The sequence below is a fragment of the Oryctolagus cuniculus genome, chromosome 9 (genome assembly GCF_964237555.1).
Source record: "Oryctolagus cuniculus chromosome 9, mOryCun1.1, whole genome shotgun sequence".
NCBI lineage: Eukaryota > Metazoa > Chordata > Mammalia > Lagomorpha > Leporidae > Oryctolagus > Oryctolagus cuniculus.
Window position 1 is genome coordinate 5929287 of NC_091440.1, and position 71434 is coordinate 6000720.

Here is a 71434-nt window from a genome sequence, read left to right on the forward strand (position 1 = left end):
CGGCCCGACGGGAGCCCGCGGGAGACGCGCAGCCTGCGCCTCGCCCTCCCGGCCGCGTGGAAGGTGCGCCGCGGAGTGCGTGCGGGCACAGGTGCCGGCGTGGCCGCCCGCCCCGCGCTCGGCGGGCCCCGCGGCGCCGGCCCTCGCCGGGCGTCTGCTCCGCGCCGCTCGCCCCACACCGCCCGCCCGGGGCCGGGGGCGGGGCTCACCTGTCAGCCGGCGCCCCGCCTCGCGGCGCCCAATGTCGGGCGGGGGCGGCGGACGGACGGGGCCCGCGCCCAACCAGCGCGCGGCTGCCGCGCGGCGGGCCAATGGGCGGCGCCACTCGGGGCGGGGCCCCGCGTTTATAGCGCTCTGACAGCGCGCCGGCCGCGCTGACTCTCCTCGGCGGGGACGGCGGCGCCCGCCGGAACGAGGAGCCGCTCGCGCAGCCGGTCCCGGCGCCCTCCCCGCACACAAAGGCCCGCGCGGGTCCGGCGCCCGCGGCGGGGGCCGAGCGCCCGCCTACCTGCTCCGCGGGCCGGGAGCCGCGAGGACCGAGGAGGCGCCCTTCTCCGCTCCGCGCCACGGGACATGGAGAGGCGCCGACGCGCGCTCGGGCCGCTGCCCGCGCCCCTGGATCTATAGTCTGAGGCGGCCGCGCTCCGGGCTCGGCGCCCGCCGCCCGCTGCCCCGCGTCGAGTCGTCCGTCCGCTTCGGGCCTTCGCGCCCCGGCCCCGCGTCCTCCCTGGTCACCCGCCGCGGCTGGCCCGGCACGCTGGAGCCGCACGAGAGCCGGCCGTCCGAGCTGCGTCCGGCGCGGCGCCCCGGAGCCCCGAGCCCGCCGCGCCGCCGCGCCCCGCGCGTGCGCTCCCGCCCCGCGCCCTGAGGGCCCCGCAGGGCGAGCGCACCTGGCCTCGGCCGCCGCGGGCGCTGCGCGGCGCGCCCCGGAGCCGCCTGGGGAGCGGGTCCCCGGCCTGCGTCCTGCCCCCGCCTCGGCCGCCCGGAGCGCGCAGACTGGGAGCGGCTTGGCCATGGCCGTCCGGAGGGACTCCGTGTGGAAGTACTGCTGGGGAGTTTTGATGGTTTTGTGCAGAACTGCGATCTCCAGATCGATAGTTTTAGAGCCTATCTATTGGAATTCCTCGAACTCCAAGTAAGTGGCCTCCGCGCTCCGCGCCGTCCGCCGCGCCGTCCGTGCGGGAGGAGGAGGGGTCGGGCCGCCGGCTCCCGAGCCTCGGTCCCCGGGCGCCCGCCCGCTGCGCGTGGCCCTCGCTCGGCTCGAAGGGGCGCCCTCTCCGCCCGTGGTTTCCCCCTCGCCCCGCAGCGCGCCGGGCCGCAGGCAGCCCCGGGGGCTCGGGTGTCGCGTCCGGGGAGGTGTCCGGTGGCGATCCCTGACCCTCGCCGCTGTGCGGGGACCCGGGGCTGCAGACGCGCGGGCACCGGCGGGGCTCCGGAGGCGCGGGCGGCGGGCAGGGCCCCGCGGCCGGGGCGGTGCGGCGGCGCACCTCGCGAGGGAGCCCGGCGTCGCCGCCAGCCGCCCCCGGAGCCCCGCGGGAGGACCTGGCGGCGAGGGTGCCTGCGCCCGGCGTTTCGGCCTTCCCTCCCTCGGTTTCTGAGCCGTGCCCGGGACTCGGCGGGCTCGACTGCATGCTGAGGACGGCTGCTGCAAACGCGCGGGGCCCTGCCCGCCGGGCGCCGCTCCTTCGCCTTGGGGGCGGCTGGGGGCGGGGGACCTGGGTGGGAGAAGGACGGGGGTTCTCGGGATCCGATTTGCTGCGTTCGGGAGCAGGCCGGGCGTTGTGGGGAGTCGCCGTCGATGCGGGCTGCGGAGTGCATTCAGAATTTAGGAAACGGAGCGCGTGCCTAAATGTGGCCCTGGTCTGCGCCTTCGGTACTGCGCACGGCCTCGCGCTCCCCGCCAGCCCGGAGACGCTTGGCGAGAGTGTGCAGACGGCGGCCGCCTCCCGGAGCGAGGCCTGGCCCCCGCGAGGCTGAGTCCGTGGCCTGATTGAAGTTGAGCGCGTTGCGAGTGGACTTGGGAGGGAAGAGATGGCGGGTTGGTTTAGAGATCACCTCGGAATCAAAACACCGCATCCACTCCTAAAAATGGGCCGCCTCCTATCCACCTGCGAACTCCGACTTCCTCCAGTAAAAGAACAAAAGCATCCCGGCCACGGAGGGCTCTAAGCGGGGACGCTCGCGGGGTGCGGGGCGCGGGGCGCGGGGTGGCACCGGCCCACAGACCCTGCGCGCCACCAGAAGCCTCGAGGGGCAGCCGCCTGTGTGGTGGCGGCGTGGGCTGGTTAATGCCAGGTGGGGTGTTTGCCGACCCAGCCCTGGCGCCCGGGTCCGGAGGCACCAGGTCGGGCGGCGAAGCGCGGGCGCCTGCAGAGGTCACTCTTCCACGCGGAACGCGCGCCGGCCGCGCCCCGCCTCCGGGCCGCCCGCGCCGCCGCCTCGCACTTTCACTCGTCCGCGCTCCCTGCGGCCGATCCCCCGCCCCTGCGCCGTCGGGACTCGGTATTCGAGCTGAAGTTTGCTTGGAAGACGGTCCCATTAACCCCTTCGGCGCCCAGGTCCACACCTGAGTCTTTGCGTTCTGCTTGATCCGTGTGTATCCAGGAGGCGCGTTGAGGGCGAGAGAGTGGACGATGTTGGTTTCAACCCAGGCTTTGAAGGGAAGACCTTCTGGTCCGGTGCTGGGAGGAGCGGGGGTGACGGACGCTTCCCCAGTACGGAGGACTAAGGCTCCTCCCAGGCCAGGCCGCGAGTTAGAGACCTAAGCTAGGGGCCTGCATTTCGGAGAAGGCTGCCTCCCCTCACCGCTCACCGTGTGATGGCTCCCGGGTCGCCACGGTGAAACTTCCCTTAGCATTGTGACACAATGGCTGGCCTGCAGGCCCGGACGCCATGGCCCTGGACGAGGGTCTGCCTCGCAGAGTAGTGAACGCTAGCCTGAGAGACCAGAAAGATTTCTTCCTGGAGAATGAGACCAAAGAGCCTTTGCCAGGTTTGAGAATGAAACAAAACAACAAAGCAGAGCCACACACTGCAAAGCCCTGGTGCCAGGGGGTTGCCTTACCTGGGGAAGTTGCATGTGCATTTCCAGGGGAAAGTTTCACTCAGTGCACACGACGTGGCAGGAAGGTAGTCAAAGGCAGTGAAGTTTCTCCAGCAGTTCCTATGACCTGTGCAACAATTCGTGTATAATGAAGCCCCCGTCAGTAATTAGATTTGTTTCATTCGGAGGTCAGCTTTTTTAGCAGGTGGTCCACACGGGGAGCTTGCAGCAGCTGTTTGAATACAAGGTCCAGAAATCCTCTGTAAACTCAGCGTCTCCTTAACTACTTGAATCACATCGGCTGCTGCCCCCGTCCCCAAGAGTTTATGAGATAATCCAGAGGAGTTCTGTGCACTGAGCACTGAAACGCGGGCGGCCGATCTGTTAGATCATTCATAGGTTTTGCTACAGTTGGGTCAGTTGTAGCCATTTGGATCAGTTAAGTTACGATTTTTTTTTTTTAATTCAGGAGAGAACAGCAAAGCCTAGCTTCCATTTCTAATTAACATTTTAGTAGAACAAATTTTTTCCAAGCATCATGTTTTGCCAAAATAAAATAGTTCACTCTTTTAAAAAAAAAATTAACTTCACTTTAGAGTGAGCAAATCTGTAGTGGTGTGATTCTGGAAAGAGTTAACACTGACTTCGATGAAAATGGCAGTCGCGCATGCATTTCTGTATCTAGGGTTGCTGCTGCTTCCCTGGGCATCACATGCTAGTTAGTTATCAAAGCATTTTGCTTGCCCCATGTAATTTTTTCCCTACATAATACTTCGTTCCTGATATTGATTGGCTTGATGCAAAAGAATGGCTGGATGATATCCAGATAACCTCCAATGCAGGGGCTTCCCCACAGTCAAGCTCTGAATAAATACAGACCTGTCAGAGATGGATAAAATAAACTACAATGGGTAGTGCTGTTTAAACAGTGCATTCAATAACATATAAGCCAGCCTGCCTCCCATTGTGTCCGAAATTCTTATTTTTGTAAGTAAACAAATGCACATTCAGCACTGATTGAATAGCCCCTTGAACTATGCTCCACAGTTTGCGTTTGGGTTAATCTTGTCGGTTTTAATATAGAGAGAAAAAAGCACAAAGCACCAGGGGTGGAATTGTTAGTGCTTTCACATCCACATTCCTCACATTTTGTCAGGATGATAAACTGTAGGTAATAGACTGTCCTTGTTCCACAGGACAGCCGCGCCAGGCGGAGCACAAAGCCGAGGCCAGAGCAACACCTCCCAACGTGCTTGGTAGCCTTCTTTTCAGATGAGAATTTATTTGGGAATCATGTGTCTCAGGACAGCACTTCTTAACCTTCACAATTACGGCTTCAGGCCTCGGGAACTGGAGCTGGAGGTTAAGATGATTGGTTAAGCACTTGGTTCTAAATCTTTCACAAAGCGTAGCTGTTGACACTTGTCCTCCCGATGCAAAGAAATGCAAATGACTCCAACATTCCTAAGCTTTTCTGACTCTAAGCTGCAGTCTGAGGACAGGTGAATTAGCCATCGCCAGGAGACCACGTAAAAACTGCATGTGGGAATAGCTTCTCCATACGGAGTCAGCTGAAGAGTGATTGGTGTATTTATATTAATTATCCTAAAACCTCTTGTCTGTACACTTACTGGGTAAATCCTTGGGTTGGTGGGCCGCGTGATAATTGCCTCCAGACAGGCGTTGCAGTCGGAGCAACTGAACCCTCGCTGCTTTGTCTTCCCCTGTGCTACTTCGGGCGGCACCCAGGAACTTCAGTTTGGCACCCAACTTTGAACAATGCTTCAGAGCGCGTGCACCTGAGGGGAGATGGTTTGAGATCCCAGCATGACTTCAGCCATGCGTCAGAGGAATGGGAGTGGCAGAGAACAGGAAAATGCAGACTGTAGACTCTAATTTTTTTTTTTAAGAAAAATGTCTTAGGAAAGATTTTAACTCTTATGAAAACTATGAAAATATTTAATTGGAAAATAGAAGTGCTGTTCAAAGAAAGATGATGATGAAGATGGTGGTGGCCCTCATCTCTGCCTGCCTTTGCTGCCAACATAAAGAACCTGTTTTTCAGGTCACCTATTTATACATCTACATAATTTGCTTATGAGCTCAGCCTTTGTGTAGCGGAGCAGAACCTTAGAGAGGAATGTTGGACTCTTTAAAATATTTTGATTAAAATATGCAGGACCCACGGAGCTATAGGGTTCCGGAATTAGCTCTTTCAGGAAAGAGCGCCCCCCTCCTCTCTAGAAGGGGGGAATTAGAATGGGGCTGGGGAAGGAGTATAAGAGCAAAGAAGGCCGGGTAGCGAATGGGACGGGTTCCGAACAGCTTGGAAAAACTCCTGTGGCTTCATTGTCTCTCCAAAGCCAAAGAATACAAAGACATAAGCAATTCAGCCCTTCTCCCGTGATGGAAAACGTAAACCGTTGACATGGCTCCCCTGTTTAACTTGTTTAATTCTCATTTTAAATTCAGCACTATACCAGCCGTGTGAACTCTGAAGATTTCTTTAGTAATCCATTTTGTAGTTCCGAATCAAAAACAAAGTGAAAGGGTCTGACACAATTTGCTTTTATTTTTAGGCAAATCAACCCTGGTCATAGTTAATAAGGGGATTACAACCCAGACGAGGTCTTTACAGATGCAATGTAAATCAACGGCAGAGCATAAAGAAACTGATCCCTTTTGATTGAAGTATGGTAAAAAGGCATAGAGAAACTAGCAGCAGTAATCTGATTGTATGGCAATAAAACCACCATTTTCTGTCTTTCAGATAAAAATAATGTGGTAAATCCATGCAGTTCATAAGATGTAAAGGCAGATAAAGGGGGAAGCCATGGCAACATATAGATTAGCTTGATGTTAGAAATGACACGTCTCTGAAAAGGGTGTCGAGGCGAAGGCGCTCGCTCCAGGCTGTTGGGTATTATGTGAGAACCACGCAGACTTGGACACTGGGATTAGAAAGTCTGAAAGCTCCACTTGTGGCCTGGGAGGGTGAAAGCGGCGAAGAAAAGCTGCTCGGTTCTTGCTCATTGGTGGTGGATAATATGGCAAAGGTGGATTTCATTGGCTGCCTTTTTACAGATTGAGATTGGGGCTGATTAAAACTTCAGATCGCCGCAGTTGTTAGGGCCTGGAAGATTTTTCCTTTTTAACTCCTGGCCTAACAGCGGCTGCCATTTCTGCAGGATTAACCGCCCTTCGCGATGCCTGCCTTAATCTATTTGGGCTTCAGGCAGGGACATGCTGGGAAGGAACAGAGACCAGAGGGGATAGGTAGCGCTGGGGTTATCTGAAAAGAAAACAGAGACCCTTTGATTTCAGCATCTTTCAGACCTGCTCCATCACAAGAAGCAAAAGCAAACATTGCTCAGGGTCCCGCTCCCCCCGCCACAGAGATCTGCTGTTTTGTCCTTCCCACCCTGGAAAAAATAGACAGTAAAGTTTAAAAAAAAAAATAAAAGAGAGGGGGGTGGAAACTTAGCTTTGATTCAAATTAGTAGCTATCTCGTATGCCGAAACCAGTAAGCTCTATCTGGAAGATATTTTACCCCTAAATGTGAGTCTTAGCCTTTGAGGTGGATGGGAAGGTTATAAAGATGTTAGTGCCAGCGAGCTCTAAAGTTGAAAACGTCTCCAGGCTGTTAAGTCCCACTGCTCTCTGTCCTCAACAGCCCTGTAAATAAGCCGGAATTTAGTTTTTTGCTTTCCACACTTCCCATTCTAGTCATTAAACAAAGTCAGCCATTGAACCCGTGATTGGCTTACACGCAGGGCGACATCCGCAATTGGGTCGAGCCTGAGAGGAAAGATGTGCGCTATTGCCTCCTTTTTGGCAAATTACAGAAAGGCCTTAGCGTTTCTTTAAGAGCCTGAACTCTTCAGACATGGAAAATAGCGAAGCCTGCAAACACCCCAAGTGTCTCTCTTGATGGAGTGGATCTTGGGTGTGTTTTTCAAAGGAGACTTCAATGCTGTTTTTGTCTTAACAACATGAGGGCTTTAGACTTCTGCTTCCATAAGTGAATGATGAGGATTCCCATTAAATCCTAAATATACTGTTTTAAACCCATTTCATTGATTGTGTTCCTAATTCTCAGCTGACTTGACCATCTGTTTGGGCTTTAGATACATTACATTTGTTGCCTGGTTTTCTCATTGCTATGAGAATTACTGGAGTCATTACTGTGTAGCTTTTATCGGCTAAAACATTTTGAAATTATTGCACAGGGACCTGCGGTACCCCGTGCCTGCTTGTTTCCCCTTCTTTTCTAATATAATTCAGTAACTTATATCAAAAGATCTATTTCATTTGTCCAGATTCATCAAAGAGAAGGGACATCTCCTAATTTACAAGCTGGTCACATCCTAGCACCTTGCATTCTCATTTGACAATGATTGCTAATAGCCCATTCAACTAAAGTATTTGCTTGTTAACAGGGAACAGAACATGATAAATGTCCAGCAAGCTTGCGGGCCCCCTTCAGCTTTTCAGATGGAGACTGGTGCATATTTATGGCAGGCAAGTGACAAAAGAAGAAGCTGAATTGCCTTGGCCTCCAGCTTTCTATTGGGAACAGGGTTAAAGTGATTAAAGAAATGATGCAAGAAAGGCCTGCTATTTGTTTACTAACCCTCCTCCAACATTTAGTTTTGCCTGCTACCTGCACGAGCATATTTGAGAGGTATGATAGATAAGAAAACTAGTCAGAGTGGGGAATCGATTGTGAAATGTGTTTCCATGCACACAAAATGCCAGGGCAGCCTGTTTCTGTGGTTCCAGGAGAATCAGCAGTGCCTCTAAACTATTGAAATATTATCCTTTTCATGTATAAATTCAAATATATAATTCTAGTCCAAGGCACTTTGTGGCTAGTGAATGAGTGCATCCTTGCTGATTGCAAAACACAAAACAAAACTCCGTTAAAACAAAACAGATAGTTTCTGCCCTTGGTAATTCTCTATACAAAATATGAGGGAGAAATTGGCAGTCAAGAAGTATTAATAGTTGGCTCTGGGCATTCTCTGAGAGCATGGGTAGATTCTGACTCCTCAGCGAGGAGCACACGTTCAGAGCTCCGGTTCTGTCACACATGAAACAGATCACTTCCTCCCATGCTACAGATAGACTGTGTTTTCTGTAGGAAGTGATTACAGAATGCAGTTTCTTTAAATTATGATTTACATTCAATTGCATCCAGTTTTAATTACAGCATATGGCTCATATCTGTGTCATTCTTTCAATACTTGCTAGTGAAGTCCCCATGGCCACTGAGGACTTAATTGGTGCCTTTCACGTACACCACTCCCAAGTCACTCAGGGTATGAGCAGTTGTGAGCGTTACTGGATTTTTGAAACCAGTAGGGTCAACGTGTTTGTGCTGTGGGGAAGTAGGTGATTACAGCAGCTGTGTGGGACACAGCTCCCTGATGTCTGCCTACTCTGACTTTCCATCCACACCCTCTGCAGGCACCTAACCCACATGCATATCACAGGGTTGCTGGCCTTCAAAGCAGAGAGTGTCTTTCAGATTATCTCTTCCGGCCTCTCCTGTTAGTGCTGATGAAACTGAGGCACAATGTGGTTTTGTGACCTGAAAAACCTTCCAAATTTCAGTCGTTGCCCTTTCCACTGGCCTCCTGAATCGGAACCGCCAGTGAGTGAGGGTTGCAGGACGAGTCATGGTCAAGTCAAGTTCAAAATCTGGCTGACTGAGGATGGAGTTAGAAAATGTCGTTTTTCACTTAACTGCCAGAACTATATTTGGATGCATTTTAGATTAAGAACAAATAACTCCCATAGGCCTTGAATCCTTCCCCCTTTCTATGGGAAAATGAATCATCCATATAATGGACTCCCAAGTAGAAGTTCCCTATTTCTCCTGGTTGTGTGTCTTTTTTTTTTTTTTTTTTTTTTTTATTTGAAAGGCAGAGCTACAGAGAGGCAGGGGCAGAGAGAGGGAGAGAGGTCTTCCATCCACTGGTTCATTCCCCAAATGGCCTCAGTGGCCAGAGCTGTGGTGATCCAAAGCCAGGAGCCAGGAGCTTCTTCCAGGTCTCCCACGCGGGTGCAGGGGCCCAAGGACTTGGGCCATCATCTACTGCTTTCCCAGGCCATAGCAGAGAGCTGGATCAGAAGTAGAACCATCTGGACTCAAACCAGCGCCCATATGGGATGCCGTCACTGTGGGCGGCAGCTTTTCCCGTGCCTGCTTGGCCACCTCGCTGGCCCTGTCTTTATGACATGGATCAAATGTGATCGCACATCTTACTCCTGTGTTGGGAAGGCACATTGCAGTTAAGCAGCCTTCGAAAGGGCTGGTGGGACACCTGATGCCTGTGCAAGTCTCCCCCAGCTGCCCTATCTGAAAAGCCTGGGCAAACGTTGTTTCATTTCAGTAGTCCGAGGGACACAACCCAAGTCCATGTGGGTGGCTGCCTATCCTCTACCATTAGAGAATTTATCCTTCTGTTGAACTTTAGGGCACAGAATTGCCTGCTGGGCTTGTGCAGTTAGGCACTTCTGGGATTTCTGAAGTCTGTGGCAGGGATGGGGAATTTACATTTCTACAGCTCCTAGGTGGTGCAGGTGCTGGAACACCACACTTTAAGATCATCCCACTTTTAAAAGCTGTTTTGGGACCTCTTGTCTTGCTGCTCCCTGTCCTTTTGGTTTAGGAGCCAGGAATAAAGTATCTAGGCCACTAATGGTGGATCATTCACTTATTAATTCTATAATACTTATCGATTGTTAGGCCTGATAGTAGGCTTTGATAATACATGGGATCTTCAAAGAATTCATTGGAGATTGTATATTTTGAAAAAGCTGTGCATGGAGTGCAAATATTTTTTGCACCAAAACACTTAAATTTGAATTTGGTTTTCCTGCACACTTTTTAAAGCACCCTTGTGCAAAGCCCAACAATCACTACCTCCAGATAGTTAAACTCTAAGGCTAGTGGAGAGCAGAAACCCAAGCAGGTGCCTGGCCAGGGGGCTGCGGCCTGGTGTGCGGGCGAGCAGGGCAAGAGAGACTGGCACTCGTCTTGAAGAGGCTCATACAAGCATCCAGGGGAGGAGGAAGCTGAGTCTTGGAAGCCAGGACATCTCTGAGCAAAGCACAGGGAATAGCTGGCATAATGAGTAGTAAGCCAGCCAAGGTGATGCTGCTTCAGCTCAGGGCAGCATGTGTCCCTGAAGTTTCCACCTGTGAACAGACTCCTTTACTTCAGAACAAGTAGACCTGTGAGATCACTGACCTACTGAGTTCAGCCACTGTTGTAATGTGGGGATTATCAGTACCTATGACTTTTAAAGATGAGCGTGATAATGGATAGATTGAGTAATTCAATTTAGCAAAGACAGTGGGGCAAGAGCTACTCTAGTTTAATCGGGAGCACATGCTTCGGAATTTGCTTGTGGGAATCCAGTCCCAGGTTGGCCTTTTGTTGGCTGTGCACCTTTGTGGTGGTATTACCTCTGTCTCCATTGTTCCATCTCTAAAACAGGGATGGTAATAAACAGTACTGAATAAAATAGCCATAGAATTGTGCTGTTGATTAAATGTATTTAAAGAATTTAGCTCTGTGTTTGACACAATGAACTAATAAATGTCAGATATTATTAATAAAAATTAACTGAGTATCTACTGCGTACCTGGCTTTGGTTCAATTTGCCTTCCATGTCCAAAGGAAAAAAAAAATGAAAAAACCCTGTTAATAAAGACATTAACATGACACTTTCACTTTTTCAACTCTGATGTTATGTTTTATGTCGTTTACCTGCCGAATTAATATTCACTGTTTCAAGGCCTTTTTTTTTTATGTGCCAAATATTCACTATTTAAGTGCCTTTTTATTTCCTGTGTACTACAAAGTCAGACAGTCTCTCCTGTATGTACCCATTCAGTTATTTAACTATACACTAAGAGTCTTAGAATCCATTTTGAGTATTCTCATAAAGGGTACAGTAGAAGGAATATATGAATTCCACTTGTAGGGAATTTTTGCATTAATATTACATGATATTTCTTGTTTAGAAACCTGCTTACCTAGTGGACATCATTCATTCTAACAGCCATTGCATATGACATTCACTAGGTTCCAGCTGCCATTCTAACTGCTTGACAAATGCTCCTTGAAGTTTCATGGTAACCATAAGGTCCTTTTATCTATCCCGTGATACCACGGAAGAGATTGAGGACAAACTGATTAATGAACTTAACCCTATGTAGCTAATGAGTGGATTTGAACCCAGACATTTTGGTGCCGGATCCCTCTTCTTAATTCCATACTTCTCCTTTCTATGCAGTTGAGTAATGAAGTTATGATATAACTAAATTAAGCATGTGCTTGCTCAAATCACTACTGTGTACAAGGTGGGTGAAGAGAAAGGTTTGGGTATAATTCTTCTCTTTGCCATGTTGATTTATAGTCACTTTTTTACAATGGGCATGAAATTCTAAGTGGATCTTTGAATCTTGGAAATAACAAGGTTATATCCAATGGAAGCAGAATAATGATCTGCCCATTTAGAAGACAGACAGTTATTACAGCATGTAATATTTACAGATTTGTTGTATTATTCCTTTGACTGTTAATATTTTCCTTTTAAGAATTTAAATATTTGATTGTTTCTTGCTGGGAGAAAAATAGGTCAGATTTTTGAGGAGACTTGCATTTGGTTAGATGCTGAGTATGTCGAGCTAAGGAGAGAGTATGACATCTTTTTCAGAGTCTAGTCACAATTAAATGCCATTTTATTTTGGATTTTGGGGTCTGTGCCAGCTTCCAGCTTGTCAGAACTGAGAAGACTCAAATCAAGTCCAGGCCTATTTCTACAGCAAACTGGGATTCTGGCTCCTTGCCTGTAGATTCATTCAGTGCAGCCCATCTGGCTTTTGATGTCCTGCAAGTTTGGAGCAGTTTGTTTAAGGAAGCCGGGCCCTGAGTACTGGTGGGCCTGGGGTTCTCTGGACTGAGTGGCACCTCTTCGCATTTTCACCACACTCATCAGCTGCTCACCTGTAGAACATTCGGGCCAGAGTCTGCAGCTGCCACCTCGTCATTCCTCTGAGAACACAGGGGCCCAGTGCGTCCTCCTACTTCTTCTCTAGTTCAGCTGTACCACTGCTGGAATAACTCGGAGCATTTAACTACTGGTTATTTCAGGGCTCTGGTCAAAGTAATTCCAGGCTCTGTGTGGTGACGGAGCAGGAAATAGACATATTGCCCACAAGGTTACAATGGAATGTGGTTCACATTTTTATAAGATGCCTAGTGTTGGAGTGTTGGGTACCACAAGAAAACCATAAGAAAGCTGTTTTGTAGCCTGCTTTGTCTCTGTCTCTCTCCGGTTTCTTCGCCTAGTTCCCGGTCTGTGGCAAAGCCATGAGATACGCAGGAGTATGTCTTCTGTCATTCGCCTATGTTAGACCTGGCGCTGACCCTTCTCTGAGCCCAGCAAGGAGGAAGTGTCCAGGGGGCAGCCATTGGGGAAGCAACTGCACCCAGCCTCCTAACCTGTGTTGCCTTACGATGCTTACCTGGCAGGGAGAGAGGCCTTCTTACATCAAGAACTGAGATTTTATCTCTTCTCATACTTTACTTGCCAATTTATTCATTCTTTCATTACACAAACAGCTAGTGAGCACCCAGTCCTCAGAGGGAGTCGGGGGCCCAGGGAGCAGAGGTCAGCAGCGGGAGAGCAGGCGTGGAGTCTACTGCCTGCAAGCTCTCAGCGTTCTTCTCCCCATCAGAGGGGAGCGGCTCCTTTTCATGAAACGTGAGTGAACTGTTGTTCTGAATGGGTAAAATTCTTTAAGATTGGAAAACACAAGAGTGTTGGTGGGAATGAAGGGCCCAGGGAGAGTTGATCTGCAAGCTGCACGCCCTCTGACTCTGGGTTGTGATGCTGCTGTCCACTAAAGGAGCGCTTCTTTGCATTTTTTCAGATGTTTAAAATGCCGCAGCATTCCCCAGGTGATTTACATCTGCCTTTCATCTCTGATTTTCCCCACTCGCCTAAATGCACACATGCTTGTGTCTAAAACAACAGAAAAGCAGCTAGCAGTGGCCTGTGAGCTCCCTTCTCTAGGAAAGCCATTTTTCTCTCTGGTGCCTCACCTATAAATAACATGGGTGCCACCTTCCTTTATAGACTCTTGCAGAAAGCATGGTTTGGAACAAGACTATACAGGTGCAGACAGATTACTGTTGGGAAAGAAGCCGTCAGTGTCTCTCGTCTCCGGGGTTATGAAACCCTCATTTCCAGACTGGAGCCGGCCTGATCACCAAACCAGCAGGACAGAGTTTAGCTTCGTGAGGTCACTCCCTGTCTTCACTTTCCCACTGCATGCCCCAGCCTTGCTCTTCAAGCCCCCAAATTCCCCCTTGCTCAGCTTCAACATTGCTGAAGAGGGCTTTTGTTGGGGGTGGGGGCGATGAGGAACTGTGATCAGTGCTATACAAATGAAGGTCTTTTATTTTGTGATAGGTTGTTGATAATTGTTCTTAGCTTCACAACAGAGATTTAACTAGTCTCTGTTCACCTGCAAAAAGAACAGGAAACAGTGATACCTGCGTCACTGAAATCTGACTTGTAGATAATTAACGTGTGAGTAGAAGGTATGTTTTCATCCTCAGCTTGTTACGGGCATGCCCTTGTGTGAATGGAAGGTTTTTATGACAGCAAAAATCATATCATGGATAAAAATGAAGTAAATACTTGTGTTATTTTCCTGGAAAAAAAATGTGTAAACTACGAGATACTATCTTAGTGTTTTAAAATAAAATTTACTTTAGCCACTACCAGTGTTTTGAGCATTATATCACAAATAAAAAACAAGATTAACATCAAAAGGAGTCAGTTTTCATTCAGTTGTGCAGCACTGTAGGCTGTGAAATTTAATATTATTTTGACTGGTACAGTAATTGTAGAGTGACAGAGGAAAACGGATTAAGTTCAAATGAAAGTGTACACAGCCTCACACACAGACTCTGTCAATGCAAGTTGAGGTCATTGGGCCAAGAATTGGGTCCTGGAGCTCTGTCATTGCAGATTAGAATTTGATAAATAAAACTTACTTTAAACTTTAGGTTAATTGCATTTTCCCCCACATGTGTGCATGCATAGATGAAGAGAGACAATGGCCTCACCTTAAAGAGTTGCTAAACTGGTTTGTGCACCCATGGGCTCACCAGGCCTTTGAATTTCTGTGCTTCTCATCTTTCTTCTTCTTGAAAAGATTTTGCTTGTCATTGGTGTGAAGTTTGAAACCCACACCCCCACTCCCTGGCTTTTGGACTTAGAACACTATAATGGGCCCCAATTGTGTGGCTGGCTTTTAGGCTCCTCTGCTTGTCCTTGAATAAATGGGGTTCATGTTGCTGATGATATTTGTTTTAGAAAAAGTGTGGAAAAGGGGGCACCTGTGAAAACAGGCAATTGTTCCAACACACCTATATATTCAAATTAAAGCAGGGAATGTCCATGTCAGCCTCCAATTACTGCCTTATTTCCTGGGGCAGCTAAAGCCACAGAGAAGATGGTAGTGCACTTGCTGCAAGTTTTATGGTAATTACTTGTTACTCTAAGCAGTGGTGTCTGGTAACCTAATTCTCTATGAACCTGACACCCTCTTGCTACACCCCAGGATTTCTCTGGTTTCAGAGTAAGTCCTGTGTAGAAACTTGTTCTGATGTTAAAGTGCAAAAGGGGGCAGTAAAGTGCTATCCACAAAAAAAGGAAAATAAATTTACCCATTATTTCTTATGGTAGCTATTGCTCCTGTCTTTCATGGGTCCTACTCTTATTTATTTATTCTTATTAAAACAAAACTCTTCTGTTTGGGGCATTTCAAGAATACCTTACTAAGCTGTAGCAGCAGCCCGTCCTTAAAAGGTAGTAATGTAGCACTGACTATCCTGCCTGTTTATGACATGTGCCATCAAATTCACATGATGCAAAGTCAATCTTTGGGAGTATTTGTATTCCCAAGTGCACAGAACACTGCAGGAAGGAACCTTGGTTTCTGTGTTAATGCTGTTCTGGCTCCATGTAGATGGGCAAGGTCAGAAGGGCACAGTGGAGCTAGGGGTCAGGGGTTGGGCTTATCCAGGCCAGCGCTCTGGTGGTGGTCAGAAAGACCACAACAAGACTGCTTTTTTCAGAGTGCTTGTCCTCGTGCAGAATCTCGGAGTATCCAGCTCTCACTGACTTCTCTTCCTCCCTCTGCCTGGGGGTGTTTAATTAAAATAAGAATAAGCATTTTCTAGAAAAAGTACATGTTTCCCAATACGTTATAAACTCAAATTGCTCTTAACACAGAATACTGGCTTGGGAATTCTCACATGACTTGGTTTGCTAACTGCTAGGGAGAGTGCTGCAAAGCTTAAATGAGGTTCCTTGAAATATTAGCTCCCAGATATGTGTAGTTAAGTGATGAAACATAAACACATTTATCCCATATTCTTTATTATTTGAGTAAATAACTTGCGTGTCACTAAAGCTTTTGGGGTACGCAGAAGTCGGACTGTGCTGATTTCATTTGTTTCCTAAGGAATTGCATCAAAAAGTTAAAAAGTCTACAGTCCTGAACTACTTTAAATGCTTTTTTTGTAAAGAAAAAAAAAAGTTTATTTTTATTTATTTGAAAGACAGAGTTACAGAGAGAGGTAGAGACAGAGGTTTTCCATCTGCTGGTTCACTACCCAAATGATCACAACAACCAGAGCTGAGCTGATCAAAGCCAGGAGCTTCTTCCAGGTCTCCCATGCAGGTGCAGGGGCCCAAGCACTTGGGCCATCTTCTACTGCTTTCCCAGGCCACAGCAGAGAGCTGGATCAGAAGAGGAGCAGCCAGGACTCGAACCAGCACCCATATGGGATGGTGGCACTGCAGGCAGAGGATTAACCCACTGTGCCACAGCACCAGCCCCTAAATGCTTCTTTTTAAAGTCTGATTTATGAGAGCTACTTCAAGAAAATGGTACAGTTTTTTCTAAAGCTATACATTTAAAAAAAAAAATTCCAGTCTGCTCACAAGCTTTGAATGCTTATTGCAGAGAATTTTGAAAGAAAGGAAAAAAAAAATTCTCCTAGACCTCCGTCTGGTAGCCCAGAGCAGTTGCAGTTGGAGAGCAAGCTACACAGGCCTGTTGCTGCTGTCAGTAACACGAGCAGGGTGACATACCACCGTGTGTTTTTTTACATGTGTCTGTTTTCAATTGAGATTAGCCATCTACTTAGTTATTGTGTACAGTCATGCATCACTCAGCAACAGGGACACATTCTGGGAGATGCGTCAGTGATTTCATGGTTGTGCGACCATCAGAGTGGATGCACACAGACGGAGCTGCCTACAATGTCACTGAGTGATGTGATCAGACCTTATGAGACCACTGTCCAATGTGCAGTCCATCATGAACTGAAACGTCATTATGCGTCGCATGACTGTGCTCTGAGGATTAATTCTGAAATGAAAGGCAAAAGCAAATTAATTCTCTGTGGAAAAGTAATGTGTATTCACTCAGTGCTTCCTTTGCTTGGCAGTTTGCTGCAGAGAGAGAGAGAGAGAGAGAGAGAGACTTCCTGCACAGGTCTCCCACTCAGCTCCCTACCCCACCCCCGTTTCATGTCCCATGCACCAGCGCAAATGGCAGAACTCACCTTGTGCTGGTCCATGAGTAACCTGGCCCTGTGTCTCAGGCACAGGATACCTGCACAACTGATGCAGCAGTAGTAAATATTTCACTCCTGCAGGTTTTGTATGCGCAGTATTGGGTAGCAGTGGCTCTGCATGACCTGACACTTTGTCAACAGAAGCGCTTACACAGCATTTCCGAGACGCGCCTTCCTCGGGTCTGTCTGGAGGGGCTTTGCCTGACCCTGGTCTTTGTTTGGACACAGACACTGGTTGTTGATACAGACAGTGGTCTGTATCTTTTCGTTCTGATCTGTCTGTATCAGCTTGACGTTTGCATTCGATTACTGACACTTTCACTTGCCCGTGTTTGTGTGGAGACTTGGGCGCATTCTTGGTTGTGTCCCCGTCCACCCCCGTTGCTTCCCTTGGGAAAAGCAGCAGGTCACTTCCTTTCACCATGGATTTTGCAGACTGCAGCAGGGAGTGGTGGTCTGGGGTTTGGGTGTTCTACATTAACCTACCTGTTCTGGCCAAGCTGAAGGAACCTGCTTTAAGTCGTGGAGGGTGTGTCCCGGGGCACGTGTGGTTGGTCAGGAGCATACAGGAGTGGGCAAAGCAGGAAAGAGGAGCCAGGAAAGGGCAGCATCTGTTGGCAAGAGAGGAGGGTGCACTTTGGGGGGGTCACTAAACAATTACCACAAAACATATCCAGTATTGGCTGCCCACCAGTCTTACTATTATGCTGGGCAAAGTTTAGAAACAGATACGGCAGCCACGGTCCCCGTCTGATTCCCAGGCACGGGCGAGCAGTGGTAGCACCCTACTGGCTGGCAGAATAATGCAGATTTGACGTGTGGCCCCCCGAACTCCCAGTGGGGATGAGAACTTCTTGCTAAATTCTTCACTAACTCTGCTGTGTTCTAGTCTATTAACATTAAGAATGTTTTCTTGCATAATAACTGTAAAGGTTTTTACAGTTAGGATTGTGAAGTCGAAATGTCGAATTTATTAGAGATTTAATTTAGATTACTAAATCCTAATGTCTCATTTAGATTATTTGAATTATACACAGTGTTCCACATGAAAGTATTGGAGTCATGGACAAAATTTGATAGGTAGTCCAAGAGTAAAAAATAGATCATAATATCAAATCATTTCACTGCAGGCGTGTTAGCTTTGGCCACCCTGCTGCAGAGTGCCTGGTTTTTTCCACATTCTATTGTCTGCATATCTGATTCAAAGTCATGACATCTATTGTCTTGCTTGAGAATGATTAATTGGGAAAAACCACAGGAGTTGCCGGTTTCTATTCAGTGTGGCCCTCTCCCCCCATAACATCTTCCCAGGCTCCCAGGGATAGGCACCGTTGCCGGGGAGGCAGTCATGGGTGCTGAACAGCTTCCCCCTCCCAGAAGACTGCGGAGTGTGTTGGTTCTGACCTGGAAGAGCCCATCCGGAGAGCAACATGGCTGGCTGGCTATGTTCTCCCTCCTCTCTAGGACCTGAAGCCTTGTTGTCTTTGCTTTTCGTTTTGGGTTACAGACCAGCAGATTTCACCAAAGAACACTTCTGTGTTTTGTTGGCGTGAGGTTTACCAAGAACACCTCCCAGGTGTGATGTGGGTTGTAAGCACAGAGGCTGGTCCTGTGCTCTCTTGGGTTGCAAGATGAACATCACTTCAACACCCAGAAATCTATGTTTGACATCCATCAGGAGCCGGTTATCATCATTATTGTGCTTTTAAAACACTTTCAAAGTCAACATAGGGTAACTGTATTGAGTATTACAAAATATTCAGGACATGTATATGCTATGCTGTCTGACTTACAGTCTCTAAGCAATCTCAAAGTAGTAATATAAGTATCTACTCTGTTTCAAAAACAGAACTCTGTTTACTGACTTGTTTATAACATATAGGACTCATTGTGTTTCGTTTAAAAAATGGTATTACTGACTTTTCATATACCACCTTCTATTTGCATAAACTGTGTGGAGTCCATCTGTAGCTCTCCTTGTAAAACACAGCTTAAAGTGTAGTTGGCCTGTTTCCTCCCCATCTTTTGGGTTCTTGGCCTCCTGGGGCAAGGCGTGGATACCAGGTGGCCCTGCCATGGGCTGTGGTCTCAGACGACCATGTCAGAAGCAGCTGGCTTCCCTGTGGCTCTCACCAGCCTGCCTGTGTATTGGCTTTCTCTTGATTTTCCTTCACTTCATGCCGTATCTTTGTTAAGCTTGATTTAGAGAAACACGTGTTGCACAAAGCGAGGTTTATACTTTAATGTGATGCAGTGAGAACTGAAAGTGTGCAGGGAAGGGGCTTTTCCTGTCGTTGACATCGGGCCCCAGTGTAGCTTTGTTTTGCTTGTGAGGTGTGTGTGTTATGCTTAAATGAAGATAACGTGATGGAAGGTGCTTTGATCAGGGCTTAGCCAGTGACTGCTCAAGAGCAGCCGTGTTGTGATTAGTGGTTCTGCAAGTGGTTAATTGCCTTGCATTTTAAGCAGGGTGAGATTGTAGAAGGCTGTTGATACCAAGAAGTTCTTTAAAAAGGAAAGAGTCAGGGGCCAGCGTTGTGGTATGGAGGGTAAAGGCATGGTCTGTAACACCAGCATTCCAAATGCACATTGGTTCAAGTCCTGGCTGCTCCACTTTTGACCCATCTCCCTGCTAATGACCTGGGAAAAGCAGCAGGTGTTGGCCCAAGTTCTTGGGCCCCTACCATGCACGTGGGAGACCCTGATGAAACTCCTGGCTTTAGCCTGGCCCTTCCTTGGCCATTGCAACCATCTGGGGAGTGCACCTGCAGATGGAAGATCAATCTTTCCTGTCCCTCCCTCCCTCTTTCTCTCTGTAACTGTGCTTTTCAATTAAATAAGTAAATCTTTAAAAAACAAAGGAGGCAGACACTCCCTCCGCTTAGCTCCTTGGTCTGCAGAAGCTGGGTGGTGTCCTCTGGAAACCTCATCTCTGCTCCCAGCACACCCTGGCCTCCAACCCTAAGTACTCAAAATTCCTGTCACGCCTGTGATCTGCACCGAGCTGGTGACCCTTAATGTGACTTATATTTGTGAAAATGGTAGCTTCATTCGTAGGTCCCCCCTCCCCAACAAACACATTATTTATTGAGCATCTAACATGTGTCAGCCCCTTGGGCATTTAGGTTTGACTCAGACACACAGGAAACCCCTCTGCCCTCAGGGAGATACGTTGCAAATTGCTGGCGGTCAGTGTAGTGAAGGCTGCATGCACTGTTGGCCTGGACGAGAGACTGTGGCTCTGGGCTCAGCCACATTCTGTCCACAGGGAAACAGTGATCTCGTCAGTTAAAGTGACTTGTGTGCTAACTATACACACACACACATATATATAAAGTAAACCTGTAAATCACCCATTTGTATTGATTGGATTGGATCCATTTGTATTGATTTTTATAAAGAAGCAGACTTTGGATAGAAGCAGCTGTGGATACTGCAGGCATTTAGAAAGTGAACCAGTGACGGGAGAGCTATCTCTGTCTCTCTTTTTCCCTCCCTATCTTTCTGTCTGTCTCTCAAACAAATTAAAAGCTTTTAAATGTCTTTATGAAGGAAATAGGATCTTGGAAGCATTTTACATGAAGAGCAAGCTCTGTTAGCTGCTTTGTAGGCATAGTGGGTGCTGTGGAGGGTGTAAGCCCCGAAGAGAAAGCACACAGCTTGGGAAAGGCTAGGATGCATCTTCTCCGGAGAGCCCAATGGATGAGCAAGGAAATGGGTACATCTGGCTTGGTCAGGATCCTGAACTCTGAAGCCTGGGAAGCCTCCAAGGAGGTCGATGGACAGTAAAAGCTGCCTTGCCAAAAGAGCCAACAGATGAGGGAGGTGCAGACATCCGGGCCCCAGCCTTGTGGTGTAATTTAGGAGCGCTTTTTGCAATATGGGTGCTACCACGTTGCTCTGTGCCAGCTTGGAAAGCAGACACAGGATGGAAAATGTTTGGGCAGGAATTGGCCCCTGGATCGTCTATGCACCGATTTCCTAAAAAGGCCAAGGAATAAGACACGAGAAAACGGAAGTGTCAGGAAGTTGAGTGGCTTGATGCTCCAGGCAGTTAGTTCGTGCCATGCATCTCACATCTCACCGCTGGTGTTCAACCCCAGGGACTTATCAGGGTCACTGTGGGTGGGGAAGGCGCAGTCACAGAAGTCCAAGAGCCTTGTCCAGACGTTGTGGTACCGCATGTTCTACACATTGAGTTGACAGTTGCCCACAGAGAAGAAGGTTTGACGTTTAGGAGGTTGAGCAGATGCCTTGGTGAAGACGTTCAGATCCCCTGGAGGTGAACTTTGGGAGTCTCTCTCCAGAAAACTGCGGCCAGAAAGGTCACAGAGAAGCTGCCATTGAATAAGCCATGACTGGCACTTGTCGGAAGTTCTAGAGAATTCAACAGGACACACATAAATGTTTCAAGTTTGTCATTATTTTAAAATACACACTTTGAGTTCTGCTTCAAAGAAAGATTTTATGCTAGATGATTCCCCCTGTTCACCACTTCTTTGTGAATGGATGTTGTATCTTGCTTGAAAAAGGGTGGGGGGAGAGACACCCTTTCTGTGGAGTTGTTGGATAACATTCCCCAGAGAGTGGCAGAACCACAGGGAATATTGGCTTTCAACATGAATCTATGATATAATTTCTGTTATGCTTTGTGCTGCTTCATAACCACTCTCGTGCACTTTTCAGAAAATTAATCCCATTCATTAGCATAAGCCATAAGCTCTTACCTCAGTATGGATTCGAAAATGGGGGTGCCCGTCCCCCTGTCTTTCTCTCACTGAGTGAATTAGGAGCCTGCAGTCCTCACGGCTGGTGGGCTTCCCTGGTGAAATAAAGCCTTGGGTTGGAAGTATTCAGAGAGGGTGCTTTGTTCTAGGGCTTTAATATTTTAATGAGGCTGCAGGCTTGGCTGCTTACGGAGGAGCTGGGGTTTCTGAGTGTGTCGTTAGTGTTAGCACTCCTAGAAGGATGTTCATTAGCAAGCTCTTGTTTCAGTTTCTCAGAGAAACTCCCCATTAAGATAGATCTTCCAGCAGCATGGCCAGCAAGGAAGAAAAGGAGAAGGGGAGCTTTGGGTTGTAAGCTTTACGGGGATATTGTATCAGTAGTCTTCAGTTCCACAGATTTGCTTCTAAGAATTAATTGGAGCAAATACATCTCAAGGGAGGGGGAAGAGGTAGACTTGTAGAGCAAGGACAGTAGCTGTTGTCCCTGCAAGTAGAGGACTCTTCGTTTGCAGCTGAATCAATATTACGACTAATTATTTCTGGTTATCCTTTATGGGTTTGTAAGACATTTCTTTTGTTCATCGTAATAAAAAACCCATTGTTTGATCAGTGACTGACTAATTATGATAAGTAATTCGAAACATTCTTGATGAAACTTGTCTGTTAATTAACATCCACAGCAAATGGAAACTAACAGGACAACAACATATTATTAGTGCATCCCCTGTTCCCTGGAATTGACAAGATCTCTCTGTGGCATGCCCAATAAACTAAAGCTGCCAATGGTTAAAAAATAACAAACAGGTGGGAAGGTCTGACTCACCATGGAGGAAAAGTCATTGTAAAGTTACACAAAGGAGTACTGAAATATTACAAGCGAGGGGGCGGAAAAGAAATGTCAGCAGGTTGCCTGATCCTATTGCCTGGAGGGAGGAGAGCAGCTTCTTTCTTTCTTAAAAGCCTAATTCCTGAATACATTCCTGAACCAAGAGACTTTTGGTAAATAAAAGCGTGGACTTGAACAGTTGTGGTTGGGAATGTTGGTGCTGTTTGACTGATTTGTGACTATCATTGGCACCGTGAATTTTTATCAACTCAATGGCACTTTCTTTTTATGCTTTTAGATTTCTACCTGGACAAGGACTGGTACTATATCCACAGATAGGAGACAAATTGGATATTATATGCCCCAAAGTGGACTCTAAAGCTGTTGGCCAGTATGAATATTATAAAGTTTATATGGTTGATAAAGACCAAGCAGACAGATGCACTATTAAGAAGGAAAACACCCCTCTCCTCAACTGTGCCAAACCAGATCAAGATGTAAAGTTCACCATCAAGTTCCAGGAGTTCAGCCCTAACCTCTGGGGTCTGGAATTTCAGAAGAACAAGGATTACTACATTATATGTAAGTATCAATCTGTTTATTTTATAGACATTAAAGCTAAATAGGTTTGTATGTTTTTTGTTTATTTTAAATTATTGTGGAAAGAATCTGTGCTGAAAAATTGCCCATTTTTTTTGTTGTTCAAAGAAATCTTGATTGATTTAGGGACCCTGTACTAACAGTTAATTAAATATAAATACCCAAAGGGGGAAAAAAACTCTTAAGAATTCTTATAGTATTGAAATTAATGGATTGTATGAATATGCTTAGCATCTCTGCCAACAAAACCATTTTTAAGGACCATTGGTGAGATTTTGACAGGTGAATCTTGAGCAATGCCTTTTCTCTCCATCCGTCCGTCCATCCGTCCATCCATCCATCCATCCATCCTTCCACCCACCGAGTGTGGATTCTATGTCAGAGCTGTGCTTCAGTGGCAGGGTTCAACAGTGAGTAAGATGGTAATGGTGCGTTGGCCTCGTAAAGTTACCTACCAATCCAGAGAAGATGGAGCCCATGGGTTGGAGGGATGGGGGTTCCAGGCAAAGCACCACTGTATGCGATCAGTTAAAACCAGAGTCAGAAGAAGATAAAACTTGGGTTTGTTCCATGAATTCCCCTCCACCAAGCCATGTAATAATTTGGTACATTGTTTCAGGACCGGATGATCTATAGCCATTGGGTAGTATTTAAAGCTAACTCTTAGGGCAGTGAAGGCCAGTGATACTCAGGCCCAGCATAGATGCCTGCTAGTGGTAATCACATGTTGGTGCCACGCTAGGATCATCCCCAGGGCCCTGGGCCTTGTCAGTGAAGGCTGGGAGACTGAGAGAGCTGTTGGCATCATCCAAGCAGTGAAAGCGGCTTCTTAATTTCTTTGGTTTCCAGTTTTACTCATACCTGAGTTCTCCATTTATTTCCATAGACTTCAGCTCATTAGGGAACTGCTGTCTGCTGGCCTGGCTCCTCTACCTCTAAGTGATCAGATTGCAAATCTGGCTTTTTCAGTCCGCTTTTTTTAAGCAGAGTCAATAATTCACTGAATACTTACCTAGTTCTCTGTAATAATACTTTAAAATACATTAACGATAAAAACAAAGGTGGTTGTAGACACCTAGCTATATTGTCTGTTGATGTAAAACAGCAGAGAGTCTGAAAACCTATTTTTATTAAGTATTTCATCTATTTTGAAAGGCAAGGTGACAGAAAAAGGGAGAAATGGAGAGAGAAATCTTCCATCCACTGGTTCACTCCCCAAGTGACCACAATAATCAGGGCTGGTCCAGGCCAAAGCCAGGGACCCAGAACTCCATGCAGGTGTCCCACATGGACAGCAGGGACCTGAGTACTTGGGCCATTCTCTGCTGCTTTCCCAGGTGCATTAGCAGGGAGCTACATCAGAGGCAGAGAAGCCCAGACTTGAACTGGCGCTCTGATAGGGGACGCCAGCATCACAAGTAGTAGTGTGACCCACTGTGCCACAGTGCTGGCCCCTGAAACTGACTTTTAAAGCCAACTTAATATTTATGGAGTAGCTTACTAAAAGAAAGAAAGAAATGGTAGCTTATGTATTTAAGGGAATAATTATCATAAAACAAAAATGAAAACATTCTAAGATGAAACGCAGCAGATGGGGTGGTAAAGTGTACAAAATAATACGGCAATCTTTGAAAATATAAAAGTTATGAAGTAAGACAAATGAAGACTTTAAGCTTTTGGAAGCCTAACAGTGTTTTCTTTTTAAAGACTTTTTAACTAAGAGTTTTTTTGATGCACACTTAGGATTAGTTTGACATTTATAGGACCCAAACCTGACCTCTGCTGAATTAAGACAGCTATTGCCGCTGGGTGGGATAGGAGGAAAAAGCTGGGGTGCCTGTAGAGTGGGTGCACTGAAATTGGAATGTCTGGTGCTGGTGAATGGCTGTTCCCCAAACTGTGGCTGCAGCCCCATTCCACAGGTTGGCCTTCGCACGCAGGGAAGCCAAGAGACCCAAACAGCTTGTCTGCTCTCTCTCTCACTGGTGACCTCATCCAGATGACTGTAAATTCTGGAGTCCATGGAATCCAAGTAGGATTTCAGCAAACATGAAGGGTTAGCCTTAATTCTGAAATAATTTGAAAGAAATTCAGGTTAATGAATGATTTACCAACATCTATTTGCCTAGTGTAGTCAGCATTTAATTACTACTCTTTGTCATTGCACAAGAGACCTGTGTTTAGCAGTACAGTTTAACTTATAATTATTATATTAATCTATACCATAATGGCGTTTCTTCTTATTTTTTGGGGAAGTTTATTGTACAGCATTAACTGGGCTCACTGAAGGTAACTGAGCTGCTCTGTCCTCCAAAACTCATCTTAGAGTTACAATTTACATGTCGCTTCTCAGCCTTTTGGCTAAGATCAAGTGTAGAGTTACGATTTACATGCAGAAGCTCACGGTAACCTGGATGAAGGAATCTTCAAATGCAGTTGAGGATTTCATGCTTGAAACAACAAGGGGCTGTTTGAGTGCTGCTGGGTGGGAGGCCGTCCCAGGGCTGGGTCAAGTGCTCAGGGCTCAGCTGTTTGCCAGGAAGTCCGGGGAGTTGAAGGGAATCCACCGCACCATGGGCATAGGAAGGTGTTTAAGATATTGGAAGCCTCTAGAAGCCAGATTCTTAACCATGCCTGTGGCAAAGCTCATAGCCATACAAATTTCCCTTGAAAACAAATGGGAAATGAGATGAGCAAATTTTTAAAGAGTTTTAAAGATTAATGTTGACTTTGCATTACTTCTTCATGAATCCCAAGGCACCAAAACAATTAAGGGATTTGTAAAAGTCACTGATTTCCATATCAAACACACACCCATACACAGTGTCACAGTCTATCCTGTCTTGTTGTGAGAAGGAGAGGACAATGTTGGAAGGCAGTACATTCACAAAATAGTGTGAGGTAGCATTGTGGGAAGCACTCAGATTCACGGTGTATTTCTAACACGTCAAAGCACTGGTTTACTGCATACAGTGAATTGTATTGACATGTGAGTTGCTGTGAGGTACACTACAAATACTTAGCTCCGAATCTTTGTGTCTAGTTGATAAGCACCTTTACCACTGAACTGATTATTAAGTTAATTGCTACTCTGTGCTGGTTCATTTCCAAGAGAAGGAAGAAGAGGAATGATGGTTTGGAGTGGTTCTCTATCTACTCCAGTGGGGAGTCATCCAAGCAGACTGCACATGGTGTTGGGTAATTCCCTAGATGAGCAGCGTTTCAGACATATCAGGCCAGGAGCCCGTCCTAGTTTCTGATTCTACTGCTATTGGAAAAGTCAGCATTCCTCAGAGCTTTGATTTCCATCTCCAGAATATTTCACTGTTGGTGGTGTTCCGGCTCATGACGCAGTCTGCTGGCTCCAGCCCGTTGTGGCTGTACGTGCGCATCCAATGAAGGACCACGTGTTGTGTGGTTCTTCTCCAGCCGAAATGGACAGAATGTGCTGTGAATTCTGGTTTGTCGTGCTACCTGACTTGAAAGGTGGTCTTCATACTTTTGAGTTTTAGAAGTAAATATTAATTTTTAATTGCAAGTGTATTTTTAAACCTACCAAGAAGCTTGTAAAATCCCTTAGGAAATAACATGACACAACGATAGGCAACCTCATTAATCCTTCCCATAGATGATTATTTGCTTTGACATGTGGCAAAATGATACAAATGGGTTTTCTTCGTGTTTAGAATTGACTTTTTCAAGTGACCTATTTCAGTAATTAGCCTTGGGCCTAATTTGCATAATAAAATCTCCCAATCTTGACAGGAACGAAGGTAAGGATGTTAATGATCATTTGGTCGGAAAGCCTCCTGTTCTGCATTTTATTCAGATCATTGATCCTCTCAAATCCATGGACAATGTTTTGCATACCTGATAGTCATTGTTTTTATGTCTTCAAAAATGTTTAAATGTTTATGAAGCACCTGTTTGTTCTGAGATTGCCCATTTCCAAGGCAAGCTGTCTTTTTTTTTTTTTTTTTTTTTTTTTTTTTAAGATTTATATTCATTTGAAAGGCAGAGTCACAGAGAGGCAGAGTGAGAGAGAGAGGAGTCTGCCATCCTCTGGTTCACTCCCCAAATGGCCACAACAGCTGGAGCTTAACCAATCTGAAGCCAAGAGCCTGGAGTTTCTTCTGTGTCTCCCACATGGGTGCAGGGGCCCAAGGACTTGGGCCATCTTCCACTGATTTTCCAAGCCGTAGCAGAGAGCTGGATTGGAAGTGGAACAGCCAGGACTTGACCCAGGCAAGCCTGTCTTAGACGTGGTAGATATTCCAGTTAACGCTGGGAAAGCATCCCTGTGTCTCCAGCATCCATCCGCAGTGTTGTCTTTGAGGCTCTTTCTGTGCTTGATTTAGTTTCATTTTGGTGGTGACAACCTAGAGCTGGGTAGGTCAACAGGTGGTGCACTGGCACTTAGCTTCTATGCTGAAGGCTCCATTGGGTTGATTACCAAACATTAGCTTCAGTGACACCACCAAGATTATGAGTCAGGAATAGATGGAAAATGAATGCCGTTGTATCAATACTTTGTGAGTGTAGTGGCCACAGCAGAGTATCAAACGAAGAAAGCTACATTCACAGAGCATCTTCCAGTTTCAGCCTATGGGTTTTGCATTATTTTGTTCCAGGTTTGTAGCTAGGACATGATCTTGTGGCATAGTATTTCCAAATACTGTTTAATTAAAGTTGTTCTATACAGTGCACAGCCTGGGGTCATAGTGATCATTTTTGGAGGCATCCCTCACTTTCCATGCCTTAGCAAACTCTTGAGAAGCCATGAATCTAGAGGAGTTACCATTTCTTAGGCTCCCCTGTTGATTTAGTTGTCTAAATGTTTTTTGTTTTTTTGTTTTTTTGTTTTTTTTTTAATAAGAACCTGTAAAACTGGAAGACTTCACAGACAACTTTGCTATTTTTGGGGGCGTATAATTCTACTGAGCAAAACCACAAAGTAAAATACTCGCATATATATAGTAAAACAATATTCTTTAAGAAGCAAAACAAAACAGTAGATTCTACATTTTGTTGAGCATATGTGTTTTTCTTCTGTTTTTCTTTTCTGTTTTTTGATTTACTTATTTCTGGAGAGTAGGTATGGCAAATGATACTAAAATATATGGAATGTACTATAATCTTTCCCTAGCAAAATTGTTATGGGTTCTTTTAAGTGTCTGTTTCTGTGTAGTTAAGTTTTAGAATATCTAAGGATGTATGACCTCTACAAGTGGATGATATGCTTTATTAGGTGAACTGTTCATATATGCTAAATATAGCAAAAGCCAAATTTCCATCACTAAAACTGATCAAGTTTAGCAATATAACAACATGGACAGGTTACTTCTGTCTTTTTCACTTAGAGGTGGGAGCTTATGTTTGATACCTTGCACATAATTGCTAAGTTCAAGCATTTAAACACAATTTTTTAATTTTATCCACCATGGTCATTTTTGTGATAGAATCTACAAGAGTCAAAAGCAGAGCCAGACTAAAACCCAGGGACTCTAATATGGGATGGCGCCCTCCCTAACCCTGTCTTAACTACTGTGCCAAACACGCACTCCAGTTCTGAGCTCCCGAGTCTCCATCAGCAGCAACTTAACCTCTGTGGGGTGATGCTTGCACCTGCCCCATGGAGTTGATTGGTGTTGAAATGGAGTGAGGCATATCACATGCTTGCACTTCATGCTTTGCACCAGACTGGACCACTAAAGTTAACTTTGGAGCACAGAGTGGTGTGAGATGGAAGGTGGGACGCACCTGTGCTGTGCTGTAAGCTGGAGGCAATGAGAAGATGGCCAACAACCACCCTTGATTCGAAATCCTGTCGTTTAATGAAATGCCAGAGTTTACAGGTTTCAGTGATGCTGCATAACTTCATTCTAAGATCGGCCTTCTTGGTCGTCTTTGAGTGTTATAAAGGTTCCTTTGTCCCTGGGCTGCTTTTACCAAGAAACACGCATTTATGGATCCTTTTGTTCCTAGAATCGCCCATACTTGTTTGTTAGCTGATCCTTTATGAGACCCAAGAGAGACAGGGGAGGAATTTTCAGATGCATGCAAACATTTTTCCCACTTCCCCAGCCTTGCCAGGACGTTTTCTCAGTTCCCTTTTATACCAACAGAATACTGTGTTTTTATTGATACCTTCAGCAGCAGCCTAACATAGTATAAATATTCTTCCCAAGAAAGAAAATGTGTCAGAGTTTTCCTGTTGCCAAGGCTGGCTGGGAAAGTACATCAATCCATTAATTGATCATTATAAGCATTGTTTCTGTTATTTTAACATAATGTGGACTCTCTTTCCTGGCTATCTAGAAAGCTTTCCCAGAGTGTAACAGTAAGGCTCCTTGCTGAATTTAATAGGAATGAAGCCTAAGCTTACACCTAGCTTGAGGGTATGCTGAGAAACTTCTTTATGGCTCTCAGGTCTAATGGAGTTAGGACCATAGAGATATCTGTCCCAGGCCATTGGGGCCTGTAAGAGCATAAGGTTATTGAGGATGGAGACTGTTTACATTGAACGGTGTCATCTTAGGCAATGCTGACAGCTTATCCCATCTAACGCTTGACAGATAATCCTGGGAGTGCCATTCCTTACTCACCAAAAACCCAAGGAAAGGGCAGGATGACTCTGGTTCTTCAGGAGGAATTGCCGAAGAAGGAGAAAGCTGAAAAGCCATCTACGCAGAGTAGATGTAAGAGCAGATGAGAAATGAAGGAGATTACTTAGGAAAAAAAGGATGATTTAGGAATTGCCCAGAATAAAACTGCCTTTATTATTTCATAAAATGCATCTTAATATCTCTAACCCCTATATTTATAGCTTTTTAAAGGTTCACTTAGATTTATAAATAATTGAACAATCCTGGAGACCTAGTACAAGCATAAAAGAGGACAAGTTCTTTCTTAACAGCCTTTAAATATTCATCACGAAGATAAAAATTTAAAGCCAAATAAAACACTTAAAAAAATAGCCCAGAGGCATAGACAGGCATAAAAAAGATTACTTTGAGAAAATTTATTTATATAGTTCTTAAGAGTCACACATTTTCCCCTAAATTCCAGCATCTCGAGCTGGGTGTTTGAACACTTAGGGAAGTGTTATGGCCTTCACGTACTCTTATCTCACTTTCAAGTCTAGAAACACAGGTGAGAGAGCAATTTTTACTGCTGTGAAAAAACCAAAAGTTAGCATGAGTGGTTAATACAGTACACACAACCATGAAATGTAAGAGGCAAAACTCGGTCCATGGCTGTTAGACCCTTTGGACAACATTGTCAGTACATGACAGTTCCTCCTGGGTCATGCATGTATAACAACAGTTCAGATAGTCCACCAGCATACACCGCACCTGCATCGTGATTGTAAAGAGAATACACACATATATATCGCATACATAGAAACAGTAAAGATAGTTTGCCTACACATACACTGCATACATAGCAACAGTGAGGCTAATATACCCAACATACATGGCACCTGCATTGCCAAAGTAAAGAGAATACATAAATGCATATTAGATACTTAGCAATAGTAAAGACAGTCTGCCAACATCCACAGCATCTACATTTTGAGCATAGCATTCATAGCAAAGAGTAAGAAGCTCATGCAGTATAAGTCATCAGCTGTCATACATTGTGTGACATATAACTAGCTTGCAATCACATGACCTCAAAGTTGAACCAGAAAATACTGCAGGGTATAGAAAGGAAGAAGGCCCACTGGCAGAAGGTAGTCAATGATAGCAGTTTGTTAGATGATCTGAGTTTTCTTTTTCTTGTTACATCTACTGTTTATCACTTCCATTTCTTCAGTAAGACTATGCTGTTTTGAGTTTGTATAACATTAGCAAATACCTCAAGACCCTCAGTAGGAAGTTGCTAAGTAGTAAAGTTATTAAAAATACAGAAAAGAAAAAAAACAGAAATATATACAAATAGAGGCAAGAAGAGACTTCAGATTTCCTTAACCAAGTACAAGTGCTGCACTTTGGTTGGGTGAATGCATGGGTAGTTGGGTCAGTGGACTGATGGATGTTCAAAACCTGGGGCAGAAATGTAACTGATCTCATTATAGGGGAGCCAAGCTGTGTTCTTAAAAGATAGTTGGTGCTTTACAAGTGGCTCTTTGCGTTAAAGTAGCCTAGTTTTGTTTTTTTGCTGATGTTAAATCAGTAGATGAAAGTATTCTTTTATTGAAGCAAACATGTGGAAAATTGCTCTGGATTCTTAGAGTATATAGAACATGTGCCCTGAACAGGAGAAGGTTCCTGTACAGGGCAAATTTAGACAGTGGCACTTGATTGGGGTTACTGCTGGTCTGTCAGTGGTCAAAGCAGGTAAACATCATGTCCATCTAAACTCGAATGCCAGAAGAGTGCCCTTCTCTCCTGCGCAGTATTGGCTTCCAAGCTGTGAGCAGACACTAATTCATCAGTCACTGGGAAGCCCCGCCTCAGATGATGTCTTCCACTTCAGTGCTGCTCCTCTCCTAATCACTGGGTCATTAATATCATTGCCTGTGATTAGTGGCAGCAGGATGAGCTGGGGCTTTGTGGGACATGCGCCCTTCCCCCGTGAACTTCTTAGTCTGGCCTTTCATCAGCAAGACATTCCTGTTACCTTCCCAAGGATATTTTGACGATTAAGATTGCTCAGACTTCTCTGGTTTAAACGGGCCAACTGGATTATGTTCTAGGAATAGACAGTTCACCCAAATACATGCTTTTTCATGGTCAGAATATTTTCATTAGATATTATCACTGTCCCTTGACTGTGAAGTTTCATTTTTAAAAATCTGTATGCTTAAATAAAACGAATGTAGACAATAGGGAATTATGTTTTATTTTTAGAACTCTAACATCATTCTTTTTTTTAAAAAAAGAACATGTGAGTTTAGTCATTACTTCATTACTATCAAAGTGGTCATCTGGCCACCTATTTTTAAAATACAATTCGTCTTTCTGAGTAAGTTCTGACCCATCTTAAGGCTGACTCCCCTACGTAAAGTGATTATTCTTTCACCATTGCCTATCAGGTCCTCGCCGTATGAACTTTGTCAGAGTCACTGTGACAATATGAGAAAACTCCCTGGAAGCCTGTGAGATGAAAAGCTTTCTTTTTTTTTTTTCCATGAAATCATGTTGAATTTGTTTTTAGTAATAAGAGGGATGCCACCTCCACACATCATCATAACTTTTAGCAGTAAAATCTGAAGCTAGGAAAGCGATGTTTTTCCTCAACAGAATTCATTAAAAATTCAAGACAGCAAGATGTTGCAAGCAATATTTGGGCAGGAGTGGGGGGTGTTTATAAGTAATCTTGTTTGTTTAAGCATGTCTCTAGTAAAGAAAGAAAGGTGGGTTGGGGCAGGTAGCTCATTGCCAGTGCTGGATTGAGCCGGAGGACATCTCAGTTCTTCCCCACCGTACTTGCACAGACACCTTGGCACACATATGGGAACATGTGCGCATGCCTTCACTGCTTTCTCCTTACTTCCTCACTCTGGGTGTATGTAGCCGGTAGCTTTTCAAGACTGCGCTGTCCGATTTGACACGTCACACGCAGTTGTACATACACATTGGCATACGTGTATAGACGGCTCTGTGACCGCTTCCTCTCCCACTTGTTCAGTAACAGTGACTTTTCAGGACTGTGTTGTGAAAGTTATCTGTAGTCCTTGGCATCTCCACCGATTGTTTAATGGCTAGAAAGGTTTATGAATAAGCTCCGATAGAATTTTCATGTTGCAGATATGATGATTGCTTTATATTGTGACCGTTCTCAACATCCATGTTACATATAATGTGCTGGCTCCTGCACATGCCCTGTTACACAGTCTCCTCACATTTCCCTCTTCCTAAGTGAAAGCGGCTATGGAATCTTTGTCCTTAAAATCTTTCAAGTGCGCATACGAAAAAATAAGCTATAAAACTGTTACAGCTTACAAGGCTGTTACAGGTTGGGAAACTGCTGGTTTCTGAAGATCCCATCATTGTTCTTGAGAAACCTTTGAAACTGAGTAAATAGAACTATAGCATTTTACTCAGGGGCATTTGTTTACACTGGATCATGGTGTCTCTCCTCATACTTCAATGCTAGAAACAAGAAGGGTGATCTAAATTGTGACTCTATTCTGGACTTCACATTTTCCAGCTCATTCTGTTGAGGGGAGAAACTGATTATGTTGTATAGAGTCACCCAGGCTAAGCTAGTCATTACTTCTTCATGCATGACTTGCTGCTTTAATTTTTCAAAACACAGCCATAGCAATGTGGTTTTAATTCAAGTGATTCTTCCTATCATACTGGAACATTGTCTCCATGAGTGAGAAATTCACACATCGACAGCACTGATAGTTTTACAGTATTTGAGCTGTTCCCTGCATGCAAAATAAAAGCTAAACAGATGTCAGTGAGAGCTATCTCATAGAGGAGAAGGCTTTTTGCTTCGAGTTTTTTTTTAAACTTCTTTTTAAAAGTTTTGGGTGAATATATCAGTGTGTGTGTGTGACATATATTTTCCTTTGTATTTTTCTTCCTGTCAGTGAGGCCATAAAAAGACAAATTTGGTGGCCAGCCATGGCCATTACAGGAATTTGGGCAGGGAACCAGTAGATGGATGGATGATCTCTCTTCACCTGTCTGTGTGCTCTCCCTCCCTCAGCCTTTCAAATAAATTGAAAAATAAATTTTAAGATTTTTGAAAAAAAGAAGTAGCATTCTAATATAGAACTACAGGAAATACACACACACACACAAGAAGTTAGATAATTTGTTTCTTCTAACTTCTGGCATATTATAGTTTCTATTTTAGAAGTTTCATTAAATAACTCTAAAGAAGCGACATCTATTTTTGGCATCTAGTGAATATTACCATTTCCACATGTAGAACTTTTCTGCTTAGTCTAAGATAATTTCTTAAAGAACAACCATGGTGGTCGAGGCACTAAGCAACTGATTTGTAGAAATTGAACTGTTTCTGTAGAACATATTGGGACCTGGCATTATTTGAATTTAAGTTGATGTCAGAATGTTGAGTAACCCCTTCCTGGGTTGCCTGTTCGCATTAAGTAATTGTATGTTTTTCAGCCTCCTTGTTCCTTACATATATTCCTTTTGTTGGTTGTGGTGATGGGGTTTTTATTTCTTTGTTTGTTTGTTTTGTTTTTTGACATTCCAAGATTTGGTAGCCCTGGTAGAAGAAAGCTTAATCTAGTTTTGTGGGTCATGTTGACTTTAAGTCGTGGTCCTGCTGTCCCTAGTTCTCACTGGATTGTACGTATCTCGTTCCTCTGTTACCAGACAACAGGCATTTCAGAAGTGCTTTTTGAGCTTCAGAAGTCTGACCAGTGTCAGCCAGGCTGGCACGTGCTGGCCTGGTGAGAAGGTTCTGCCCAAAGCAAGCGTGGTGTGACAGAGAGCTTTCAGAAAGTGCTGTTGGTTACATGATCAAATGACAGTGAATTATGTCGGGTGGAGCTTCACAAAAGGACAAAGTTTTCATCTTCACAAGTCTGTGGTTTTCCTGACACTCTCTGCTTATCCTCAGTCTGCTTAGTGAGCTTCTTTGGTGAAATTGATATAAATATTTGTTTTCAAGTCTTCATCAGTTCCCTGGCCCATCCTGGCCCTCGCCCTGTAAGCTGCATTTTAAAATAATTTGAAATGTTCTCCATAGTATTACTGGTGTTTTATTCTTTCCGTAAGAACCTAGAATTTTCCCTGCATAGCTAACATTGTTATTCTGTAGGGTTTGGGGCGCTACCTTCATTCCTCACTCCTTGGTAAATGAGACGTGTGTAGGCACAGATCCAGCAGTTTGCTTTTGAGCGCAGTCTTACCGAAGTGCAGAAGTGAAAAACAGCCCCTTCTGGTCTGCATCCAGCCTCCCGGGGGCAGAGCAGTAGCAATCAGTGAAGACAGGTTAAAATCTAACTTCCTCTCCTTGGGGATGCATTGGAACATGCAGCCAGAAATACTTGGGCCCTTTCAGTCCCCTCTCCTCCTCATCACAGTCCCTCTCTCTTTTCTGCTCCCGCTTAGAGCTGCAGACACTGCAGGTGCAAGCAAATGGGAAGCCCCAGTGCTGGCTGTGTGCTTTGCAGATGTACTACAGAGCTTTCCTCACCCAGTGCCAGCTCCAGGTACTCTTTTAGCTGAGCAGCAACCTCTGTCCACTGGGAATCAGGTCCTGGGGGCAACAGTAAAGTGATTTCTGTATACTCACTGCATGCAATTAGACCCCTGAAGCAAAAGCTTTTAAAAGCAAGTCCGTAAAATGCCCATGTATCTTTATTAAACGTATTTTCCAGCTGCTTGCAGGAACTTTTCTAATGATTTTTAATTTTATAAAATCTGGTTTTTCCCTGGACTAAAAAAAAAAGTCTGGGCACTAAAAGCTTAGGTATAACCATGTTATTTTTTTCTGTCTCCCAATGATTAAATGCAATTTCATCCATTTAGTAATACTATGATTGTGGCTGCATTAGATAATGCTGGTGGAGAGATGCAAAGAAAAACTAAGTACAATGAGGTAACAATTTATTTTTACTCTTTCTCTAAGTTAAAAATTCCCAGTACATTCAGATGAACAATAAAAATAATTGCAAAATTTTCTCCTGAAAAGGAAATAGATTTTATTCTGAAGCATTAGCAACTTCTTGTTATTTTTCAAAATCAGATGCTAAGCCTTTTCAAGCTTCTAGGTGAAGGGCTGTTGCAGGAGAAATTGGAATATCCATCTTGTGGTTTTATTTCAGAGTTGACTGCCAGTAAAGAGGCACGGTCAGGGTAGGACGCTTTGGGCAGTGTCATTGTTCAAGGTGGGGTGTGGAGACTTCTGGACTGGAGCTGCAGTCCCTGAGGAGGATGTGGTAGAGAAGGGGGAAGTGCGTCTTCACCGTAGGAAATCGTATTTCTGTCAAACACAAAGGACATTGAAGTCTGTCCTTCCGGGCTGTTAAGCTTGCTGTCAAGTCTGCCTTCAGGAGTTTCAGTCGGTGGCTCTCTGTGACAACCTGGATCATTCTTAACTCGTCACAAGGACCTCCCATGGCAGAACACGTAACAGTATTTTAAAGTTGAGCCCCTTTTTAAAACAACCAAGCCAAGATGTGACAGGAGAGCCTTCCTCACCAACTCAGAGTCTTCTGCCGTCATAGCCCCTGCCTTGCCCCTACACCCTCCCCCGACAGGCCAGGGCCTGTCCCCCTTGGCTCCACTCTGCACTTTATGTTTTAAGTATGTGCTGAAGTTACTGAAGGAATAAAAAAGTTTCAGCCCTTAGAAGTTGCAAAGTAGATTCACTGCTATGCAACCCAATTTCCCCCCTACTGCCTCAGGGTCTCTGAATGTTAAATTTTAGATTGCAATTTATTTTGACTATTTCTAAGTTCTTTGCATCTTGGAGTGTTGGGACATCTTTGGGGTCAGCCTAGGGAGCTCAGCACAAAGGCACTGATCTTCAGAAAAGGCATCGGCCTCCAGATGAGGTCACTCATCTTGCAGGCACCTCAAGTGCTTCCAGTTTGACCGAGTGGAAGTCGGGTGGTTTCTGCCTCTGCAGATGCCGTCGGGGTTGTGTTTACAAGACTCGGCTCCTCCACGCTTGCTTTAGCCTTGCTGGTTTTCATGGAATGTTTTTTGGTTTGTTTTCCTGTCTGAATCTTTGATTTATTTTCCCCCTTAAGATGAAAATAAACTAACCTGTATTCCTCCTTTTTTTTTTTTTTTTTTTCATTTGATACACTGGCCTCTAGATTTTTTCCCATTTATCAAATCAGTGGTGAAGTTTTTAGTGAGAAAACGTTTATCATTTAACTCTGGTTTGGGGCCACTTTTGCATGGAAGTGCATTTATATGTGTGTGGGTTTTAAAACACGAGAGTTCATTTGAATTAAGTAAGCTAAACATTTGAAACCATCAGCCAAATAACACTATCAAGTTTCCCCTTCTTGCTGCATGAAGTCATATCTTAATCTCGGGGAAGAATGCACAGGCTCTGAACATTCATTGAAAATCCAAGTGCTGCTGAGACACTGTCCAGAAACAGCATCTGCTCCTGGAAGCCCGCGCTGTCTGCAGCCTTTGGGAAGAACGGGTGCTCTGAGACTCAGACATGACTTACGGAGGAGGAGGCATTGTGGAGCGCTGGGTGAAGACCTGGACTGGGAGACCACATCCCATACGGGAGCACTGGTTTGAGCCCTGGCTGTTCCACTTTCAATCCAGCTCCTTGCTAATGCTCTTGGGAAAGAAGCAGAAGATGGCCCAAGTCCTTGATCTCCTGCCACTCACGTGGGAGACACAGATGGAGTTCCTGGCTCCTGGCTTCTGCCTGGCCCAGCCCAGGCCATGGTAGCCATTTAGAGAGTGGATCAGTGGAAGACAGATCTCTTTCTCTCTGTGTATCTCCCTCTCTGTCACTCTGCCTTTCGAATAAACAAAATAAACCTTTTTCAAAAATTAGATTTTTTTAGAGTCCCAGAAACACAAGCGATTTTATTTGTTACTACTTAACTGCAAGCATGTTCTCAATAATCTACAAGCACATCCTGTCAACTTCTTGCCACACCCCTCAAAAAAAGTATTGTTAGGGCAACTACTGCCCAGATTCCCAGGAAAAACTGAGTGTCAGCAACCGCAGAACAATGAGCTGCAGTTGTGGGACTGGAACGTTGAACCAGGCACGCAAGTAAGCAGAGAGGCTCCAAAGAAGCAGGCTTTGTTTTTCAAGAAAGACAACAGAAGCAAAAGTTGATAACCCACGAAGGCTAGTAAATAAGTGCACGAGTGCTTTTTCCCTTGTTAATGCAATTCTCAGAATTTGCTTGCTGACCTACCGTTTGGTAAGCAACTTGGTTGAAAGAATGTTTTGGGGATTTATTTTCGCCACAGTATCTGTCCCCTTTTCAGGCCCTGTCAAAGAACAGGGTCAGTAGACACGACCTTGATAAGCAAAGTAGAAAATGATTTAGGTTGCGGAGATGTATATGAAACACTTCTGCTCCTTGCCCCCTGAACCTTAGCAGAATGAGAATGGCTAACACTCCCTGCGCCCTTTCTCTCCTGGAACTTGGATTGTAATTTAGAGACTGTTCTTCATTAAAGTGCCTATGCCTTGCAGCTTTAGGGACAAAGCCATTCCGAGAGAGAATGGTAACGTGGCGAACTAGGGAAAGGCAGAGGCAGCTGTGAAAAAACACTGAAGATGGTCAAACGGTTCTGTCCCACCCGTGCCCACCACTGCTGTGGCGGCCAGGCTACGGGGTCGTGGTGGTTACAAGTCCTCACCTCACCGCTGGGGTGGCCACATGTCCTGACAGAGCAGGGCATGCGCAGGAGCCCTCCCTCCAGCCATGTTGTCTTCAGCCGCCAGTCGGCTTGAAGGGGGTGGCCACGGTTGACCCTGGCGACAATAGCACATGCGTCGTTTCTGTTTCACAAAATGGTGGGAAGGAAAGTCGTGGTGTCATGACTTGGAATGCCATGGACACCTTACGTATCTATAAGGCTGGCGAGAGCACACAAGGGCTGTGGGAAGGCTCCTCTTCCAGTGTTTACAGAACTTGGAAGCTTGTCAAGCGGAGCACCAAGCTAATTGTTCTTGAAGCAGGAAATCTGTAGTGCAGGAAGCAGGTGCCGTGCGATGATTACTACGTTTTCAAATTACTGTACTAACTCTTTGGCTCTTCCAAGTTTGACCTGAGAGAATCAGTAGGCTTTTGGGAAAATGCTGTCCTTTTTATCTATAGACGAATACTAAAGTCAGGTGTTTTAAGGGAAGGAGAGAGTGCTTCAGTAAATCTGGACCCAGAGAGCCTACACGGCAGCAGTGCCACCAGTATCCATTTTTCTTTATTTGTTTTTCTTTTTCTTTTCGGCTTTTAGCATCCCATACTTTCAGAAAACTTGTGACTAAGAGTGAATTCTTATTTTCCAAATTGTTTTCAGACATTTCATGTTCATGTAAACTTGGCTTATTGATTTCCTGATTTTTCTTTATTTTTTTGTTTTGTCCATTTTATTTTTAATCAGCTACATCAAATGGGTCTTTGGAGGGCCTGGATAACCAGGAGGGAGGGGTGTGCCAGACAAGAGCCATGAAGATCCTCATGAAAGTTGGACAAGGTAAAGACCACCTGCTGCTTCGTGAAGCCACTGTGAGCTGGCCGAGCCCCCCCCCCAGCTCGTGTGGCACCAATGTTGATGACACCCACCCTCATTCCTCCTCTTTTTAAGTTTTTATGAAAGCAACCCATGTCTGCACCTCAGCCACAGACACATCTCAAGTCTATATAACAAGTTTCTCCTATTGGAGATCTCTCTAAAAGACGAGGGCAGCCAGGGAAAGTGTCTACTGTCATGTATGTGATATATATATATATATGTGTGTATATATATATATAATATATATGTATATATATTGCTTTTTGAAAAGCAAAACCCTTCTTTGATTCAAAAGCAAAATAGCCACATTGAAAGCTGTATTTTTGCAGTTTTGCTCCTATCTGAAGCTTGTCTACAGAAGAGTTTTGTTCATTGTACCTTTTCACATGTAGATAGCCTATTGTGCAGAAGGAGTTATTCTTCTAATTAGAAATTGGTATAGTAGTCAATCAACTTGCTCAGTTAAATTGAAATGTCATCTGCAATGCTTTGCCTGCCAAATGCAAGAATCCCTATAGTTTCCACAGATGGCCTCACAATCTAAACCTCTGAAATAACTAGTACAACCATTTTGTCTTAGAAGGAAAATTATATTCTTGTATTTCACAGTGCTTTGCATAAAGAAGCTCATGCTCATTGCTATTCATGCTTGTTGAGATGTGTACACAGCTCCTAAGCTAGATAGCGTCAGATGTCGGTGCTGTAGTAACCGTTGATTTTCCATATAGATGCGAGTTCTGCTGGATCAACCCGGAATAATGATCCAACGAGACGACCAGAACTAGAAGCTGGTACAAATGGAAGAAGTTCAACAACAAGTCCCTTTGTAAAACCAAATCCAGGTATAGCCACATGATCTCGTGTGTGTGTGTGTGTGTGTGTGTGTGCACGCACACGTGCATGTGTGAGAGAGGAGAAAGAGACACTGCCATGTATTGCATTCCAGTTACTTCTCAAGAGGTAGAACAAAGAACTTCTGCACTGGTAGGATTAACTAGTTGTTACAGATGCCAGTAATCCTTGCTCTCAGTGAGTTTTTACTAATTACACTCAATGAGAACAAAGTAATGCATTCCTGTGAATGTCTAATGTTCCAAAGAGTAGAATTCATCAGCTACAAGTGCCATTTGTAGATCTGCTTCTTCAGACCCAAGTTCTCATTGGTCGACACTTGATCAGGCTGGTTGTCAACACCAGCTTAGAGCTGATGTTAATGTATATATAATTAATGTTGTAATCCCTCATCTAATTACATCTAATCCACAAAGAGCCTAACTGATCCTCTTCTGAATTTTAGAGGGTAACATTGTAAAATATTGTAGAGCAGTATGTTTTGCAGGTGGCAAACATTTTTTTTTTCAAATTCTCTGTGCAAACTAAAATATCAAATGGATCTCTGACAAAAGTTTAGAATGCCCAGTAAAATTGGCCGTCATTGGAGTTCGTGTTCTTAACAGCCTTGAGCCTAGTGGCTGCGTATCTGTTACCATGCTAATGAATGTTTCACGCAGTAGCTGTCGCACAGGAGTCAGCATTGTGTTAAGATCTGTATGCTGGGTTGTAGTTGTGCAGCCTCGCATCTGCACCCACACCCGTCTCTCTCCAAGAGTGGAGAAGGGAAGTTGTTATTTCTAACTTTCAATGACAAGATGTGTCAAATCCCTGTGACAAACTGATAAATGGGTAATATAATGATGCCAGGCAGTTTTTTAGTGCTTAACATTTGGGCTGGCAGTCTGTTCAGCACGCGAGTGTCTGCTGCCTTCCAAATATACTCTAAGTGCAAATCAAATAACACACGCGAATTACAAGCTGAACATCCCCCCGGGCCCATCGCCTCTCTGGCGTCCTGGCCGCTGCTGGGAGCCCACGCCCGAAGGACAGGAGCCCTGTCCCCTGCGCGCCCCCGGAGATGGTGTGAGCCTGGCCCCCGCCCTCCCTGCTGCGGCCCCCGCCTGGGCTCTTGCGCTGGGAAGGGAGTGGTTTGGGGCGGCGGGGCGGAGCCGACCCAGAGCCCGGTCCCTGCGGCGCGCGGCCGGACGTGTGCAAGGAGCTGTCGGCTCGAGCCTGGGGCCCCGTTCGTTGGCCGTGCATTCGCGGGGCTCCTGGGCCGGCGGTGACCACCCCTGTCCTCTTCTCCCCGCCCGCGCAGGGTCTAGCACAGACGGCAACAGCGCCGGACATTCGGGGAACAACATCCTGGGTTCCGAAGTGGCCTTATTCGCGGGGATCGCGTCAGGATGCATCATCTTCATCGTCATCATCATCACCCTGGTGGTGCTGCTGCTCAGGTACCGGCGGAGACACCGCAAGCACTCGCCGCAGCACACGACCACGCTGTCGCTCAGCACGCTGGCCACGCCCAAGCGCGGCGCCAACAACAACGGCTCGGAGCCCAGCGACATCATCATCCCGCTGAGGACTGCGGACAGCGTCTTCTGCCCGCACTACGAGAAGGTCAGCGGGGACTACGGGCACCCGGTGTACATCGTGCAGGAGATGCCGCCGCAGAGCCCGGCCAACATCTACTACAAGGTCTGAGCGCCTCGGGCCGCACCTGCGCCTCACCGGAGCGCGCCCCTGCGCCGGGGCACTGACTGCGGCCCCCGCCCCGGGCCTGGGGCCTGCCCAGCCGGACAGCGGACCGAGCCCCGTCGCGTCTCGGCCCCAGCGGACACAGACACTGGCTGGAAACTGGAGGCCGTGCGGGGCGGCCCCTCGGACCGCCGGGCCGCCCGCCACCTCCGCATCCTCAGGCCTCTGCGGGATTGGCGCGTGGCCAGGACTGGCCCCCGGACCGGGCTGCTAGGCTCCCCGGCCGTCCCCGCAATCCCGTCCCCCACCCAGCCCGGGCCAGCGCGGGGGCCCTCACTCCACGCCCGCGACACCGCCCTCCACCAGCTCCGGCGGCTCAGGGCTGCTGCCTCGGAAGCTAAACTCACTTAGGTAGCACAGCACTTTGGTCTTTGAAGAGGCAGGCAGGAGTCAGGCTGACGCAGCGCCTCGCGGTGCATGGGGGATTCACTGTTATCGAGGAGCCACGTGGCAGGGAGACGGGCCCTGGGCGCTCCGTGGAGCCCAGGGGAGCGGGGCCCCAGGCGGCCGGGCAGGACCTTGTGGTACTGGCAATAAGCAGCCCCGGAGCTGTCCGGAGCACACCCAGCTGCTATACTTACCACGTTTCATGAAACAGGGAGAGCGTTGAGGAGAGCAGCAGAGAGCCAAATCTGACCTAGAAGTGGGGAAGCCGGAGGGCGACCAGGCCGTGAGGCCATGCCCCTGGACTCGAGGACAGACGCCTCGTGTGGCACAGGCAGGTCCGAGCCCCCTGGCCCGCCCCCTCCCCGCCGCTCGCTGGCCCGGGGGTGCTGGCCAGGTGAGGCCTGTGCGGGGGCCGCTGGCCAGGTGGGACGCACGAGGCCTGGAGGAGGGCAGGGCGTATTTATAGTAGGTGTACAGAACACGAGGGATAGAAGAGGAGAGATTTCTACTAATATATATTGTAAGATTGCACACAGTACACACCAGAAGATGTGAAATTCGCTTGTGGCGATGAAGCGATTCCCAACGCTCAGTGCTTTTAGAAAACAAATAAAAGTAATAAAATTGGGCCGTCACTTCTGGGCACAACAACATCACTCTAAAAATAACAGTATCGAGAGCAAACACAAAAATAGCAAGAGTCCTCAGAAGGCATCTGCACCACCTAGACTAGAAAATGCAGGCCCCGGCGTGGGCCTGCCCTCGCCTTAGGGGCTCGTGTGCTCGGGGTCTGGTCGCAAGTTCAGCTCTGGCTCCCTCCTGGGAAACAGGAAGAGGAAACAAGAAACCTACTTTTTTATGTGCTATGCAAAATAGACATCGTTCACGTAGTCCTGTTACTATGGTAACGCTTTGCTTTCTGAACTGGGGTGGGGGTGGGGGTGGAGATGTAGCAACAGCATTTTGAGGTTCTCAGACCTCCAGCCGTCGCAGAAATAATTATCCCCTCTATTTCCTGAACCTGAAAATGATGTTGGTCCAAAGTGTGTGCGTGTGTGTATGCGTGGGTGTGTGGCATACGTGTGTACGTATATGTATAATATATATCCACAGTATATATATTATATATATAAAAATCTCCTGTTTCTGCGGAGGGTTGCCATGGTGACCAGCCACAGTGCATATGTGAGTCCTCGCAGCACCCCACCTCTGCTTCCCCTGCACTCCTACCAAGATTTCCTTGGAAGCCATCAAAAGTCACTCTTAGGACGCGGGAGAGGGCCCAGAGGGAGGACATGGGAAATAGTCTGATTTTAATGAAATCAAACGTACATGTCATCGGTTGGCTAGGTTTTGGTCATGTGCTAAACTGTGAAAAGTCAGATGAGTTGATGAAGAGTTACCTGCAACCAATCGAAAAGTGTTCTGTGCGTCTGTTTTTGTGTCTGGTGCAGACTATGACAATCTACCAACTGTCCCTTTCTTTGAAGTTGGTTCGGCTTTGGAAAGTTACTGTAAATGCCTTGCTTGTAGTTTCATCCCTAGTCACCTGACTCTGGAATTTGCACCATCCTGTTTAAGTGAAGATGCTGTAAATAGGTTCAGATTTTACTGTATATGAATTTGGGGTGTTACAGTAGCCTTATTCACCTTTTTAATAAAAAAATACACATGAAAACAAGACAGAAATGGCTTTTCTTACCCAGATTGTGTACATAGAGCAATGTTGGTTTTTTATAAAGTCTAAGCAAGATGTTTTGTATAAAATCTGAATTTTGCAATGTATTTAGCTACAGCTTGTTTAACGGCAGTGTCATTCCCCTTTGCACTGTAATGAGGAAAAAAAATGGTATAAAAGGTTGCCAAATTGCTGCATATTTGTGCCGTAATTATGTACCATGAATATTTATTTAAAATTTCGTTGTCCAATTTGTAAGTAACACAGTATTATGCCTGAGTTATAAATATTTTTTTCCTTTCTTTGTTTTATTTTAATAGCCTGTCCTAGGTTTTTAAACCTGCTTTAGTTCCACATCACAGTTAGCCCCCAGAAGATGAAATCCGTGAGGTCACATTCCACGTCTGTTTCAAACTGAATTTGTTCTTAAAAAAATAAAATATTTTTTTCCTATGGAAAAAGCGCCTTCAAAGTATTTTCCTTTTCAAGGTTTTTTTTCTTTTTCATTTTCCTTTCTTTTTTGTTTCTTATTTTGATTTGCTTGCTTCTACACTTTTTCTCCAAAACTGCAGTTATCCAGAGGCCTCTGTCCATGGTCCTCTCTGAGCCCATTTTCCGTTCTGGATAATCAAGTATCAGCTTTGCTAAGAGCCGTGAGTCCTTTGGTTTCTCGATGAAACTCCTGAACTCACACTAGCCGAATAACATTTTACCATAGGTGTATAAAGTCCTCATCATCTAGTTGCATCACCGGGTCCAGACGGTTGTAAGTTAGCTGTGAGAGCCGAACAGGGCTCTGATCGAGTTTTGTGCAAAGCAGTGATCCAGCAACTGCTTCACTCTTCTTCACAGAGTAATCTCAGGGGGAAGGAAAAAAATGTGCTTCATAAAAATTCGACATTGATGAAAGGACAGTTTGTGAGTGTAGTGAAGGCGAGCCAGAGGCCACCAGTGAGGTGAGCTTCCTTTGCCCTGAGGGTCAAGAAGCCTCTTCCCATCTTGGGAGCCTTTTAAGAAGGGCGGGCTCCATCCTGTGCACAGGGAAGCCCTTCACCTGCCCCCTGGGCTCTGAGTGCAGAGATCTCGCTCTCCCTTACCAGAAGGGGTGAGATGTGGCTGGGAAAGGCCCTGGAAGCAGCGGGAGCAAGCCGCATTTTCCAGGCTTTCCTGACTTGCCCAAGATCGCACTCCTAGTAGGAGGAAGGAGCCACATGTTGGAAAAGCTCCCCGGGAGACTCTGATCAAAGACTGTAGGAACCAAGGATCTAGGCAGCTTTGCTTTTACACAGTCCTGGTACTAAGGAAATGTTTGTTGAGTAAACGCTCGCCTTCATACAAAACAAAAGTTCCCCAGAGTCCCACAGTTTTAAGTCGCTGCTAGAATCATTTCCTCCACTCCAGGGTTGTGTCTGCTGCACCCCGCAGCCCCTCAGTTGCAGGATTCTCAGCCACATCACCAAACGCTGGATCCCACCCACCCACCCAGATCCGGAGCACTCGTGGTTAGTCTGGGTAAAATGAACAAACAGCGAAGGCTTGCATTTTCAACTTTCACTTTGTGACCTTTGTTGACAGGGAGGCTGCCAAATACACAAAGTCATCATCTCTGCCTGTGAGACCGCATTTTCCACACTAAGCAAGCCAAGCTCTGCTGAGAGCGAGGGAGACGCGCCCAGGTGTTAGTCCTCTCAGGTGGGAGGACTCTCCTGGGGGAGTTCTGTGTGGCAGGTGCTCAGCACTGCACCCGTCAGCAAGTGTGCTCCAGCTCTCAGGCTGTCTGCTCCCTCCTGGGCAGACCAGTTGCCCACATGCTGACAAAGGTTCGCAGGGAGCAGAGAAATAAATGAATAAAATGTCCCTTACTGCAGCCAGCTCACTGCCTGCCTCTGGACCCAACCCAGGAGAGAATCAGTAAAGGAAAAAAAAAATAATTAAAAATCAGAGCAAGAAAAAACACTTTTCTTTTAAAAAATTTAATTTATTTATTTGAGAGGTAGAGTTACAGACAGAAGGAGAGGCAGAAAGATCTTCCATCCACTGGTTCACTCACCAGATGGCCACAACGGCCAGAGCTGGACCAATCTGAAACCAGCAGCCAGGAGCTCTCTTGGGTCTCCCACGCGGGTGTTGCAGTCCAAGCGCTTGGGCCATCCTCTACTGCTTTCCCAGGACAAAGCAAAGACCTGGATAGTAAGAGGAGCAGCCGGGACATGAACTAGAGCCCATATGAGATGCTGGTGGCACAGTCGAAGGCTGAGCCCACTACACCACAGTGCCAGCCCCCCAAACTACTTTAGTAACATGTAGAGAATTGCCCTACTTTTTAGCTAGGAACAAATAGGTCTTCAGGTGACTCAAAAGGAGACAATTGCTGCTGTAACACCAAGACACTCCCCTGGGTGTTCCCCGGCTTTTCATTTTGTTTTCAATGGATTTGGGGTTTTGTTTGTGATATTTACACCTTACATTTACTTGAAGGCAAAATTGCAGTGTTGTAATGCAAAACCTATCTCCTATTCCTCGTCATTGTTAGGAAAGGAATCACTCATCAGTGATTATTCAAATACTATATGTATTTGTAAGAAAATATGGCAAACCAGGCAGATGACTCCTATTTTTCAGTGATTAAACTGTGCCTCCAAAATAAAGATGCATTGGCTCAAGATTCTTGTACTTTGACAATTGATTAAAGAGAATCTCTTAAAAACATCTCTTGGAGCAGGGGTTTGGCCTGGTGGTTAAGATGCTTGTTAGAGGTCCACATCCCGGCCTGGAGTACCCGGGTTCAATACCCAGCTTCCTGCCAGTGCAGATCCTTGGAGGCAGTGGTGACGGTTCCTGCCGCCAACGTGGGAGACCTGGCTTGTACTCCCAGCTCCTGGCTTTGTCTGGCTGTCACTGGGGCATGAACCAGCGGACGGGAGTGCTAGCTTTCTCTGTCTCTTCTCCTCTCTCTCTGCCTCTCCAATAAATAAATTAAAATATATAATTCTTTGTGCAAAGTCAGTTAGGCTTTTTAAAACAGCTGCCACAAGGGAAATAATACCCAGGATATCAGCAGTTTAGCGCCAATTGTAGACGATAAATGTGTCAAACGCTTGAAAGAGGGCTCAGGCTTGCAGCCCGCGGGACGCCCTGTGGCCTCGCAGCAGTTCCTTTATGTGCTGGGACTCAGCGGTCTCCCTGGGGAAGAGGGAGAGATGGACTTCAAGACGCTGAAGGTCAGCTTGGGCTTTCTGCAGGACACGAAGCAACGTCAGCAGCACTTTCAGGTGTGCAGAAGGCTTGCTCCGCAATCCTCGGAGTGCGCGGTGTGTCCCAGAGGCAAAGCTCGGACCGAAGCCGGCCGGGCTGACTCCCTGCCTTCTCCTCCTCTCATGACCTGTTTTGCTACATCTGGCCACCCGCTGTGCTCATCGAGAACCCACCTGGTGCCCCCAATTCTGTCCCTCTCCTCTCCTTCCTTGAACAAAGATCCCAAAAGATTTAATAGCCAAGAATTGATGGGGGCGGGGCGGGGGGGCGGAAACCAGTGCTGTGGCACAGCAGGTTAAAGCCCCGGCCTGCAGTGCCAGCATCCCATATGGGCACTGGTTCAAGTCCCCACTGCTCTGCTTCCAATCCATCTCCCTGCTGATGCTCCAGGGAAAGCAGCAGAGGATGGGACTTGGGCACCTGCACCCACATGGGAGACACAAAGTAACCTCCCAACTCCTGGCTTTGGATTAGCTCAGCTCCGGCTGGTTGGGGAGTGAACCAGCTGATGGAAGACCTCTCTCTCTCTCTAACTCTGTCTTTCAAATAAATAAAATAAATCCTTTAAAAAAATCGATGGAGGAGGGGGACTGTTGTGCTTACAGCCCTGACCCTGGTTGTGAAGCAGAATCCGTCTGTCTTGAGCGTCCCTACAACATCCAACACTTGCCTGAGCTATTTCATCCGGGTCACCCCTGCCAGCCATGTGTAGGTGCAGTGTCCCTTTTACTTATTAACTTGGCCCAGCCTCACCTGTCCTCCACGCAGACCTGAGATTAGTTCACCTAGCGTCTGATTCTTTTAGGCTGCTGTCTGGGACGCGTTCTTCTCACTCCTTCAGCATTTAGACCTCCAATTCCATCATCTGTAGCCGAGAACTGTATAACTGAAAAACATCTCCTAGCTGATAATACAGCTATTTCCCAAGTGCCACTCATGCTTAATGAAGGGGAATTTTGTGTGTGCTGTGTTTAAAGGCATAATGATTCTTTAGCCCAAAAAGTCCAAGAGCAGTGAGAGAGATAAATATCATCAAAGAAAATTTCTTAAAATCAACTGGAATCTGACTTCAGGTAGTCGGTTCTACACAGTGGCCCCATGAATGCAGCTCAAAAGGAAGACAAATACAATTGTGGAGATTTCTGTCTAGCTCTGGGGAAGAAGAAAAATGGAACAGGAAATCTCCCTGAGGAGGGCCCCAGGTTAAGCTGCCACCTGGGACGTCTTCATCCCATGTTGGAGTGCCTGATTCTCATCCTGACTGCTCCACTTCTCCTACAGCGTCTGGCTAATGCACCTGGGAAAGCAGTGGATGATGGCCCAAATACTTGCGTTCCTGCCACCCAGGTGGGAGACCTGGATGGAGTTCCAGGCCCCTGGCTTTGGCCTGACCTAGCCTTGGCTTTACAAGCATTTGGGGAGTCAATTAGCAAATGAAGATGTCTCCCCTCCCCCCAGCATTGCTCTGCCTTTGAAATAAAATAAATAAATCTTTTGAAATGAAGAAGAGCAAGAGCTCCCAACTTGCTGCGTCTTCCATTTGGGTCTCTTAGTTCCTCGTCAACTGAGCCGTGTGCATTGGGCTGAAGATGCTGAGAAAGGTGTGAGAGAGATTTCTGGAGGGACTGGTTTAGATTCCTATGTTTTAGAGGAATAATTCTGTGTGGTTCGGAATCCTTTACCCTCTGTCAGCGAGTACAACCTGATGGAGAGAAAGCACAGACTTCCCAAATCTGACACCCTCTGTCGGGACCCACTGGCTCCGAGGGCACCCAAGGCAAAGCGTGTGGCTGCCCGTCTGCTGTGGCTGCCTCGGGAACGTGGATTCTTCTAGAGACCCTCAGAGACCTGCTAGGTGGGACTCACTTTGAAGTGCAGCTTCTAAATCCCAACACGTCTGCAGCTACGGGCAGAGAGCACCTGCTGGTGAGCTGAGAGCGACAATAGAGGCAGAAACAGCGCTGGTTAGGGCCAGGCTCAGCCGCACCTTTCATCAGACTGGTCCAAGACGCTCAAAATGAGCCCTTCCAAGCAGACTCCTGTTTATCCACAAGTCTAGAAGCAAAGGGTGATTTCCACACGTGGGTGCATACAGCCACATGCACATTGATACATTCACTTAAACATGCCTCTACACGCTTACTGTAGGCCCAGCAGCTGCTAAATGTCATGAAGGCAAGGTTCTCCTATCAGGGAATTCACAGTGCTGTCAGCAACTCTAACACTCTCAGGAGTGACGAATGGCGTCTCAGATGCGTGTACGAAAGAATCACCAGTCTTTGTTTGTGTTCCTTGAGCATCTTTGAAAAATGTCTCTGTGTATCAACCGCCTTCTTTTCGTCCACCTGTGTGTTCTGTTCCCGTGGGTTGCATTTCTTTCCTTTGCAATCTTTCATTACATCCATGCCAACTGGCTGGCTGCACAGCTAAATTTAGTCTAACTCTTCTGTTCTTCCAAGCGTCTTAGGACTTTGCCTTCAGTGCCTGCCTCTGTCCTTAAAGGGCGAATGTGAATGTTTCCAATTGGTTTGCAGCCCACATTACAATGTGTGTGTGTATTTGAAAGACTGTTTCTTGGCTATAATTGGTAGTTTTCCTGTAGCTAGTTCTGAGCAAGGGATTGCAGAGAGCTTTATGTCTGCTAAGAGCAGTTAGCACTGGGCTCGAAAACAGCAGGGGAAAAAATGAAGTGTGGAGCATCTGGGAACTTTGCCAAGGCGACCTCCTAGCCGGGAGCAGTACCAGCGTCCCCAGGAGCGGGCAGAGGGCTCCTCCTGTGGAAACCCAGCCCCCGCCGCCCAGCTCCTTCCTCGTTAATGGGGAGGGAAGATAAGGGTCTCCTACCAGCCCTTAAATAGTTCAGATAAAAACGATGAGGGCGCTAATCGCACTTGTACTTAGACAAGCTTATTCCTCCACGCCGCTGGCTGTGTGTCAGCACTGGACGCCAACAGCCATTTCCCGGGAGCCCTGGTGTCAGAAAGCCTCGCTGCGTGCATATCAGCACTGGGGGTTGTCACAAAGCCTCCACCGCTGGCTGAAGCACTGCCCACTGGGTCCAGAGAGGAAGTTGGGGCTATTGTGTCAACCAGTGGAAAACAGACGTTGGGGAAACAGCCTCCTGAGCTCCCTGCCACACAGGGACAGGACTTTTTGTGGCAGAGGATTGCTGAGAAGGGGGGAAACACCAGTGCTTGTGCATAACACCAGGAGCGCGAGGCGCAAACCACACATCCTGCCCGTGAACCGCGCGGGCAGCAGCGGGCAGCAGCCAGCGTCAGCCGCAGTGGCGGCGCACCGCCCTGGCCGCCCACAGACCAGCCGGCCAGGCGGGAGGAACATATTTTCTCCTTGAGTCACCACCACCTCCAGGGTTCGGGAGAGAAGGGATTAAAGCCATCCGGCTGCTCAGCCCCTGTGCATTGTTTTAAGTGTCTCCTTCATGCTAACTTCCAGCACAGACTCCAGAAACGTGTTTGAAATACAGCATTGGGATTCTGCAGGCAGCGTCACGGGCCACGCAGGTACCCGATGACGACAGCGAGTCAGCGGCCTCCAGAGGCTGGCCAGCTTTTCGCCGCCCCACGGACGCCCTGTAGGAGAACTCCGCCGGCCCTGGCGACCAGCAGCTCCTGCAGGGTTTCGTGGTTCGGACGTCGGCGTCTGATTCTCCCGCACTGCGATGTGCATCAGCCCCATGGCAGAAGGCTGGGGAAGCTCTCTGTGTGCAGCTTGCCTCCTTGCTGGCCGTTCTGTCTTTTTGTTTTTCCTAGCCCCTGTTTTGAGAAGTTCTCCACAGGTAGAAAATGTGAAAGAGGAACCATGATCCCCGCACACATCCTGCGCAGACTCAACAGTCAGCGTTTCGCACATGTGTGTCTGCGGCGTGTGTCTGGGTTGTACGGATGTTTGCAAATAGGGTGTGGACAGAGTGTATGGATGTGGATAAGTGTAAACTAGTGTGTGCGTGGCCATACATGTGTAAATTTTTGTGTGTATGTATGTTATATATGTAAATATGTGGGTGGCTAGAGGGTATGACTGTGTATCCATGTACATAGGTGTGTATGGACAAATCTGTGTAAGTTGGTGTCTTGATGAATGTATATATGTAAATATTGTGTGACGGAGCGCATAGGTATGTGTTTATGGGCATGCATGTGTGTAAATAGATGCATATGGGCACGTATGTGTGTATAATTGTGTGTGTGTGTGTGTGTGTGTGTGTGTAGATGTGTGTGTGTTTTATGTAAACACAGGTTTAGGCCAAGCACGTGCAGACCTCAGGACATATACTCCTCAGACCTCAGCTTCTCAGGAGGAACCTGCCCATGTGACCTCAGTGCAATGATCAATCAGGAAAACATCAAGCATTTCTCGATAGACTCAAACAGCTACTCCGTGAAACTCATCTTGGATGTGAATTGTATAATGATATTGTGCTTCTGTCTGTTCCCATCTCTTTCTCCAAACCTCAAAACAGCTGTCCATAATATTACGTGCACACGCTTCCATAGAAATACATGGATTTTTAAGTGATTGCTACAGAGATCACTCATTACAGACACAGTTTTATCCTGATTTTTTGGCCACTTATACTTACTGGAGCACTTTCCTTCTTTCTTCATCAGTACATTCAGGTTTACTTTTTTTTTTTAAGGATTTATTTATTTGGGGGGCTGGTTTTGTGGTGTAGCCAGTAAAGCTGCTATCAACAGTGCCGTTATCCCATATGGGCACGAGTTCAAACCCCGGCTGCTCCACTTCTGATCCAGCTCTCTGCTGTGGCCTGGGAAAGCAGTGGAGGATGGCCCAAGTGCTTGGGCCCTGCACCCCATGGGAGGCCCAGAAGAATCTTCTGACTCCTGGCTTCAAACTGGCCCAGCTCCAGCTGTTGCAGCCATTTGGAGAGTGAACCAGTATATGGAAGATCTCTCTCTCTCTCTCTCTCTGCCTCTGCCTCTCTATAATGCTGCCTTTCAAATAAATTTTATTTTAAAGTCAGGATTACAGAGAGAGAGGGAGAGACAGAGAGAAAAATCTTCCATCTCCTGATTCACTTCCCAAGTGGCCACAATGGCCAGGGCTGGGCCATCCAAAGCCAGGAGTTTCATCTGGGTCTCTGATGTGAATGGCAGGGGCCCAAGCACTTGGGCCATCCCCCATCACCTTCCTAGGCCACCAGCAGAGGGCTGGATCAGAAGTGGAGCAGCCAGGACACAAACTGGTGCCTGCACCTGGGATGCTGGCCTCACAAGTGGAGGCTTGACTCGCTACACCACAGTGCTGGCCCCTCAGATACTTTTTTTAAGCTATGCACTGAGTCACTGGTATTTAGATCATCACCTACGAGCAGAATGTGGGTTGTCAGCTCCTACACCAACACCTCGGGAACATCTGTGGGTTGTGGCAGAGGTAGCGGGCTCACCAGGTGATCCTTGCTTTTTCCCAGCCTCCTTCGCAATGAGGTGAGGGCATCGGCCTTAATGGGAGTGCTGTGAAGGAGCAAGAAAGCGAAGGTGGCTGAGGATGTCACAGCCCAGAGGTGACGGTGACTTGGGCGGCCGGGGTCCCAGGGCGACTGTGGCGCTCACCTGGGCTGCTGTGCTCCACGCCTCTGGGATTGTCGGTGACCCCAGCTCTCGCCACCTGTCTCACCCACACCTCACATCTCCAAGTGCTCTCCCCAGCAGGTCCTTACATAAATTCCTAGCAGGAAAGGGAATGCTCTTGGGAATTCTGATAGCTATAGCTGGACTGCCTTCTAATTTCCCTGCTCTTTCTTGTATGGTTTACATAGATACTTTCTGCTCTATTCCATTGCTTCTCTTCTCCAATGTGCTCATGTGTTTCACTCTGTGATGGGCTTTAAAACCTACAAAAGGGCTGGCACTGTGGCTCACTTGGTTAATCCTCTGCCTGTGGTGCCAACATCCCATATGGGCGCTGGTTCTAGTCCCGGTTGCTCCTCTTCCAGTCCAGCTCTCTGCTGTGGCCTGGGAGGGCAGTGGAGGATGGCCCAAGTGCTTGGACCCCTGTACCTGCTTGGGAGACCAGGAGGAGACACCTGGCCCCTGGCTTTGGATCAGCGCAGTTCTGGCTATAATGGCCATTTGGGGAGTGAACCAACGGAAGGAAGACCTTTCTCTCTGTCTTTCTCTCTCACTGTCTATAACTCTTCCTGTCAAATTAAAAAAAAAAAAAGACCTACAAGAGTGGGGCTGGTGCTGCGACACAGTGGGTTAAAGCCCTAACCTGAAGCGCTGGCATCCCATATGGGTGCCGGTTCCGGTCCCAGCTGCTCTTCCTCTGATCCAGCTCTCTGCTGTGGCCTGGGAAAGCAGTAGAAGATGGCCCAAGTCCTTGGGCCCCTGCACCCGCATGGGAGACCCAGAAAAAGCTCCTGGCTTCGGATCGGCGTAGCTCCAGCCATTGTGGTCATCTAGGGAGTGAACCAGCAGATGGAAGACCTCTCTCTCTGCCTCTACCTCTCTCTCTGTAACTCTGTCTTTCAAATAAATAAAATAAATCTTTAAAAAAAACCCTACAAGGATGAAGAGGATGAACATGGAGAGCTTTCTGTCTGTGAGTCCCCGGTGCTGAGCCCCAGCTTTCAGTAACAGCTGTTGAGTTGTGGACACTGAGGTGCCACCTCCAGGGCCTGGAAATAAGCCCCAGCCATAAACATCCAGAAACCCCCACTTGCCCTGGGGTTTGTGCCTTTGCTCTCGTAGCTCTGGGCAGAGAAGAGCTCCTTCACCGGTGTATCCGCCACTAACGGCATAACTGAGTGTCTGCTGGCTGAGTCCAAAGTCTGGACTCACAACGCAGAGACCCGTATTTCTGCTTCCAGCAGAGCAGGTGCTTGAGGATAAGCCAGTTAATCACCAGCGGTTATTGGCTGCTCGTAATGCAAACACCACTGAATATCCAGGAGCTAACAGAAATGCCATCTAACGGGGCAGGCATTCGGTTTAGTGGATGAGATGCCCACGTCCCACAACGGACTACCTGGTCTGGCTCCTGACTTCAGCCACCCACTAATGATACCCTGGGAGGCAGCAGGTGTTGAGTCAAGTGGTTGGGTCTCTGCCACCCAGATTCAAGACCTGGATGGAGCTCCCAGCAGCTGGCATTGGCTTGGCCCAGTGCTGGCTATTGGAGGCATTTGGGGAATGAGCCAGTGAATGGGAGTGCACTCTCTCTCTCTCTCTCTCTCTCTGAGCAAAGCCAGAGTAAAGGTTTGGCTCCATCAGGGCTGAATGTGACCTGAGAATCTATCCGCAGCAAGCAAGGGAGATTGCTGGCATGTAAATGACCAAGAGGTGCTTGCAGCTTTCTCTCTTCGTGGGAAAATGCCTTTAAAAATGGGGTTCAGTTTCTCCAATTAAAAGAATTAAATCTGTAGCATAATTTCATTTACCAGCTACGAAGGAGGAGTGAGGATAAGGAGATGGGTGTTTGCATATACGTGTGTTTTTCCCCCTGGGCAAGCATTTCAGTTTCAATCTGGAGCTTGGCTCTCTAGCTCCCGAGATCAGACAACACAGGTGGTTGTCTACTTTGTCCAGTGTACAACTCGCCTACTCCTCAGACAGCTCCCTTTACGGATAAACAGCTGCGCGTGCTCGCTCGCTCTCTCTCTCAGCCTCTCCAGCGCCCGTCTGGGCCTTGCTTGTCTGCACATAATACAGATGGTTTGAAAAAAGAGATGGAGCCAAGAGTTCAGAACTTTAAACAAGACACTGGCAAAAGATCAGCCCTTGGAAATACGGTGAGGCTGCTGCACACTTCCGCTTCCTTCTTCCCCCCTCCCAGCGTGCCACTCTGCACTACCCTTCATCCCACAACCACAGTGCCAAGTGTGCGCTGGCCTGAGCCACACCCACTGCAATCTCCCTGTTGAGTATCTCCGTCCCTCCGCCCCTGACTCTCCACTGTCTAATCTAATGGACTCTTTCTAAAGGCTGGAAGACCTTGCTCAGGAAACACATGGCTTGCTTAACTTGGGTCTTCTGAAGACAAAGCCCCTGTTACTCCCAGTGAAATGTCAGCTCATAGCAAGTCAATACAGAAATTTGTTTTGGCAACGAAAGCTTCTCTGTAGCATTCAGACTATGCCTTTGCTGTCCAGATGTAAACTTGGCACTGGCTCCGGTTCCTAGAGCAGCAAGGGTAAGCAAAATTTGTTTTTCTTTTCCTTCCTTCCTCTTTTTTTCTCAGCATGAACATTCTCAATTTTTTCTTAAAGGCATTGAGAAACTGGGTGAGGCTTTTAATTATTTCAGCAAATGTATGCAATCAATAGCTGGTGGTGATGACCAAGAAGAGAGAAAATGGAGAGCGTTTGTTTTCTTTTAGGCTCTCTCCCTTTCTCTGTGCCAATTTCCACAGGCAGGAAAGCAGCACCCAGGGTGTGCACTCTGTGGATCTGAGCTACAGGCGGCTTCCACAGCACATTATGAAAACACATTAGCAAAGATCGCATTGCCAAGAAGAGCAGGCTGGGCCAGCCAATGGCATCTCCCCCTGCGTAGGAATCCAGAGGATGAAGGCAGGGCAGCATGGCTCACCACCGCCTCGGTCCTGCACGCCACGCTGTGCAGAATCTGCGAGGAGTGGCCTTCCAATCTTCCAGGAGTGGCCAAGCCATGCAGTGTCTGATACGGAAAAGGGGCGCTGTTAAGTACGCAGCGTCATCCTAGCACGGCGTTCATGAGAGACGCGGGATGGGCTTCTCCCACGGAGAGGAATTTGACATGAAGCCTCATCCTGCTACAAGTTCTTGAGAAAACTACTGAGCCTTCTGGAACCTTGGTTTCTTCAATGAAAAACAGGTCCCTCACCCCACCTTGAGGAGCCATTGTGAAGAGCAGTGGAAATACCCTGAGAAGTAACAGGCGCTCAGTAAGGAGCATGGAGCTGTGTCTCTATTCTGGAGACAGCTGATCAGGGACTTTGTGATGGATTTAGTCTCTTCCACAAACAACGTGGTGCTGCTGAAATGTTTTAGGCTGTACCTCTTCTGGGGACGTGCAAACATGTCTTCCCTTTTATAGCTACAGAAGGGCTATGGTTCTTTCCACTGGGGGAAGACGATCCTTTTCCACTGGGCATGTTTGCATGTGTTAACAGCATTCAGTATCCACACAGCGTCTTAAGATGTCACTAAATGAAGGGGAAGCCAGCCATTTGTAGTTTTCTCGAGAGTAGAGAAGGAACCATCTTTGCACCTGTCGGCTCTGCCTTTCTCGGTTAAATCAATGCCCATATATACTTCACCCTGAAGTGCTACTCACTCAGACCCAAGAGAAGCTCTTGTTTTTCCTGGTTTATACAATAAACTGAAATATGTGGTGGTTACAATAACATAAACAAACCCACAGAATGTGTCCCCCTGGAGCTGCCTGTCCCTGTGCCTGTATTCTGTGCAGGCTAACTGCTGCTGGTGAGTAGGGCATCGGCAAGTGCAGGTTACGGCACAGAGAGTCCCTGCGATCCAGAAATAGTTGGATGGCGATGGGCAGGTCTGCTTCTGGTAGCGACATCCTCACAGGCTGGAAGAGAGTCTGGCCATCTGAACAGGATATCCGATGGGTTCATGAATTCCCCCTGACCCAATGTTTGCCGATGAGTGCCCCCACCCCATGGCTTTCCACCTTTCCAGAGAGGAATTAAAATATAAGTCATGGAGGGAAAGCTAATCCAGTATGGTCAGCGTTCCTGCAAGACGAGGGGATGAGGATGTGGGCTTGCACAGAAGACAGTGCGAGCGCACAGGGAGAAGCTGGCTACTGGCCAGCCACGGAGAGTGGCCTGGGACAGATCCTCCCCCACACAGCGGAAGGAATCAACCTGCTAACACCTTGATCGTGAACTCCTGGCCTCTGGAATGGCGAGAAAAAGATTCTGTTTAAGGCACCCGCTGCAGTGTCAGGTCAGTCCTAGCAAAAGAACCACCCAGAGCTCCCTCCCTCAGTTGGTGATTGCGCTGAAAGAAATTCCCAGAATCCTTGTCACCTGCTGTATGGATCATACCAAGTGCTGCACTGTAGCTGCAATGGGGACATTTGTGCTTTGGTGGGAGGTGAGGCATTGGCTAGAGGAGGGGTTGGCAAACTTGAAAGGGGCAGACAGGAGGCTCCTGGCCACCCCAGCTTGGCAGGACACCCCAGTCCTGTTGTGTTGGGAGAGCAGCCATAGGCCATCAGTGCACAGAGAGGACAGGGTATGCTCCAACACAGTTTTACCCACAGGGCAGATGGGGGCCTAATCCAGAAGGCACCCTGGCAGGCTCCCTGGCTCCTGCCTTTCAAGGCCCTTGAACTCTTCTGTAACTTCATGATTCATGGAGAACTGCTAGTGAAACAAAATGTTGTCTAAAGACGTGCAAATTCATTCAGAGTAGTGGAGGTGGACGCCCAGGGCGGACAAAGTTGTGCTTCCTCCATTTACACACCTGCTCCGACTCCCCTGGTCCTCCCCTGTGTGTCCTTTCCCTTTGCATTCTCCTTGAAGCTGGTGGTTGCCTCTCACCAGATCCCTCATTAATGAGTTCAGCAGACTCTCCCTTTTATATCTACACAAGGGCCATGATTCTCCCAACACGGGGAAAACCATCCTTACCACTGGGCGAAGGGGCTGTTGTCCAGGCATATTAAAACCCGAGCTGTTTCAACAGAGAAAACGCTGAGGCCATGAATAGTGGGGTTCGATGTCCCAGACTGTGTCTTTGTACTGGGTGCATGGGTTCCTCCTGGGAACTTGGCAGCCAAGTGGTGCACTGCAGAGGTTAAAAGCAAAGACTTGGAATTAAACAGCTCCTGGTTTGCATTCCAGACCCATAGTTTCATTGTTTGTGACCATGGGCACATCTCATAAACCCTGCAATCTTAATTTTTTTCACTATAAAATGGGGATGGTGGTAGGACCTACCTCACAAGGTGTTCCAGGAATACAATGAGACAATGGTATGAAACATTTGTCACAGTGTGCGACTCATTCTAAGAGCATGAAAAACAATGCGTTGACTAATTAACATCTGTTTAATTGGCAATTATTATAATAAAGGCATCAGTAAAGACGCACCGTCTCTGCGGACACGGGATATGGCAAAGGAAAGCATTTTGCCCTGTTCTTAATTGTGTTTGGGTGCAGCATTACAGTGTCAGAGAGAACTGTAAACAGTAAGAAGTCCGGCGGCCAAGGAGCTCACTTTCCTATCTCCCAACCTGACAATAGCCAGCCATCTCCTGGGACATTTTCTGCCAGTGAGTCACACTTTCAAATGTTATGGTATGCAGGTAACAAAAACACATAATGCCAAAGCTCTCGCACAGAACGGCTAAGGGCGGAGGCAGGCCGAGCCGCCGCTGGGCCCAGCACAGCAGTGACATTGGGCACAGAGCTGGCTGCAGTACCATGCTGAAGGGATGTGTGGTCACAGCCAGACGCCCAGTCTTCCTGAGTGCTGCTTCGTATTTGCTCACATCCCATCCAGGCCAGTGGTGCACTCATCAAATCCCGAACGCACATCTTTCAAATACATCTCTCCTTGACAAAACTATTAAAGTTTCTGTTCAATTAGTTTCAAGATGTTTGTGCACCCCCAAAGCAAATCCCCTCAAATTCAGCAAATATTCAGTGATCTGCAACTGAATCCAGGCGCACGAAAAATACAAGGACAAAGACGGCTTAGTCCCCAAGAGATTTCCCATCCCAGAGAAGGTAGGCGAGGGTCCCTTGCTGACAGCATGGGGAGGGCGAGAGAGAGCCTGCTTCCAGGGGCCCCATCTGCTCCACAGGTAGTGAGGGGGTTACTCTGGGTCAACGGTCAACCCCTGCGGAGGGGAGGAGGAGTGATCCAAGGACCAGGACGCAGTAGCTCCTTCCTGATTTGTGTCCCAAGTGCCTCATGCTGTGTGTGGGGCTCCATTTCTTGGGGTTCCGTACTTAGCTCATGCCATCAGAATGGTGTGCTGCCCTACGGTGTGCTCATGGTGAAGGAGACGGGAGACCCTGTCACTGTGCTGCAGAGGCAAAGCCATGGGACAGCTGTGCTCAGATAAGGACAGAGAACATGCCAGCACCCTCAGACAGACTCCAGTCAACTCAGCAAGAGCCGAGCCTTGAGCTGCGCAGACTGGGCACGTGTTTGCTAAGTTGTCCCAGCATCACCCAGCTGCATGTTGTATGGCTGCCTGTATACACACACACACATAAACACACACACACACAACACATACCGCATACATATACATACACATGCCACACACGTATACACATACACACCCCAAATGCACATACACACCACACACATACACACATATCACACACATACACAGATACCACATGCACAAACACACACACACACACCACACACACACACAGTACAACAGGAAACTCCATGAGACATCATTATATCTTATGAAATCTGATATTTTGTACCCATTTTTCATTTTATTCCAGTTTAAAACACAACAATCTGTTTCCTTACATTTGTTTCACAACTTTCTCCACCTTCACATGGGTCAAAACGCAGTTTGGAAAACACAGGTGCAGAAATTTTGTTTGATTCTCGGAAGAAGTCCGATGTCCATGGGCATTAGGTTAAGGCCCTTAAAGCGGTTAACAAGTGAGAAAACATTGTGGCACCCACATGGTCCCATTCTTAAAATCTTATCGGCTGATGAGTTCTGATTTCCGAGTCTGTGCCTCAGTTTCCTCCTCTGTAAAGTGAGGAAGCTAACAGCTCTTTCCCGGGCTGCTGTGATAAAGGAGAACTGTTTAGGCAGCGCGGCCTGTTGCTGCATTTCCAGAGAGCACCTTAGCGAATGGGTGAGTACAGAGTTTTTAATGAATATTTATTTTATTTTTATTTTTATTTTTTGACAGGCAGAGTGGACAGTGAGAGAGAGAGACAGAGAGAAAGGTCTTCCTTTGCCGTTGGTTCACCCTCCAATGGCCACTGCGGCCAGCGCGCTGCGGCCGGTGCACCGTGCTGACCCGATGGCAGGAGCCAGGTGCTTTTCCTGGTCTCCCATGGGGTGCAGGGCCCAAGCACCTGGGCCATCCTCCACTGCACTCCCTGGCCACAGCAGAGAGCTGGCCTGGAAGAGGGGCAACTGGGACAGAATCCGGCGCCCCGACCGGGACTAGAACCCGGTGTGCCGGCGCCGCTAGGCGGAGGATTAGCCTAGTGAGCCGCGGTGCCGGCCAATGAGTATTTATTTTTAAAAGCATAATGGAGGCTGGAAACATTTGCTCTCTCCATTCTCATTCCTAGGCGGAGCTCACAATGCAAAGGAGCGAATCCACAGCCTCCTGGGGTTTGCCTTAGGGATCCTCACCAGTTTACGAATGACTGCACTTCTCTGCACTGTGCCGGGACAAGCATATTGGCGGCACCTTTGGGCCCATCTCAGGCAGCCGCCCCAGGGACACTGTCCTTGGGAAGAGCGTCGGGTGGGCGCTGGTGACTCGGGGAGCAACAAGACGGGAGCCACAGTCAGGGCGGCGCAGCAGGAACCCGGGGTCCTCCTTGTGAGCCACCTAAGACCCTCCTGCAGGCCGAGGGGAAGCCAAAGACGCTGTCAGGGGAGGGAGAGCTGCTGGAGAAAACCATCCCCAGGAGCCCAGCCTACACCAGAAGTCCAGGGATCTGTAACTCAGAAGTGACTGCTCATGGCAGGTGTCTGGGGCCTGGGACCTGTGGCTGTTTTTGTGGATGTCATTGAAGAACCCCTGAACCCAGACAGGGGAAAAAAAGGAAAAAACAGGACTGAAAAGCTCCATCTTTGTTCTCACCCACTTCTAAGCGGGATCTGGCATTGCTTACAGAATGTGAGCAGTTTCCTTGCCAGTTGCTACCTCTTTTCACGCCCTCCTCTGCAGAGTGACACGGTTTCCCCGATGATCAGGACTGGGGGAGCAGACACAGATGGGCTCGGTCAGGAGCCGTGCGCAGCAGGAGGCAGCTGGGTGCCAAGGCAGGGCACCTCCAGGGAGAGAGGTCAGACAGAGGCGGGGCAACCAGAAGTCAGAACTAGATAAGGAGACAGGCACAGTCTGGAGTTGGACAGGAGCCTGGGGTGTGTAAGAGCGAGGTGAAGCCAGGCCAAGTGGAGGCAGCTGGGCATGCAGGTCCTGTTGGTCCATCCCTCCTGGCCTCAAGGTGGGCCTCACCTGTGGCAAGCCAACCTCCCTTCAAGAAGATTCAGGGTCTTCAAAAGACTCAAGGAAGATGCATCTAATGAAAAAGTTATGCATGGATTTCATTTTTTTTGCACTAAAATAAACTTATCCTTGAGTTCCATCTTTCACAGACTTTTTGGGGTAAGCTTATGGAAGTCATCCATTTTTTTTAAGTTTTTTTTTTTTTTTTTTTTTTTTTTGACAGGCAGAGTGGACAGTGAGAGAGAGAGACAGAGAGAAAGGTCTTCCTTTGCCGTTGGTTCACCCTCCAATGGCCGCCGCGGCCGGCGCGCTGCGGCCAGTGCACCGCGCTGATCCAATGGCAGGAGCCAGGAGCCAGGTGCTTTTCCTGGTCTCCCATGGGGTGCAGGGCCCAAGCACCTGGGCCATCCTCCACTGCACTCCCTGGTCACAGCAGAGGGCTGGCCTGGAAGAGGGGCAACCGGGACAGAATCCGGCGCCCCGACCGGGACTCGAACCCGGTGTGCCGGCGCCGCTAGGCAGAGGATTAGCCTAGTGAGCCGCGGCGCCGGCCGGAAGTCATCCATTTTTTTTTTTTTTTTTTGGACAGGCAGAGTTAGTGAGAGAGAGAGAAAGGTCTTCCTTTTTCCGTTGGTTCACCTCCCAAGTGGCCGCTAAGGTCAGTGCATTGTGGGCAGTGCGCTGCGCTGATCCAAAGCCAGGAGCCAGGTGCTTCTCCTGGTCTCCCATGGGGTGCAGGGCCCAAGCACTTGGGCCATCCTCCACTGCCCTCCTGGGCCACAGCAGAGAGCTGGCCTGGAAGAGGGGCAACCGGGACAGAATCCGGCGCTCTGACCAGAACTAGAACCTGGGGTGCCGGCACCACAGGTGGAGGATTAGCCTAGTGAGCCGTGGCGCCGGCCAAGTCATCCATTTTTAAGAACATTGCATCAAAGTTGAGAGGGGAATGGCTTGTGTGTGCGTCAGGGGTTGTGAGAGGACTTCTTCCTCAAGACCCCTTCTAAGAACAATATTTTATTTTCTTTTTAAAAATGTAGTTTATTTATTTGGGAGCCAGAATGACACACAGACAGACTCAAACAACGAGATCTTCCATCTGCTGGTTCACTTCCCCAATGGCCATGACAGCTAGGGCTGGACTAGGCTGACATCAGGAAGCTGGAACTCCATGCAGGGTCCCACAAGGGCGTTACGGTCCAGCTGCGGGGGCATCCTCTGCTGGTTTCCACAAGTGCGTTGGCAGGGAGCTGGATTGGAAGCAGAACAGCCAGGACTCGAACCAGTGCTCCGGTATGGGCCACTGGCATTGTAAGCAGTGCTTAACCTGCGGCACCAAGAAAAGTATTTTAAAATCCATGATCTAAAATATATCTGACACCAAAATATCATTGAAATGATTATCAAAGAAAACTAAATGTATTGAAATATAGTTAGCAGAATATTAAAATACTCATATTGAGTAATACACATCTTTCTTAACGTAGTAAGTAACAAGATCTATTTAGAAGCAGTGATAAGGACAATGACATCATAAAATTTTGCCAAAACTGCCAAGTGTTTTGGAAACATCTGCATTTTCCAGTGGTGACCAAGTGACATTTTATGCTATATGTTCTTCTGGAGAAAGACAGGCATTTCCTGGCTTCTCATGAGATGATATGGTCTCTACAGGGTGATTTCACTAAAAAGCAGCATTCGTTGATATAGTAGTGCTCTTACTAGAATAAAACATCATGTTTCTCTTTTTTAAATATGCATTTGTTAAGTTTTTTGAAAGGAAGAGACACAGAGACAGAGAGTGAACTCCTGTTTGCTGGTTCATTCCTCAAATGCTCCCAACAGCCAAGGGTGGGAGTCAGGAACCCAGAACTCAACATTATGATGTCAGTGTCTTCCAGGCGGGCCACCCCCTGCTGCCCATCAGGGTGCACATTAGCAGGAAGCTGGAACCAGAAGTGGAGCCAGGGGGCCGGTGCCATGGCTCAGTTGGTCAATCCTCTGCCTGCGGCACCATTATCCCATATGGGCGCCAGATTCTGTCCCGGTTACTCCTCTTCCAGTCCAGCTCTCTGCTGTGGCCCGGGAGGGCAGTGGAGGATGGCCCAGGTGCTTGGGCCCTGCACCTGCATAGGAGACCAGGAGGAAGCACCTGGCTCCTGGCTTCAGATCAGCGCACTGCCGGCCATAGTGGCCATTTCAGGGGTGAACCAATGGAAGGAAGACCTTTCTCTCTGTCTCTCTCTCTCTCTCATTGTATATATCTCTACCTGTCAAATAAAAAAAATTTAAAATTAAAAAAAAAAGTGGAGCCAGGACTCAAACTCAGGCTGTCTGGTACGGGCTGTGGGAGCCCCAGTGGGATCGCAATGCTGCATCAAAAGCGCCATCATTTCATTTCTCAAGGACAACAAGGGGACTGTTGCTGTACCAGAGTTGTTAAATGGCTGCAACACCCTGTTTGGTTCAGAGTGGGGATTTGGAGTCAGAGTGGCTGCTGTCACCCAGCCTGGCCGTGTGCTCCCTGGGGACCAGAGTCAGGTTCCTGTGCCCCCATCACCTCAGTCTCCTTTTCCTCTCCGTCATGAGAGGCATCCCTTAGAGAGCGGCTGTGAGGACCATGTGAGACCTCACGCTCTGAGGTTCTTTACACACTTCTGAGTTTGTGCTATATGCAAATTCATCTTGTTTGTTATTTAATAATAATTTAAAAAGAAGTCTGCAGGATTAAATAAGCAAGAAAACCTTAAGGGGGTTATGATTTTCTTATGAACTCATGTTAGCATTACATGGTCCAGCTCCCAGCTCCAGCTCCCTGGTCCACCCTGGGGGAGGCAGCAGATGATGGCCCAAGTCCTTGGGCCCCTGTCACCCTTGTGAGAGACCAAGATGAGGTTCCTGTCTCCTGGCTTTGGCCTGGCCCAGCCCTGGTTGTTGAGCCATTTCGGGAATGAATCAGCAGATGTGATCTCTCTCTCTCCCCACTCCCATTCCTCTTTCCCTCCCTCTCTCTATCTCTCCCTCTCTCCTGATGCCTTTCAAGTAAATAAATAAATCTTTAAAAAATTCCAGTTTCCATGTGTGGGGAGCAACCGGCCTAGACTGAGTTACTGGAATTAAGACTTATTCTATGCATCTGCTCTCCCACAATATGGCGCTGGGAGAGAAGTAAACAGCTTCCGCACAGCTGCCTCCAGTTCAACCAATAAACTGTAGGACTTGCTACTGATTGGAGGAGAGCAGCGTACTCGGCGTGTGGGCAGCCGAGTTAGGATTGGCGGAGGAGGACTATAAAGGAGGAGAGAGACGGCATGCACCAGGAACATCTATGGGGAACATCTATGGGGAACATCTAGCTGAAGGAACACCTGTGCAGCCCCCCGAGAAAGCCGGCCGGCGGTGTGCCGCTCCCCTGCGGAAGTGGGGAATGTGGCCAGGGGGAACTGCCCTTCCATGGAGGTGGAAGGGATAGTAGCCAACCCGGGAAGAACCAACAGCAAACCCGGGGAGGGCCGAGCAGACAAAAGAACAGCGCAGGGTCCTGTGTTGCTCCTCCACGAAGAGGGGGAGCGACACCATGAACTTTGTGAAGCCCCCTCAGATATAAGTGGAGTTGACCAAACTCGGCTACAATGCTCACGGCAGCAATATCAGCGAGGGTGAACACGGTCTCTCCCACACAGGGAGACAGCACTCAAGTGGAGGAGGAGTGGGGCAGTGGCAGTGGGTCCTCACTAAGCACCAGACTCTCCAGGGGCCTGGGAGACGCGTGAAGGCTTTGGGGCCAGAGCACAGCAAATTAGAACAGGAGACATTGCGGCAGGAGTTGGCATAACTGGAAGTGAGAATTTTTTTCCATGAACATATTTTATATGGAAATCGGATGCTTGAAAAGATAATGCATTTAACCAGTTCTTTGTTTTGGTATATTCAAAGCGAGAGGAGTTTTCATTGTGCTTCTTCAAAAAACTTAGAGTAAGATGAGCAGGGCACAGACAGGGAGTAAACTGAGGCTCCTACCCCTGCCTCAATCCGGGCTTCCGCCTTATGATGCTTACAAGGCTGAGCCACCTGACGGCATAAACAGTGTTAGCATGGGCAGGGTGAGCCCTGGGGGGATGTGGCGTTTATTTTAGGGTTGTCGATCAGTACCGCCAGCTCCTAATCCTGGAGATGTGGTGTAAAAGCACTTTTCCAAAAGGATCCTGTTTTCCACTGGAACGTTGACAATTCCCTGCTCCTGCCAAGGCCTAGCTAGGATCTTGTCATTCTTCCCTTCGGAAGAATGAAAACAAAACTAAAATTCAACCAAACAAACAGGAGCTTATTTCATACGTATCCAAGGTTTCTAACAGAGAAAAGAAACCTGGGCGCCCAGCAGGTGAAGCCCCGACTTGCGCCTCTGCCATCCAGGATCGGAACACCTGTGTGAGTCCCCGCTGCTTCACTTCCCAGCCGGCTTCCTGCTAATGCGCCCGGGAGAGCAGCAGCAGATGGCCACGTGCTTGGGCCCCTGCCACCCACATAGGAGACCCGGATGGAGTTCCACGTTCCTGACTTCATCCTGGTCCAGCCCTGGCCGCTGCTGCCATTTGGGGAGTGAACCACAAGGTGGAAGATCTCTTTCTCTCCCTATCACTCCGCTTTTAAATAAGCAAATAAATTGTCAAGAAGAAAAAGGACCCTGTACTGGTTTTTGGAATCAGGAACTCTTGCCTTCACTTCACAAGAGCTGGCCCTCCCCTGAGAAGCAACGCCGCTCTCACAATTTTTGTTTCTCAGTTTAGAATTCTGTGAGCAAGACACAGAGCCACAGTCACGCAGTCATTCTGGTCGGTGTCAAAGTCAGTGCAGGCCAACCCCACCCCACCCCCATGATGAATCAGTCGTCCCCCGCTCTCCCAGGGGTTTGCGTGTCCCCGGCAGCCTCCCAGAAGGGTCATGGGGAGAGAGGTGGAGCCGAGGGTTCCAGGGACTCTACCTGTGCCGTGACAGGTGCGTGAGCTTCTCTCTGGGTTCCCAGCACTGGCTCCTCCCACAGGTCACTGGCTCTGCAGCCACAGTGTCTCATGTTGCAGCCGTGCCCTGTCCAGCCAGTGCCAAGGACAGAGCTGTCTCTTACAGGTGGTTTCAGTGAAGGAGTTGCAGCCTTTCATGTGCCGACAAGGACAAATCTGCGTGTCCAGATTGGATTTCCCGAAGCTCCTGTGAACTGTGCCCACACACCTGCAGGAAGACGGCGCTTCTCTTGATGGAGTCGTGAGGATTACCAGCCTTAAGAAAAAGCGGCAGAAGCGATGCCGCACAGGCTGTGGCTTCCTAAAGATGGGCAACTGGAGCCGTGTGAGGCAGTGTCTCCCAGGCAACGCACAAAAGGAAAGCCGAGAAGAGGCATGGCAGCGGTTGTTAGGGTAATTTCTCTTCTAACAATTCGCCAGCACGTTTTCCTCTGCAGCGCATCTTGTCTTGGATCTCAGACTACAAAAAAAAGTGTCAACGTGAGAACTTCAGACAAGATGGAGACACAGTGCTGGGCGCTTCCAACCTGTATAGGAAAATGGGGTCTAGACGCTTCCTCGGAGGCTCCCTACCACACTCCACGTGTGCCCCAGCGGAGCCCCCAGCCCACCTAGCTCCCAGCCCCCGTCTCTGATTTGCCTTTGTTCCTTGCCCGTGTTAACTACTGTCTCTGTCTCACGTGTCTGGCTGTGACGCCCGTTGGAGGCAGCTGAGGGCGACTTGTGTGCCAACTGGCAGACTGGCCAAACGGCAGAGCTCTGCGCTAATTGAAGGGGGCCCTCGTCACCCAGGGCCCTGCGTTGCCTTCCTGGGGTGACTGACATGTTCACAGTGTTATCAGCCGAGGCTGTGGGCCCGGATCGGTGAACGGGGACACACGGGCTCCCGTCTGGGCTTTGCTAAGCCCTGGCGCTTCTTGCATCGCCAGGAAGTCGGCACGTGCTTGAGGCCAGTGAAAATCTGGCATTTTTGCTTACGATCCAATTTTGCTAACTTCCTGGGTCAAGGAAAACGCTCAGAGCTGTGATTGCGAGCTCCCTTCTGGAGGCAGCCCGCCACCTCTGCTTGGATGATTTAGGGGAAAGTTAAAAGAAGTTCTCCATGCATCACGTCTTGGCCTCCAACTCTTATTTGACTTCTAAAAGAACAGCTTTGAAAGGCCCCTGAAAGGGAGAGGTTTAAGGTGAGCGCCCTCCCCACTCTACCCCCCAGAGGGAAGATGCCAGCCAGGCAAAGGGCAGGTCAGAGGGCTTCCTGGAGGTAATGGAATTCTGCAAACATTGTAAAGGAGCTGTCAGGCCCCGACAAGCCGAGAGGGGAATGAGGCGCGCTCCCCACAATCTGATGTGCAGGAGTAATGAAATGATGAGTTTATTTCACACAATGGCCCTGTCAAGAAAAATGGTGTCACCCTCGAGGAGTCTTGGGAAGCTCTCCCCAGTGGCCTTTGGAGTATCGATTTTCAGGTGCTAAGTGGTAATTAAAGTTAGCGAGCTAAGAGTCTCGCTCGGTGAAATCAGATCTCAGCAGAGCCGAGAGCAGGGCCGGGATTAGCGTCCATTCCCATGCACGGGGCGCTGCTGCCCTGCTCATGTTTGCAGCACTGGAGAGCACCTTCGGTCTCAGCCAGGGAACGCACTGTCAAAATCGAACCCAAAGGCTCTGTTTTGCTGGCCGAGAGTCTCCCGTCGAAGAAGAAGCCACTTGGTTTAGCTTTAATACGCACAGAACTAGATCGCTGTTGTAAAAGTTATCTCCGTGGTACGTCTTTTCTCAGGATCTAAGACCAGGATTTTTATTTCCCCCAATGGTAGCATGTGTGCTTCCTCTGTTTGAGGATTCAGTCGTAGACCTTGAATTAACTCACGGCGCTTCCACCTGCTGGTCTCTGAGTTTTGCCGTCTTCGCTGTGGCTCTGGAACTGTTGGAAGCACCGCTGGAACTGCGATGGCCTCCTCTTAGATCGTTTGCAGGAGAGGGGTACAATTATCCCCACCCCTTTCGCTGGTTGGTTACTGTTTTTCTGGTTTCAATCACTTTTGAAAAGTGTTTGTGCACTTGCTCTGAATATTTATCTCAGAAAATAATGCAAATAGACAAGTTAAACCGGTACCTAACGAAAGGAATTGCGACAAGCGGATGGAAATGAAACGAGCCACAAGGCAGGCTGTGCCAGGTTCTGCCCGTGAGGTTGCAACAGGAGGCTGCTGATGGCAGGCAGGTCCCCAGGGCCGGGGCCGGCACGTCAGGATGGGTGCTGTCGGGCAGGTTGCTTGTTTTATCAGAGAGATGAAAGCCAGAGGCAGGCAGGGAGCCAGGGTCACAGTCTCAGAGAAGTCAGTTCATGCATCAACTTGGGATGACAAGGAAAGGCATAAACAGAGATTAGTGCAGGAGGGCCGTAGCGCAGAGGTGGGAGAAATGGAAGGAGGAACCAGGTGCAGGGGAGGTGACATTTGACAGTTGGGACACTAAATCTTCCAGTGTGAGGCACCCAGTGGGCGTCTCTTTCATGTAGCCCACAGTTTGTGTCATGGGGGCAGGAGATTGCTGCTTCTTAGATGAGCCAATCCACGCCAGATAACATCTGCCCAATATCCTGCTGCCGATGGTCAGAGACGGGGCCCCTGGGGCTCACTAGAGGGGTCAGCTGGGGCTGCAGCGGCTGCCCAGGCATTGTTCACCATGTGAGTGGGACGGGTGGTGGATGGGGCAGCCCAGCCTCCATCTGCCGGAGTCACCAGCTAACTCCAGCCTGCCGGTGCCCCGTGGGAAAGGCAGCACAAAGCTGTCAGAAATATGCATTCTCCTGGGAATGTTCAAATGATTACATATGGCCTTGAATTCTCGAAGCTGTGCAAACCACAACAGTACCAAAAACAGCAGGTGTGTGTAGTGTATACAGCCCCTGGGCCACCTGGGTGTAACCTGGAGATCACAGATTCTAGGCTGCCAGGGGAGGGCAGTGGGTGTCCGGCCACCTGGGACCACCCGCCTCTTCTCAGTCCTGCCCATCTGCCCAGTGGGCGCTTTTTCAATTCGCAGGTCCGAGAAGACAGGTACAATGGTTAAGTTTCTTTGAGACTGCCTTTCACATATTCCACGACTAACATATTATTAGGGCCTAACAAATACCTACTGCTTAATGCACACCTGATTGAACTCCCAGAAAGCACTGAGCGGTTCATCCTCAGGTTTGCTCTAGTTTTTCTTCTACTCTGTAGTCCCAGAACTCACCCGTTGGAACAAATGGAGTAGTTATTGTTCGGTTTGAATGTCTTATTTTCTAAGTACATTATTTTCTTGAGGAATTCCATGCTGCACGACCTGATCTTTCTTTACTCTTTCATTTCTTAGGATTTTTTTTCAACTCTATTTTGCCAAGTATAGAATTTTTGAAAGAAGCAATAAAAATGCCCTTACTAGTGCTATTTACGATTCCTGTCATTTCATAAATGCATATTATTAAGAAAGTTTTATTTATTGATTTGAGAAGCAAAGAGACAGAGAAAGACTCAAAGAGCCAGAGAGCCCCCATTCATAGTTAACTTCCAAAATATTCAGAACAGGCTGGGTTGAGCTAGGACTCCCAGAAGCCTGGAGCCAGCAACTCAATCCAGGTGTCTCACATGGGCGGCAGGAATCCAAGTGCTTGAACCATCACAGACGCCTTCCAAGGTCTGCGTTGGAAGCTGGAGTCAGGAGCCAGAGCTGGCAGTCGAACCCAGCTACTTTGTTGTGGGGTACAAGTGTCTTAACAGCTATGCTAAACACCTACTAAGAAACATATTTTAAAACTAAAAACTAAAAGTAAGAATGACTTAGCCTTAAAAATATTATTTTTCAAAAACATGGGTTGCAACTGAAAATGTTATACCTACATACACATTCAGAAGTACTGAGGCCTGTGCACACATCAGAATGTCCACGTAGTCATAGCGCCTGGACAATACATTTAAGAAGTTCACTGGGTGTCATGATCCTCTTTTAAATTATATTAAATAGAATGCAAAATTGTAAAATCCTATTTTTTAATCCTTCCCCCAAAGTAGACATAACAAAATATGCCGTGACATTCAGGGACGATAGAGCTATTAAACATCTTTCTAGATCTGAGACGCCAGATTTTAAGACAAAGAATTGTAAGATTGGACATTTTCCAAGTTTGCAAATTACTTCTTATTTTTCTCCTCATTTAGAAAGTTACATGTTTCTTGCTTTCCTCTTTTATGTATGGTGATTACATAGGGAATCATGGAAATTATAAATTGCTGATCAAAGAAGCTACATATTGAAAAACAGCACTGCAGTATTTATTTACTTATTCCTTTGGTTTACGGTAGCTGCCATCAATACCGCTTTTCCTCATCCCGAACATGTCTGTCCAGCAAGAATATGTGAGGGCTGTTGCAACGGCAAATGAGCACAGCCACAGGTGGGTTCTAACAGCACAGTTTGCATTGCAGCCCTGCTCTGTGTTGCCTTGGGGCTGGCGGAAGCTCTGCCCTCTGCTGCCTTCACTTGGGGACCTGTGTTGGACAAATGTCCCTCTTCTGCACAGAGAGTAGCAGAGAGCTGTGGTGAGCCACAGACTGGCTCTTCAAACTTCTGCCCAGAAATAACACAGGTCACTTTCTACTCATATTTCAGTGGCAAAAGTGGGTGGGGGCCAGTGATGGGCAATTCTCCCATGGTGAGGGTGAGGCACCACAAGCAGAACTCCATGGAGGGGTCATCAGTCCACAACCGGCCACAAAGCCTCTAGTGCTTTCCCTGCTTCTGCCCATCATTCCTCAGAGTGCTGGCCTAAGTCATCAGGCACCCTGGAGGCCTGGCTAACCCCAGGGCCAACTCTCTCCACCTACAACAAAATACCTATGTACTTTTTTGGGACTATATGTTGGTTCAATATCTTTAGGGATCAAATTGGCAATTATTTTCAAATAGCAGATATACGTTTCTATGAGGCATATATCCTAGAGAAATGCATCCTGGCGGCATGAACAAGGTATTCATGGCAGCATTGAGAATGGATTTAAAAATGGTAATGTACTGATACCACAGAATTTAAATGAATAAAACAAAACAAGAGAACTAGAGCTTGTACATTCATGTAGTAAAGTTGAAATTTGGTAGACACTCATTGAAATGAATAAGATGGATGTGTACTACCATGAATACATGTCAAAAACATACTACTGAACCCCAAACAATAAGATGCAGAGTTATATGGTACAGTGCAAGGCCTGAATTAGGTATACATACACACTTCAAAAAGCAG

General features: G+C 47.6%; 1 protein-coding gene across 1 annotated transcript; it reads left to right on the plus strand.

The window, feature by feature from the left end:
• Positions 1-770: 770 nt before the first annotated feature.
• Positions 771-44168, plus strand: EFNB2 (ephrin B2). The gene is made up of 5 exons (XM_070048582.1): positions 771-1135; positions 22574-22857; positions 38916-39008; positions 39776-39889; positions 41200-44168. The coding sequence occupies exons 1-5, from the start codon at positions 1014-1016 to the stop codon at positions 41586-41588; spliced, it is 1002 nt and encodes a 333-aa protein (XP_069904683.1). The 5' UTR covers positions 771-1013; the 3' UTR covers positions 41589-44168.
• The last annotated feature ends 27266 nt before the right edge of the window (positions 44169-71434 follow it).

What these genes read in the sequence shown, in the direction of transcription:
- EFNB2 (XM_070048582.1), top strand. Translation starts at nt 1,014, where the DNA reads ATGGCCGTCCGGAGGGACTCCGTGTGGAAGTACTGCTGGGGAGTTTTG. An exon ending in CCTCATGAAAGTTGGACAAG is followed by an intron (nt 39,009 to 39,775) that starts GTAAAGACCACC and finishes TTTTCCATATAG; the next exon opens with ATGCGAGTTCTGCTGGATCA. An exon ending in CTTTGTAAAACCAAATCCAG is followed by an intron (nt 39,890 to 41,199) that starts GTATAGCCACAT and finishes CCGCCCGCGCAG; the next exon opens with GGTCTAGCACAGACGGCAAC.